Source organism: Choristoneura fumiferana, chromosome 20 (genome assembly GCF_025370935.1).
Source record: "Choristoneura fumiferana chromosome 20, NRCan_CFum_1, whole genome shotgun sequence".
In the NCBI taxonomy this organism is placed as follows: Eukaryota; Metazoa; Arthropoda; class Insecta; order Lepidoptera; family Tortricidae; genus Choristoneura; species Choristoneura fumiferana.
The window spans coordinates 7,378,820-7,437,637 of NC_133491.1; the positions used below are offsets into that span (position 1 = coordinate 7,378,820).

The window sequence follows — 58,818 nt, forward strand, 5'->3', positions numbered from 1 at the left end:
ACATACATGACAGACAACAAAACATGACAATAATAACCTACTTATCTATACTACCTTTGCCTACTATACAGATTATACTTTTTTATTTTATACAGATTACTATACAGATATACCTATTGGCGAAACCAATTAAAGAATTTTATCACCAGGTAACTACAAACCTACGAAACTATTACTAGGCAGGGACTTAGGAAATAAGAGAATTAAAGAGAACGACCTTTCAATATCTTTCGGAATGTTGAAAAATGATAATTCCAATTCTTATCTTCTTTTTATTTAAACATCCTTAATTATACAACAATATAACTTATACGAATTATATCGTTTCGAAGTCATTGTTGCAAAATAAAATAAGGTACCTACAGAAATCACGCGCGACGCGTCCTTTGCGAGCCGAGCGGCAACCCACTGCCGTGCGCCTAATGATTAGGCGTCGGTCGAACTTACCTAAACTGGGGAGTGTCCAACCCCTGATTAGGCGAAAAAAAATATAAACATTAACTTTTTTTAAGTCTTTCTATATTCCGAATTTGGATATTATAACTTAAAAAACCCGAAGAAAAAATAATAATACGGTGATCAAAGTTAAACCGAAAATAATTCACAATTCACGATGACGCGTGCCGTGGTTCTTAATACAATGTCATTAATGTCTAATTTTGACAAAAAATCACGCGTCTTCGTGGATGGCACTAGGTATAGTTACATTTTCACATTTGATGTGTGCCTTTGCTAATCACACTATTAATTCACTGCGTCAGAGTAAATGATGTTGAGTTAATGATACCCCACAGTACAGGAGAAAAAAAAATCACCCCTCTAAATGGAAGGTCCCTAAAAAATGTTTTCTTCCTAATTTTATTTTACCACTTTGTTGGTATAATTGCGCCATATATCTGCAAAATTACAGCTTTCTGGCTTGGCTTTAATAAAATACATGGAACATCCGAAAAAAAAATAAAACTTGGTAACACTAATCTTGACAATTCCCACACCATTGCCCACCACCTGAAAATCTTACCGTACCGGCAAGGAAGGATGACTTCTCCATCAAATAATAGGTATTAAGATGCTTTCTTTCGTTTCGTTATACTACAATACAATACAATGACTCTTTATTGTACACCAGAAATAGTACTTAAGCGATACAGAAAACAGGTACACGGACAGAAAATTACAAGGTAAGCAATAGGCGGCCTACTTGCAAATAAGTAACTTTTTTTCCACTAGATGCCATCCTGGACGAGTAAAGTTTGATGGCCGAACCGGCGAGTGAGACCATCAATGATATGAGGCCAGGATGGCGATTACTGGTCGAAGCTTGTATACGGCTTTTCTCAAAAATGATTATGATGGTGATGATAATGATAATAAATAACGGTGATTGTAATGTGATGATGATGGTGATGATGATGTTGATGGTTGATGATGATGGTGAATCACCATGATGATTGTTAGTTATGGTGATGATGATGGTCGTTATTGGTGATGATGATGATGGTTGGTAATGATGATTTTGATAATGATGGTGATGATGATTATTACTGATGGTGTTGATGATGGTCGTTGATGGTGATGATGATGATGATGGTTTATGATAATGGTGATGGTGATGATAATAATGACATGGACCCATTTCAAAATACTAGTTAACTAAGTAGGTACACCCAACTCTGCCGCTCGGCCCCAGCGCTGTTTGTGACGGGTTCCAAATTTTTAAAGGAACCCGTTTTTCATACTTACTTACTGGACAGTACGAGGTTACTTCCAGTACCACTACCATGAGTTTACAGTGACCGTACTCGATAGCGACGGCGTAAATTATTTGTAGAGGCGCTGTACAATTCTTCATACAAATAATTTACGCCATCGCTATCGAGTAGGTACGGTCACTGTAAACTCATGGTAGTGGTACTGGACATTAGCAGCCCAGTCTCCAGGATGCGTTACTTTCTACGACATTTTTGATGATGTACCTAATGGAAAGATTTCATACCATTTTTGAGAAAACAATTATGTACGAGTATGTATGTACCTGACTCCTACCTGTCAATAACTGCGTCAAAAAGAAGCGCGGGAAATAAACAACGGTAATTAATAACAGGTGTCGTAAAGAAATTATGTATGAAGATTTATTTTATGATTATTCTAAGTATTCATTAGAGTTTATTATCGGGCAATAGTCATGTTGTAAAGCAGTTGGTGCCAGGACGAGCGGGCTTGTTGCGAAGCCTCCTTCCAATTCAGAAAGCGGCCGGATCTGGCGTTCGCCAGCCATAAAGGTGAATCGCGAGTAGCTGCAAGGGCAGTGGCTTCTTCCAGACGGTTGTGGACCTTTCGAGCTTCTTCCAGTGCCTGTTACATTTATTATCATTTGTAATGTTATTGGTTTGTTGAAACTTGTTATAGGGTGGAAGGCGCAACACGATGGAACACTGTGCCAGTGGTGGACACAAAAGTACCTAAGAAACATTTTAAGATATTTTTTTATATGTATAATCATGTGGCTATAAATTTTTTCACTACATCTTATAACGTTGTTGTATTAATACATCAGCGCGAAATTTCATGTATCCAGCAGACGATTTTTTGACTTCGTCCCGATCCCGTGGGAATATCGGGATAAAAGTAGCCTATGTTATTCCAGATGTCCAGCTAGGTATCAAATTTCATCCAAATCAGTCCAGTCGATTTAGTGCGAAGGAGTAACAAACTTACACACGCACACGCACATACCTCACGAACTGTCTGATTGATAATATAGAGGTATAGAAGTAATTATAGGATGAGCAAACACCTACAAAAACCGGGCAAGAGCGTGTCGGACCGGACACGCCGGAAATAGGGTTCCGTAGCCATTACGAAAAAATTAAGTAATATTTTTGTAAGGGTTTCGTATTTTGTACGGAATATTCCAAGTTTAGGTATAATTTATACCTTAGGCTGCTATTTACTCTTAAACTACTAATAATTCTTATGAAAACTTAACCGTTATAGTTTTCCTTGTAAGTTTGATATACTGCCATCCTAATTTTCTTAAAATTTTTCCACCCACTGGTTTTGATTTTAGGGGGGGGGGGACGCTCGATTTTAATGAAAATTTGCACTTTAAAGTTGAATATTTTGCAAACAAATCACTGAATCGAAAAATAGTGGTTTTAAAAGACCTATCCAACGATACCCCCACACTCTAAGGTTGGAATCACCCCCACTTTACGTCTATGGGAGGTACTCTAAAAAAAATTGTTTTTGAATTTTTTATTATACCATTTTTTCGGCATTGTTTACATATATATTCGTGCAAAATTACAGCTTTCTAGCATTGATAGTCCCTGAGCAAAGCGGCGGACGGACAGACCAGACAGACATGGCGAAACTATAAGGGTTCCGTTTTTCCATTTCGTCAAAGTGTCACTCGCGTCATCAAGGCGAATCTAATGACGTATCATTTATCAAAATCGGTTCAGCAGTTGAGTAGTTACGAGAGGACATAGGAATAGACATACATACATACATACGGGTCAAACACATAACCCTCCTTCTTCGCAGTCGGGTAAAAAGATACGTACTTGATTAAGAACAGTAGTAGCTAAGGCTTGGCGACCTGACAAATAGAGCGTATTTGCCTTCAGTATGATCCACCTAGGGTACATAGCACGACAATTTTTCGCATCATTCTCCAAACGAATTAGTTCACGATCGGCTAGTGAGCGCAGTTCCATGAGGTCTACCACCTAAAATAAAAATGACTATCGTTAAATCATGTATTTTAATTTTTGTGGTACCAATCGAAGCGGTACTAAAAATTAGTTTACCTACCTTGCGTAAATCATTCACTTTCCTAGCTAGGCTTTCTAACATCCCTTCCGCTAGCCGCATTGCGCTTATGAGATGAGTTAATGATCCATCTGGGTCCTCATGCCCCATCCATCCCAGAGCTTCAGCTTCGAACCGTTTCGCTTTCCTCTCCTGGTTAACTCGCAACCAGTAAGTCCAAAGGCCCACGACGAGGCGCCTTCGCGATGCATCTGATATGTTTGTGTATAACGCATGCTCCGCGTAGCGACTTATTTCATTTGGTGGCTCCAGTTGAAATCCAGCGTCTAATACCATGTCCAAACACATGGCATAATACCAAGATTCACAATCTATTGATCTCTGGTTGTGTCCTAGATTAATCGTTTCTTTTACCACATCTACGGCTTCTTCTATTCGACGGCGAGAAAGTAAAATGTAAAACAGCTCGGGGATAATGTCTATAGAAACATTATCAGCGTGTAAAAAGCGACTAACTGTTAACGCTCGGAAGCCCGAATGGATGGAAACGGCTAGTTGACCTCGAGCTACTCGAGCACGGAATGTTGCCATGAAGAGTTTACCGAGTGCGTACAAGTCTTCGGCCCTGATAGGCCTTCGCAAGCGCTGTAGTGTATAAATCGCCAAACGCTCTGTGTCTGCCGTATTGTCTACAAACCCTTGCAAGAGATCGACCTGTAAAGCATTGCTGAACACATCACAAAGATCTTTAACGTTACAGTCGACTTTTCTCACTAATTTGAGGGCGCGGTATGCGCACGTTCTGGCCACAGTTCCATCTCCTAAAGCGGAAAATAGTAGAGTCGCGACATTCAAACAAAATATAGAATCCGCCAACATCAATGCTTCGTGTTTGCGATATTTTTTCCGTTTTATTCTTAATGAATTTATGACTTGGCTCATTTTAAAGAATTCTGATACTTTGTCGACATTTAAACGGTAGATACGCGTTGCCCGCCCGATAGCCAGTTTGGCGGCTGTTAGATTTCCAATCATTAGATTGGCAGCAGTTTTCAAGGAATATATTTTACCTAGAAATCTTTTAATATCGCAAGGCTCTATAACTCCTTGAATTATCGGCATATTACAGTAGGTTTCAGCATCATCCAACTTTAAGAACGCACCATCTGTATTATTTGCAATTAAGAATAAATAACTTAATTTGATCAAGTATTCGATCTCAATTAATTTCATATCGGCTCTATTGGCGTGTCGGATCAATTGCTCGTAAATCGTTATTTTCAGTTCTGCACAGCTGCATTTACTAAAATTGGTCTGAGATACGCCTTTTTCGATTTTAATAGAGAAAAACTTTTTGTTTGTATTTTGTTGTGAAGCTATTCCTTCATCATCGCTATCGACAACTCCTAAATTGTTCCAATCGCTTATGTTTTCTGCTTCCGCTACTTCTCTCAACATATCAAAGACTTTTATTGTACCAAAATCTGCACTGGGATTTCTATAAACGATGGTAGCGACGGTTACTCTTTTTGTAGATCGGCGACGTGGTGCAGCGATATCTTCACTATTTTTGATTTTCAATATCGGATTAAATTGAACACTATTACCTGAAATAGCACTTTGCATAGAGTTGTGTCCAGACATTGCGTTGGCCTCGCTGCTCGATCTGACAGGTTCATATATAGTTTTAATGTTATTTACAGATTCCGACCGCGATGTTCTTAGTTCATTATCGAATTCCTGTTGATTTTCCTCCAAAGAATTTCGAACCTCTTCTTCTTGATCACTATTTTCCTCATCAATGTTCTCAATATTGTCAACAGTGTCCCGTTCAACATCAAAGCTCATCGTTGACTGTACGATCATTACTGTTCCGCCACAGTCCGTACATTTTTGATCATTATTCTGTAAATTAGCAACGATACGCGCATGAAATTCTTTTTTTTGATTCAAAGGTAGTAATTCATAAAAAGCTTGTCTTGACTTTTTATTCTTGAATTTCATTACTTTACAAAACGCATACTTTGGTAAGTCATAGCTGTTTTCGGGGTCATAATCAAAAATGCATTCACATGATAGTACATGATGTTTTTCATATGTGTTAGAAGCGCCGCTGGGTACTTTAGATGTAGGCGGAGTTTTACGATGCCATCTACTTTTGGTATTCGCGCACCCTAGAATGTGCATAGAAAACAGCCTTTTTACTGCTTTTGCTGTTGTAAGAGGATTGTTTTCATACATAATACTTTCCAAAAGATCTCGTGACAGGACGTCTCCAATCACAGAGGCGATTTTCAGTAATAGTTGCTGATATGGAGTAAGTGAATCGATTTGAATCATTATCAATGCATCTAAGTTTTGCACATTGATATCTGTTTTTAATTCCTCCTTTTGAGTGACAATACAAATACTGATTTCTTCTGTTTTATCGTCTTCTATAAGTTTATTTAAGGTTACTTGATCTGTTGCTTTTAAAGCTTGAGGATGTAATAGATCAGGATCAGGGAATTGTAGTTCTTCATCTTTCCAATCTTCTAGTTCGTCATGTCTCATTTTCTTGATTTCAAGAGCACCACTTGAGAAAAGATGGACGATGAACAGCTCCACAAGTCCAGGCAATCCTTTACATTTTTCTCTAAGAGCTTCACATAAATCATTGGGGACGGCTTTTACGTCTAATATTTGACAAGCAAGTGGAGGAATCCATCGGGGGGCCAGTGAGCCCAATACAATTTTTCTTATATTGCTGTTAATGAATACACTGTACAGCCAACTATGCACAGAGCTAAACTTCCCTCGGCGGACTGTCATCACTGTAAATATCTTATTTGAATTCATCATAATTGCAATGTATGGCCATGACACTGGATCGAGATTGTGTAGGTCGTCTAAAAATACAGTAAAGATACCAGGTATTGCTTGTATTAATCTAGAAAATATCTCTTTAGCTTTATCTGCACGTTTATTGACATCTTGGGTATATACTCCTTCATGAAACGCGAAACGTACTTTTAGTACATCGTTTAGGTAACAAAGGTCTTCATCATACACATGTAGTAATTGGACGATCATTTCCTCCTTTTCAAAACCCACGATTGGTTCTTTAAGCCCAAAAATTTTATCGATAATTTGAGTAAGTGCTAAGTAAGGGGTTGCTGAATGTATGGAGGTTAAGCTGACGTGGCACGTATTGAAGCCGCAGTTACTCGCGTGGCGTGACATCCATTCCAAAAGTTTAGATTTCCCCAGACGAGATTCTCCCACCAGCAAAAGCGCATCGAAATCTCTATAAGAATTATGAGCGTCATTTAACCAATTTTCAAAATATTCCATTTCATCACTTCGATCAAGAAGTGGTGGTATCATTGGGATGTCGTATAGTTCTTTTACTCTTATTTCTTCAGTGTACTCGTAGATTTTACCCGGGTTCATTATACCTTTGAGTTCGGCTTTCGGCTGGAGAGTGAAGCCGTTTGTAGACATTTTACTTTTAACGAAGGTAGATTCGTCGCATGTTATTTTATTACGGAAATAGCACATCAGCCTTGCTGCTTTATTAACGATGGCTCCGATAACGGTAAATTCTCTTCGTAAGGGGTGCCCTACGACCCCACAATATACTTGTCCAGTCGTTACGCCGATAGAGACTTGACAGACACCGTCCAATGCCGAAACCGATTTCTTTATGCTGTATGCACATTTTAATGCTGCTTGAGCTTCACATTCATGTTTGAAGCCCCGCAAGCCGAAAATGACTAGCATCATGACATCTTTATCGAATAATATGATTTTGTTTACACAACCCATTGATTTGTATACGATTTCGCATATGATTTGGTAGGCATTGTTGACTATTGTGATTAGTTGTAGATATGGACATTTCCTTGGTTTGAGAGTTACAAATAAAACTGATACTTGCCTCATTTCTGTGAGGTACTCTAGTGGCTGTTGCGCGTCTATTTGAGTGAGTACAGGCCGAACCATAAACTTACGAATCTCAACACCAATATTTTTGTCTTCAGCTACTAAAATAGCTTTTCGGAAGCTTAATGCCTCATGTTTCTGTATAACTTCAGTTGTACTGATACTGTTACTGGAACACCATATGGTGTCAGGAAGGTTCTCAAGAGCACAAAAGGGTTTTTTAATTTTTATCATTGTTCCAAATCCTCCGAACGGCTTAGAGACATCTTTCTCGCGAGGATCGTACAAGATAGATCTTATTGTAACGTGTCCATCTTCATGAATGACATGGTCATAGTTTCTAGAATAACAATGACCCCAAGCATTAGGTGTCAATTTGACTTCACCGGAAACGCAAACACTTTCAGCTAGTTTGGCTTCGATTACAGGCAGACCAAATATGACGTAGTTCATTGGTAATTTATTACCGATTGTAGCAAAAATTATATTTCCAGCCGAAATAGCTAATTTCACTCTAAGATTTACTTTAACATCAGTTTCGTAGGAGGAAAAGGAATGTTGTATTAACAGAGCGCACGCTATTGCCGTATGAATAGTGTGACATAGAAATGTTCGTTTGTCAGTCTTCCAAAGCGCTAAAAAAGCATCGCCGGCGAACTTGATGATGTCTCCCCCGTGGTTGTAAATCATTTCTATAAGGGAGCCGAGGTAAGTGTTGAGTGTGACGGTGAGGCGGTAAGTGCCACCTTTCCCGGTGTTGTTGTAGCGTTCAGACAACGCTGTGTAGCCAGATACGTCGGCCATCAACAACACTCCAACAAAACGCTTTGGCTCGGCCGAGTCGAATCTGAAAATAAGTTCGTTTCTAATTATTTCGAAAAAAGTTTCAGTTTAAGCGTGTTACAGGGGATTAGAAAAGGAAACAAACTTTTCCATAAGTAAGATTTCATCAGGGACCAAGGTAGACAACAACAATGTTTGTTTCTTAGTGAGCTGCACTTCAACATCTTGATCAGAGATACACTCGCTGAGTTTCTTGCGTCTGAAAAACTCTTGTTCCCAGTTCATTTCTGTCGATTTGTCGTCATCGCTTTCTTCTTCCACATACTCTGTTTTACGCGACATTTTTCTTCCAAAGTTTTTCCATTTCTCTGTGTCAATCATAATGTTTACAGAATTCCTACGGGACCGAGCCCGGGTCTTTCGGAAATTCATTTTAGTGCTTTTAAAGTGTAATTACAGGAATTTTGAATTTGATCTAACCGTCCATGTAAAATGTAATTAGCCACTTATTCCTTATCTACTCTATTGGGATATAATTATCGAGTCGGTCACGATACGATCAGTGAGATTTTCAACAGTCTTACGTGTAACCTAACTATAAATGAACTTGTGTCAATTATGACGTTAAACCACGTAAACATAACATGATAGGAACCTTAGATAGGAACTAAACTTGAACTAAACTCTTGACCTTGACAGTCCCCGTCAAAGTAGTATTTTTGAGCAGACTCTTTTTATCCACGACGGAACGGAGAAGGTCTTGAGAAGGTACATTATAATATAATGCGTTTATTGCGGGAGGTTGCTTATTCTTATTTGTAAAACGACTGTTCCTGTTTATTTTGACTCTCTACTCGGCATCGATACGGAATTTGTTTGTCTTCATCATCATCATTGAAGAATCAACCAATTTAACTAGAAGGCCTTACGTGCTGGTATCTCCATTTTCATAGTCCATTTTTAGGGTTCTGTAGCCAAAATGGCGAAAACGGAGTTTAGTTTAGTTATAGTTTCGCCATGTCTGTCTGTCCGTCCGCGGCTTTGCTCAGGGACTATCAATGCTAGAAAGCTGCATTTTGCACGAATATATATGTAAACTATGTCGACAAAATAGTACAATAAAAAAATTAATTTTTTTTTTAGAGTAACCTCCCATAGACGTAAAGTGGGGGTGATTCCAACCTTGTAGAGTGGGGTATCGTTGGATAGGTCTTTTAAAACCACTAGGGGGTTACTAAAACGATTTTTCGATTCAGTGATTTGTTTGCAATATATTCAACTTTAAAGTGCAAATTTTCATTAAAATCGAGCGTCCCCGCTCCACCCCTCTAAAATCTAAACGGGTGGGTGGAAAAATTTGAAAAAATTCAGGATGGTAACATGGAAAAGAAAACTATAACGGTTAAGATTTCTTGAGAATGATTAGTAGTTTAATAGTAAATAGCAGCCTAAGGTATAAAATATACCAAAACTTGGAATATTCCGTACAAAATACGAAATCCTTAGAAAAATATTACTTACACAATTTTTTCGTAATGACTACGGAAACGGAACCCTATTTCGGGCGTGTCCGACACACTCTTGGCCGGTTTTTATAGTCCAGGAAATATGAATTGACCGTATGTAAGCTACACTAAGTACATAACAAGTTACCATTTAATATATTTTTAACTATATGCGTTTATGTAACTGAGTATTATAATTATAAATCAGGAGCTTTACTTATCATTTAATTTTTCACTATCAAGCTCTACGAACAATAAAATACCATTACTCATAACGTAATCATATATAAAAGATCGGTTCAAGGAAATTTATGAAGTTCATCTGTATTAATTACTTATACATACCAACCAACATGTAAATTATAGCGTAGGTACTGAAGTTAATTAGGATAACTCATTAAAAGATTTTATTATCATAATAGATAAGCGCGCTGTAAATATAATAATGATAATACTATTTACCTATCCGCAAAAAAAAACTTTAGCTAATAGAATAGCGTAGGTAGTGGTTTGATCTCTATCTCTATTTGATGAGGATCATGGATTCGAATCCGGACTCGCTCCTCTGTTTTTCGAAATTTGTTTTTAACTAGCTGTTGCCCGCGGCTACGCCCCTTTCCAATTTAAAAAAAAAATTGTTTAGCACATAACCTTGTTCTGGCAGTACCTAAGGAATACAACAAAAAAAGAATAGGGATGTTGACGCCATTAAAAAATAATTCGAAGGCACGACTCCATTAAAATAACGCTTTATTTTATCCCTGAAAACCAGATTAATTTTCGATGTTTGTTGCTTTAAAACAAATAAATAGTTAGTTGATTGAGTTGGCGAACAAATAGCGACTTATGATGTCATAAGTCGCTATTGCCATTGAAACTCTATGGGAGACTTATGAGAGGAATTGGTCATGCTTCATTTTTTTTGGATGGTTATATATAATGTATTTGATAATATAGACTATTTTAAGAAACTAATTTTCGGTATTTTTTTTTTAATTTAATCTATCTACTATAAAAATATATATCAATTTATTGCTGGCGTGACGTCATCAATCCTCAATGGATAGTGTAGTCTTTGACTGCACAAAAAAAACAGTTTCGTCAACGTCAAGGTATTAACGTCACCGCGGACTGCTAACCTCAAAAACTTGAAATCGCATACGGAATTGTTTAAAATGGAAGGCTACAAGTGTTTCGTCCCTTTATGTCCGAATAACAGCGGGATAACCCGGATTTGTTATTCGTACCAATCCAGAACGACTGCAAGAGGAATGGTGTCGTAAAGTGGACAAAAATACATCAAAAACTATTTTGCAGTTTTGTTGTGAAGATCATTTATACGTATGTACTTATTTAAAACAAACACATTACTTTTACACAATTGTTTGTATATAATATAGTCGCTTATATATAATAATAAAGTCTTGACCATTGAGTACTCGTATAAATTAGATCGTATTTATTAATTATTATAATATTGTTTTATTTTGCAGCGAGAAGATATCCAAAATTATTACAAATGTAGCTGATGAATGAGCAACCAGTAATGGCACGAAATGCTCAGCTTCGACGCGTTCCATTAACTGTGGGTCAGAAGCGATCTGTTTTGTGTGATTTACTACGATGCGAGACACACAAGAAACACCAAAGAAACAAAAGTTAAACCAAAATATAATACCTAGTACTTCAGGATCAACATTACCAATCAAAGTGAATGCTGCAGTGCAGTGTGAAAAGATTGTGTGTTTTGATAAGGGAACAAATACACACTTTAAGAAGAAGATATTATGCCAAAGTCCAAGAAGCAGTACCTCACTGTGGGAGGAAGAAGTTGTCAATGTACAAGAGGCATCTAGTCCTTCAATAAATAACTTTCCTTCAGAAACAGAAAGTGAAGAGATTGTTTCAACTAAAATCTAATTTGAAAAATCTATTTTTAGCACTAATCTATAAAAACCAAAAACTTATTTAGGTTTTCCTCAAAATATGTTTGGTTAATAAACACTATAGTAGAAAAAAGTGCAATAAAAACAAGTATTATGTCTTTGATAATTACATTATTCAAAATCAAACAGAATGACACATTGGATAGAATGTGTGATGTATTTGAAATAACTCGACCGAAGATGACAAATCTTTCCAACAAGGTGTAGAAGTGTTGGCAAATTATTTCCAAAACTTTATATTCTTGCCATCAGCCTTACAAATAAAAAAATTTACCTCTGGTTTTCAAAATTGACTATTCCAATGTGCAAATGATAATAGACTGCTTTGAAATTCAGATAGAAAAACCCACAAATCCTTTGAGGCAATCTCAAACCTGGTCTCAGTATAAAAAGCTGTAATACTTTAAAATATTTAATTGGTTGTACTCCAAGTGGCTTTATCAGTTTTATATCCAAAGGTTATGGTGGGCGGATTTCTGATAAAGCCCTTGTGGAAAAGAGTTGCTTGATCGAATGTCTTCCTGTTAACGCAGTGATATTAGCCGATAGAGGCTTCAAAGAAATTGAGTCTGCATTAGTAAATAAGAATATAAAACTATTGCGTCCACCAAGCGTTACGCAAATCAGAAACCTTCCAGAGAAGAAGTCCTTAAGAGCAAAACGATTGCAAGTTTGCGAATCCATGTTGAGCGTGTCATCAGGCGAATTAGAGAATTTAAAATCTTAAAGCCCACTCTGTTGTCAATCACAAACATGTAGGCTTCTTGGATCAATCATAATGATTGCTTGTGGGCTTATAAATTTGCAGGGTGATTTAATAAAAATAAACTGAATTTGTAAAGACATGAATTGTTTTATTTTAATAATAATAAAATATGTTTCTGTGATACAAAAAGTAGGACAAAAATTAAAAACATATTTAGTTTAAAACATTCTTCAGTTGTTAACATTTTGTGTAGTACTGCCAAGACATAAATATACCATTTAAAACTGCACAAAATTAGAATCATCCTAATACTCATTATACATACACATTGAAGAACTCATAAGTATGTATACTACACATACACTAATTTGTATACATCAACTGTTACATTAACATGTATATGATATTAAGCTAAAAAATAAATATTCACATATATGTAACTATTGTAGCTGCCAACCCTAACGCTCCGCGCAGTCATAGGTATAAATATAAATTTCAAGAATACGGCTAAGTTACTTGTATTGTGATGTTAGTTACATTTGGCACTTAACATTATTTGGATATATAAAAGTTTTCCAAAAAGTTGTCGGACTAATGTGCCATCAGTCTTGCAGTGAGCAGCTTCATACAATTTTGAAGCAGTGAGCCGTCCCTGCCGAATATAATGCCATATTTACTATTTACCTGATTTGCTGTTTCTTGGTTTATTTTTCTATATCATCTTTACCTATTTGGTGATCTAATGTGTCTTTAAAATATTCAAAATCATGATTACTTTCCTTTTCAAAAAATCTACCGACATGTCAGAGATTAAAAGTTTTTTTTTTTAATTGTTGTTGTAAATTACATATTAGTGAACCTTTTGCATCTCTTTGCACACATTGTTCATAAAAAGTTGTAAAATTGTAGGATCTCTTGGAGCATCTTAATTTTTTAACATTTTTGTATACATCTTCTGCCAAAACATGTTTAGTTCGTTCAGATCCCAAAGTAGGCTTAATCCAGAAGCATTGTGTAGATGTGCAGGAAGGCTCACAACTCTGCTTTTCAAGCCAAATATAAAGCAGTAAAGAATGCTTGCAGCCACCTTAAAAAGAAGAGGTTGGTATAAATAACTGATTGATTTGAGGTTAAATTGGTAACATCCTGCCTATTTTTATATTTGTAAGTAATAAAAAATATTATAAAAAAACTATAGTTACAAAAAGACTTTTTTTTAAATCAATCAAAGTTACGCAAGGAAAGATTTAATAGATCTTACCTGCAGAAGCTGCACAATCAGAACAGTTTGACTAAGATTTCGGCATCAGTTTCCCTTATTTTGGCCATTACAGTATATGACTTTTGTGTTCTATGCTCTGGTACAATTCTGGCTTTGACAATACAGATTCCCAAGGTTCTCTGCACTTCCACATATCCCACAGCTGAGGACAAGTAACTATCCCGGGATGACCTAAAAGGGGAGAAAATAAATTCAACTGTAGTACTATTTAATTTGGTATCAAAATAATAAAGTTGTTATTTTTAAGCCAGAAATTTACTTACATAAGAGCTTTAGCTCCTCTTATTTCAGCGATGTTGTGGTTGCTAGAATTCGTCATGAACTCCAGTATCATAACATTGTCCACTAGTGGCAAATTCCGGTAATCGGCTTTTTCGAAATTAGCCGTCCTTTTGGCCATTTCTGTTCCGTTAGAGGATAATATGCTGGTTTTATTTACTCTTTGTGTTTAAATAACAAACAAACTACAATTACTACAAAACGAAACGATACGTCAACGTCACGATTGTGTTTGACTTAGACTAGACAGACGTCGGTGTTTTTTTTTGAATAAGGCATAGGAATCATTATCCATTGTTCATTTGATGACGTAGAGAAAGGTCATTTGAAGATCAAAACATTTCAACGAATATCTTAATAATGTATGTTTTTTTTTTAAATCTGATACATAGAAACTGTACCGAAAGCTTGTTTCTCGAAATGGTTTTGAGATTTCCATACATATTAAAAAAGTTAGCATGGCTAATTGTGTTTAGACAGCTCATAAAAAGTACGTCAGTTGATTGGTGGTGTCAATATCTCTATTATTCAATGTCGGAATGACTATTGATGATAGAACAAAAGAAAAATACAAACTGAAACATAGATGCACAGAAAAATCAGAAAAAGAGACCAGCGCTGGGAATCGAACCCAGGTCCTCAGCATTCCGTGCTGCGTGCTATACCACTACACCACCACTGGACAGGAGTACAGACACAAATTTCTCTTATATGCACCACATATCTCCTTGTTTGTTTCTTATTTAGTCACTTAAGCAGCGACACTAGCGAAATATATGCTTTTAGCCCTCATTGAGAAACTTTCAGCACTCCATTGGAACTAACCGCTCACCCGGACAAGAGATGTCGCTATTAAGCAATCAAATTAAGATTGGATTTTGATTATTTTTTTAAATACAAAAAGACTCCAAAAACCATTATTAAAAAAAATCTACATTATTATAGAATATATCAATATCTACAAAAAACTTCGCGATATCATATGTCCAACTATTGTAGTTATGTCACTACAGCTACTTTTTTACATTTTAAAGGTTGACTGAAATGCCGAATAAAATCAGACCATGTTATGCGTGTTGTTTGGCAGGCTCCCACCAGGTGGACTGACGACATCGTGAGAGTGGACCGGTGATGCAATGCAAGTTGTCGTTCATTGTCGTTCTAAAGGGGAGGCCTTTGTCCAGCAGTGGACGTCTTCGGGCTGATGATGATGATGATGATGATGTTATGCATACCTTTATTTTAATCCTTATCGAAGGAAATAAATAATTTCATATCCAGGACGGTTTCAATACATGTAAAAATCTTTTTGAATTATTCAAATCGGACGTTACATTCAAAAGATATTACAAATTTAAAAATATCAATTTAACCAAAAAATGCATAATTGGGCCATTCTCTTAAAAGTTGTACCCAAACTTTTTTTTCTGGGATTTTGATTTTTTTATGTTATGTATGCCTACTCGGAATTGTCAGTTAGGACACCTATTCGAGTTCAATATGTTTGATCGCGCGCACATGCGTTCTATTAGGATGATGCCTAAGGGGGCTCCCGTACAGCAAACGTGTTATTTTTGTCGATTTTTGCTAATGTGGTATAGGTAGGTACGGAACCCTTCCTGCGGGAGTCCGACTCGCACTTGGCCATTTTTTTCCCGTGCGAAGCCGGGCGGGGGTCGCTAGTTTATATACTTATATAGAGAATATTGATATAGATTTATTAATTGACTAGTGGTTGCCCGTGACTTCGTCTGCGAAGAATTTCACTATCGCGTGCCCGCGGGAACTATAAAATCTCCGGGGTAAAACCAATGTACAGTCACCAGCATTAATATCGGCCACAGCGGCGCATGCAAAAATATCTGACACGTCCTTCCGGCCCTAGAAATAGAGTCGTTTTAGATATTTATGCACGCTTGTTGTGTTAGATATTGGTGCTGGTGACTGTAACTCAGTCCTTCTCGTGGCCTCTAAAATGTCTCTAACCAAATTTCATCACCATCGTTTGATTACTTTAGGCGTAAAAGAGTAAACAAACAACAAGCACTACTACTGAGTAGTAAAGTCATTTCTGTGGTATTCATCCGTCGGCACTATACTATACTACTAACTACTACTATATACAGAAAAGATAATAGTACAAGTAGTAGGCCAAGTTTCTTAAAAAATCCTATTGCGTAAGTACGTTGAAAAAAATCCTAGTAAAAAACAAGTCTAGCTAGGTGCTTATCTATGAATGACTAGTCCATTGAAATGTTTAACAGTTGGGTTCCCTTACTAAGAAGTACCTAGGCGACCGAGCTTTGCTCGGAGTTCTTTTTTGTTAAATCCTGTTTTTTTTGGAGAAAGCAAAACGCTAACAAATTTATGTAACATAAATATAACGAATAATATTTTTTATGTCACTCATAGCTTGCCGGGCCACATGGGTAAGTACAGCTACATTAGAACCAGATTTTTATCACTATAGGAAAATAACCGTTAGCGAAAATATTCCACTTTATTTATCAGCAGAGATACGTACTTAATATTTGATGAAATTATTTATGTACCTACTCACAATGGGTTATTAACTCTAGGTACGTTGTTTACGAAGGTTTATGGCCATTATCGTGTGGCCCTTCTTAATGTGTTTGCTATCAGTTCATTATTACTTACAATCGACTTCTGAGGCAAGGTTTCATTGTTATATTATAATAGTTGTTACCTTCGACTTCGTCTGCGAAGAATGTAGGTACATTTATCGCTATCCAGTAGGAACGTTCCATTTTTCCAGGACAAAAACTAATCTTTTGTTTTTCAGGTTCAGATGTTATTGCATGATTGTGATTGACTAACAGATATCTTCAAAAACTTTCTCGTCATTATCCTGACTAATATCACAGAATAAATAAAAGTAGTTTGTTCATATACAAGGTGTCGCTTAAATTATATTTTAATGCAGACTGTGTTCTTTTTTCTGGAGCCCTTTTTTTACTGTGCCCAGTCTAAAAGTTACGAATGCAGCATACGCGAATTAAATGGTGCGAGGTTGTATTACTATGTATTTAGATAATTTAATACTGGCCGTTTTTGTGGCAGTTTCATTTTCTTCTAAAAACGGAAAAGCGCTCTCTATTGACAAGTGCAAATTACGAATGTAGAGTTAGATAGAAATCAAGCAGAATTACTGACAGGAAAATAATCTTTTTTTTTTAAATAATTAGTGTATTTGAAAATAAACGCAATAAGTAAAAAAAAGGTGTCTGAGGTATTCAGTTACTTTATTAACACTTGTTTAATATTAGACTGTCTGATCTGGACAGAGATGAAGGGTCTCTATATCGACTGGTCGAAAATTGTTTGTCATAATGTAATAATTTATTGACAAAACTCTATTTTTCTATGAAACCGTTTATTTTTCAGATTTATTATAATACGAACCTTTTTTTTTTGCGATGTTAAAATGCTTTATGCATACTTCCGTGGAAAGTTATGTGGGACTCTCTGAACTTAGCATACCCACTAAAAACACATCGGCGTTTCTCCACTCTGCCGTTATGGGAGCGCCATGGGATCGCGGACATTCAACCATGACGCTCACCTAACCTAACCTAAAGAGAGTTCTACAAGATGATTTCAACGGGAAAAAATGACTAACAACGATTATGACAAAACATTACATTATGACTTATAAAATTATGGCAGTCAAAAGGATCCCTAAGATGAATATGATACCAAGCCTCATACCAAACGCCACAGTATCAACGGAGAAATGACTGATTTACGATTTAATACTTCGGAACAGCCTGTATGTAGACGTCGTAGTATTTTTTTTATATTCATCTAATCAAATAATATATAATAGTACATTCCTGAGAAGGAACCCTACTCGGGGTTTCGGTCACCGTCCAAAGAGTAGAGACACGTTGTATTGTATACCTATAATCATTAGGGGGGCTACTACGAAATTCGAAAATCGAAGTTCGTATCGTACCATCCCTCTCACTCGTATTAAATAATATAGCGTCAGCGCAGGACGGCAACATACGAAGTTCGAATATTGCACTTGGTTGTGTAGGGCCAGTGACACGAGCGAATACGCGCCTCGGTTAAAGGCTAGTGGTATGTAGTAAATACTACAATATATTATACATACAGAGGAACTGCAATTAATATGTCTGTAGTAGAAGCCCGTCACAGTCTCGCCCGATCCATTGCCTCGGCAACATCTGTTCATTCACGTACCTAACTCATTGTCAGTGATTAGATTTCAGAAGTAGGCATCTGTTTGCTTGGGAAGATAATAATATGAATGTCAACGGTCATTCATTCCTTGGTAAAGTGTACAATATTGTCAAAGAAGAATCATGTGGAGATACCCCTCTTATAAGATTTGAGCATCCGAAAGATTTGGAGGTAAGTATTGAAATACTTACTTCATTATTATTTAAAACAAAATTTATTACATTATCACATAAATACGAAGCACAAAAAAAAACACTAAATTAACATGATAAATAAAAACGATAGTGAAACAAATTATTAGATAATAAGTTCTGGTAAAAAATATTTTTTAATAAATACTTACAAGTTTTTTTTGCAGACCATACTTTTTGTTGACTGTATTAACATATACCAAATTTTAAGTAAATCAGACCACTGGAATGGGTTAAAATTAACTTGCGAAATTTGAAGCAAACAAACAAAATGTAGTTACGAGTATGTAGGTAAAGGTTCGTTAAAATAATATATAGCGTTCTTAACGTGTATTGTGACCCTCTATATATAATACATGTAGTGATTATTGTTTTTCTTCCAACTATGATTTAATTTCATCATAACCGCACTAAATACCGAGCACAAAGCGGGACTTTTCTGCTCTAGAGCAGAAAAAATGTATGAAAATCCTTTATTGCATGCAATAATAAATAACTTTCTGCTTGGTGCAACAATCTACTATTACTATCGTATTTTAACACAAAAGTTCGTAGTATCTTGCTTTCTCAACTAGCTTAGGTACTGAAGTTTACTGAAGCTAATGGAGAAAGCAATATGATAAATACGAACTTAACCGACAAAATGCGAAAAATTATTCACTAGGTACGTACCTACTCATGCACTGCATCAGTTAAGTAAACAGAACCGAACCCGCTCTTTGAGCTCAAGTTTCTATCACAACAGAAAGTTATTTCACACCGACGTGTTATAATGAGAAAACTAAAAGTCTATTGAATAAGGCGTTACTTTGCTGCGGAGGTCCATATAAATTACCTAAAACAATTACTTTGCTCAACCACGAGCTTACGATAGCTACGTTTATGCAAGAAATGTGTGTTCATGCAGTTCCTCACTTACAAACTGTAAGAACACACACAAATCACGCAAACCCATCTACCACCACACTATAACTGACGCGTTTGGAACTCGACCACCCCTATAGTGTAAGTTTTTGGTTACAAAATACGTCTCGATCGCGTTCGCGTTAAAATCTCAATTTGTAGGGAAATACGAACATCGCAAACGTTCCGCTAGAGGCGCTGTTCGTGCTTCCATACAAATTGAGATTTTAACGAGGACGCGATCGAGACGTATTTTGTAACCGAAAACTTACACTAAGGGCACAGAGCTCATCCTTCAGAGCAACACAACAGTTCACCATTTTAGTAGATGTTACCCTCATACCAGATGCTACCAGTACCACTACCATGAGTTTACAGTGACCGTACTCGATACGCCGTCGCTATCGAGTACGGTCACTGTAAACTCATGGTAGTGGTTCAGATGTTAGTCTTACATCTGGTTGCATGGTGAACGGTTATTTGCCCCGAAGATGAGCTCTGGCTGAGTTTGAGTCCAGCTACCTTTACTTAAGTATACCAAATTTCATCCTAATCCGTCTAGCCGTTTTAGCGTGAAGGAGGAACAAATACACAACACACACCCATACACACACGTATAAACTTTCGCATAGTAGCATTAGTTGGATTTCATTACCCGACTACCCGAAAGAGGGTTATTTTATTCCAGCTAATCGTTCAGACATTGCAGCATGCGTATATCAGATGTTTTGTGAGTGCTGTGTCCCATCCATAATATTATTACGGTGACTGTACGTCATCCTATAACAAACGATAGGTACAATTTTTAACGCGTTGTTTATAATTGTAGCATCATTAATTAGTCATTTCCTGGCTGAAGTGCAAATTCGACCTTGGTATCTTGCCGTCCCGTTGACACTAATTATAATACGGGAGAGGACGGTTAGATACAAAACTTCGATTTTCTAATTTCTTTTACACGCTATATCATAAAACCAAAATATCACGTAATGGTGTTGTAATCACTGTTACATAAACTTGATCTCGACTGTTATAGGTACGATTATACGTTAACACTTTTGGTCGTAGCACAAACGTCGCCGACATGTTTTTGCTAGTCGGGGGGGTTAAGCCTACCTCACCTATTTCAAATTTAAATTTCAAATTTCAAATGATTTATTCAGTAAATAGGCCGCAATGGGCACTTTTACACGTCATTTTTTTAAACTACCAGCGCTTTCGGAAAGACCATCATTGCCAAGAAGAAGAAAGAATGCCTAATCTACCATGAGTGTAAAAATTACTGTCTTTTAAAATATTAGTTCTTTTTATCTTTGCACTGTAGTGTTTCTGATGTCCTATCAGTTCAAAGGTTAACTGGATGAGATCCCGTTGAGGGTCAAGTTCGCCTTTGTAGGTACATCTCTTAAGAAAAACACAACTGTTCATTTAATGTACAATAAAGACAGACAATACAATACTTACTACGCTAATTTCCAGAAAATCCTGGATATCGATATATCTGAGGCAACAGACGAGAGGAATTTAGAAAGATGCGTGCGCCAAGTACTCCAATACAGTGTGAAGACCAACAAGCCTACGTTCCGGAACCAGCTGTTCGGAGCCATGGACCCTTACGGGCTTTCTGCAGCCTGGATCCTGGAGGCATTCAATACTAGCCAGTGAGTTAAAAGTCATAGTGCTTAGGATAACAAGGACAAAGCTAACATGTAAAGTAAATTAAGAGAGGGAGATAAAGGATATCCTTGTAATGTTTTTGAAAGACGTATCTAACGATACCCCACACTATGGGTTTGGAAAAAAAAACAGCCCCACTTAACGTGTAGGGGAGGGCATACCCAAAAAAAAAAAAAAAAATATTTTACCACTGTCGGCGTGGTTGCATTATATGTATACTCATGACAGTTAGTTTTCTAGTACTAACAATTATCTTAGCTAAGTCGCGGACGGACGAACGGACATGGCGAAACTATAAGGGTTCCTTGAAGGACTACGAAACCCTAAAAATAAGTTGTTTACTTAACGCAGTCCCTAATCTATTAAGCGATTTGTGGTCGAATTTTTTAGATTCAGATCAAGTATAGGTAGTTATGTACATGTATCATATGAGTTGTTTACCTTCCATTAAGTCTACGAAAACTTGTTTACCTTAAATTATTTTCCAGTATTTCCATCTAAGAACGACTTTGTGCCTACTGGTGATAGGAACTACATAATTATATTGCGATGTCCTGTATTACACATACACCTACTATGCCATTCATAAATATACCTCTACTTCTACTAGTTAACAAGGATCAAGACACATTGGAGACATCCAAGAGACGACCTATTTTTTAAAGAATATCTGCCGTTCCAGCATAGAGTAATATATATATAAGTATAAGAGACACATAGGTGCTCAAAAATATTTCAACGGCCATATTGTCACGTATAAGTGCGTGCTCAGATATTTTTGACCTGTTAGAAAACTTCAGTGTTTATGATGGCGACTCTACCTTAGGGTTGCCATACGTCCCGGTACGCCGTGACTTGTACCGGTTTGAAGCATGGCGTCCCGGCGTCCCGGTCGATAAGCAAATTGTCCCGGTTTAAAAATCATAGTTATTTAGTAGGGGGCTGGGCTTGGTAAATAATAATATACCTGCAATAAACACGACTAACTAGCTAAGCTGTAACTGTAACATAGCCGATAACGTGCATTTTCCGCTTTGTAGCTAAAAGCGCCTACGAACGAGAACTCGACGGCGGGTTGCTCGCATTGAATGAAGTTGTTTTGAGTTTAGGCAAGGACTAAACCTTTAAAATTACCTATTGCTGTAATAAAAGTGCCTTTTTTCTACCTTTATTACTTTTTAGGGTTACGTACCTCAAAAGGAAAAAACGGAACCCTTATAGTATAGGATCACTTTGTTGTTCGTCTGTCTCCCTGTCAAGACCCTTTTTCTCAGGAATGCGTGGAGGTATCAAGCTGAAATTCATATCAAATACTCAAGTCTATACTGTCCCTTGGAGCTGTGAAAAAATCAAACTTCTAAGCCAACGCAATCAAAAGATTCACCCGTTTATGCTGCAAATTTTCGACACTCGCAAGGGAATGAAAACCCACAGGGTACTTCCCGTGAAAGCAGGATCTTGAAATTTGGTACGAAGCAACGTCTTATAGCAGAGATAAAGGAAAATTGCGAAAAGCATAGATTTTTATTTTTAGTTACATCATTATAATAAAAATATTTGTACGGAACCCTCGGTATGCGGGTCCGACTCGCACTTGGCCGGTTTTTCTTTAAATGTCCCGGTCTGAGTCCCCACATTTATGGCAACCCTACTCTACCTGTACATAAATAAGCAATAAATATACCTACCAATAACAGTTTTTAATGATTCATGGTTAATTATACTTGTTAAGTTTGGGATCGGAAGACGAAGCGTTGGCCTCCCACTAGGTGGGCTGACGACATCGTGAGAGTTGCGGGCAACGTGGATGCAAGTGGCAATGGCAAGTTGTCGTTCATTGTGGCGTTCTAAGGGGGAGGCCTTTGTTGAGCAGTGGACGTCTTCCGACTAATGACGATGATGGTGAGGTTTGTCACCGGATGTAGACCGTGATTAAATACTTTGATAAGCTTCCGATATTTCGATCAGTTGCGTGCATCGCCCGCTGCATCTATATCGTCACTACTTTAAAAAAAACTCGTATCTCAAAATGGATAACTTTTCTGAGTGCACTTTATGACGATTTTGTCAAGGTTCAATTTTGTTGACGTATTAATTTAGATACAGAGTATTTTTCAAAGCAGTGACGATATTTATACCCGTGATCGTGATGCATGTGACTATATCGATATATCGGGAGCTCATTAGACTGGCCAGCGAAAGCTGTCACCGCATTTTTTACGAAACTTTAATACATGTAATGCAATACAATTATTTGATACGAGAGAGAAGCGTTCTGTGACAGCTGTCACGGTCACGTCAACAAGTGCGACATTTTTAACAAAATCAAAGTAGCATCACGTAGCATTGCGTGCTAATTAATTTTATAAGGAAAATAATAAGTTTTTTTTTCTAAAACATAATAAAATGTGATAATTAGGGCCTTCACTAACTACCCTTAAAGTTTGAGGTAGTATCAAAAATACACGCTGTATAATTTTATTTTAAATAATATCTAAGTATCAACATCGCTTAATCAGTGTACAGCAAGTGTTGTCAGCCTCATTTTTTTTTAATTTGTCGCGGTTTGTCTAGGACAGCTTTCGTTGGCCAGAGTCTATCAGTATCATATCCAGTAACAAATATAACGAATAGTTCTCGAATGCAGACCGCGGATCAGCAAGGTAGTCCATCAACGAGATGGACGGATGACCTGATGAGATGGACGCTGGTTCACGGTGGATGCAGGCCGTTTCCAGCCGAAGCAACTGCGTGTCTATGGGGGAGGCCTATGTCCAACAGTGGATGTCCTATGACTGATATGATAAAATATGATTATCATCTAAGATTATAACAATATTTTTAGATACACATACGAAGTGGCACCAGCCTTCACTCTCGTAGAAATGAAAGTTTTAAGCCATGTCCTAAAAGTCTTCGGGATCCCTGATGGCGACGGCATCTTCAGTCCAGGAGGCAGCATGTCCATGTTGTATGCGATAGTCGCTGCTCGGTTTAGAGCTTTCCCTGAAGTCAAGAGCAAAGGCATGAGGGGTCTGCCTGAATTGGTTCTGTTCACTTCGGAAGATGTAAGTATAAACCGCGATTAGTTTGGTGCTGATCACATTCGGTGACTTGATAGAGTTGGCGGAATCCCCTTTTTATCGACTTTAGCAGTCTTTGTTTCTTTATTTACTTCATTCCTGCAAACCAAAGTTGAACTCCTTTAAGTATTTGAAATTGACACTGATTATTATTTAAGTTGTCGCATATTTTGACTTCCAGAGTCACTATTCTATCAAGAAAGCAGCGCATTGGCTCGGTTTTGGCACTGAGAGTGTACGCGTCATCAAAACGAATGCTAAAGGCCAAATGATAGTCGAAGAGCTAGAGTTGGCTGTGCTTAAAGATAAGGAAGCTGGCAAATATCCATTATTGGTGAATGCTACAGCTGGCACTACGGTTCTGGGCGCCATTGATCCACTGCAGAAGACTGCTGATGTCTGTAAAAAATATGGAATTTGGATGCATGTTGATGTAAGTCCATGTTTACTTGGAATTGGATCAATTAATGAACTTCTAACAATAAATTAGGGAGTGTGGGGTTTAGATTAGTTGTGAATTAGTATTTATTACAAGTACTTAAGTAATGTTGAAAAATAAATGATGGATTGCGATTTAAGTTTTTTGTCGAGGTCCGTTGAAAATTAATATATATAACTAATTTTCTGGAATTACCTACTTTCAGGCATGTTGGGGTGGAAGTTTAATATTGTCGCAGAAACATAAGAGCAAACTCAATGGAATTGAAAGGTAAGCTGACTTATATAGTAAATCTTATACGCTTCACAAGTTTCTTACGTTCTCAACAACTTGAAGAGGGTAGATATAGTAGATACATCGCCGATTCTAGCCTGTGATTAGGTATCTAAGGTAAAGAGAGATTTTCTACACCGCTTTCGCGCCTCTCAAAAGGCGGCATCATTATTTTATTTGCGCTGGAAACTGGAAAGTTGCACGTCTTGCTATCTGGTTCCTAGAGCCACCGCATCTCTTGCTCTACCCCAGGGCCGGCGTTAACTTAAACTGGAACTTCTGCCTGGTCTTCATCACTGGCGTAGCGTGCATTACATTGTCGCGTTCAATTGACCACTTCGTACTCGTTCCCTTTACGACCTCGCAATGTCCCTAACACAACTACTATTTTTCTTGCAACTCTAAACAGAGTTTAAGACGGAGTGGCGAGTCTGGATTGTCATTTTTCGATTTGTCTTTTCCATTTTCTCAGCCATAAACCTTGCTAATGTAGAAATAATCTTCGAAATTATCCAGAGCTCACTCCATTTCGTGGAACCCGCACAAGATGGCGGGCGCTCCGCTGCAGTGCTCGGTATTCCTGGTGCGAGAGAAGGGGTTGCTGCACGAAGCGAACTCGGCCGCGGCGCAGTATCTGTTCCAGCAGGACAAGTTCTATGACGTCAGCTATGACACTGGGGATAAGAGTATCCAGTGCGGGAGGAAGGTAAATCAAGTGCATCTGACACCATTCCAAATTCGAAAAAAATCTACCACGTCTCTGTCGCACTCGCGTACCGAAGGTTCCTATTTGAGGATTTCTACAAACATGTGTCAAAGCATATAATAAATAATAAATAAGCATGAGCTATAAACAGCCGTATCTTAGTAGAACCCTTTTTCTAAGCAAAGGTACAGTCACCTGCATTAATACATATCTGACACGTCTTACCGGCCGACGGCGGCCGGTGGTACGGTGACTGTAGGGTGTAGGTACTCAGTGGGGGTTTTTTATATTGGTGAAATTGGCCCTCTTTAATTTTTAATGTAATTTTTAGGATTTCGTACCTCAAAAGGAAAAACGGAACCCTTACAGGATCACTCGCGTGTCTGTCTGCCTGTCCGTCTGTCAAAGCCAGTTTTCTTTCTCTGAAACAACTGAATCGATTTAAATTGGAATTTGGTACACTTTTGTAAGCCCAAAAACGACCGCGACTGGGGAAAGCAATTAGAAAAAATAAATAAAAAATTCAAACTGTACTTACGTTCATTTTTAAATCATTGCAATATTATCATATTTCATAATTAAAAGCTATTTTGCCCTGCTTAGTCAATAATTGAGCCCATTTTTTGCATGTAAATACCTCACTAATGAGCGATGTAGGCACTCTCGAAGCAGTAACCTTCTTGTTATTGTTACTAATAGCTCTTGATATAGGTAATTTAAAATAGCAATTTCACAGATCGACGCCTTCAAGCTATGGATGATGTGGAAGGCTCGCGGGGACGCCGGTCTCAACCAGCTCGCCGACCACACAATGGAACTTGCTCAATTCTGTCTAAATACTGTGGCTAAACGACCTGGGTTCAGGCTTGTTTGTGATGACTTGCAGTGCCCTAATGTCTGCTTTTGGTACATACCGACGCGTTTTAGGGGGGAACGGGAGGACGGGGAATGGTGGGACCGGATGCACAGGGTGAGTTCGAGTATCGCTATATTTTTAATATAGAAACCTTACAGTTTTTAATTAACTATAGACAATTATTGTGCTCACCCGCGGCCTTACGATAGCTAGGTCTACTTATACAACAAATTTGTGTTCATATATCTCCTCCACCTCCACACTACACTGATGCGTTTCGAATTCGACCAGAGTTCATCCTCAGAGAAACAGCTATTTAAAACCAACAAACCGAAACAAACATTTAAATTTGTCATTTTATATAGTACCTATAGTAGGTACAGCGGCGGAACGAAAAGGTTGATCATTTTTGAAATAAATTAGTTTTCACTTTCTTCATACACAAAATGTTACTTTAGTCGCTGCATATGGACTCATTAATCTCTAGGTATTCAAGTATTTTTTTTATTTTCCGTTAGAAACCCCTAAACAGCCAATCACGGAGATTGTGAAAAGAGGATTTTTAGGGCGTGGAAATAGCCTCAAAATGATAACTGTGCAAAAATATTAAAAAACACGATTTAATTTCGTGAAAACCAATTAATGATTACGAATATGAACCTATTAAATTATATTAAGGATTAATTCATTTTATTATGCTTAATCCAATCTGTTTTAAAATAGTTTTCAATTTTGAAATTGTTGGATAAACATATGCAATCATTTAAAGCGCCACTTCAAAAACAATAAAAGAAAAGAAAAACCGCGTAACATTTTTTTTTGCTACTTATTTGAATTTTGAACAGACGTCCTAGTTAAGCGTACGTTTTTAAAAAGTAATATTGTAATTTTGAACAGAACGTTTTTTTTCCTCGCATTCAAAGTGAAAAGTAGAATTCTTAACGCGAGACTAAACAACCATAATGAATGACACTCGAACTATAGCCACCCTCGCTCTGCTCGGGTGTCGGGCTAAACATCTCGTGTCATTATGGCTTGTTTTAGTCCCTTGTTGAACAATCTACTATAACACGTTGCAAGCACATATTGTTACCTTTTTCAATGACATTATGACGGAATATGTCATACTCAGTCGATAAAGCAGATACTGATAACTTCAAGCAAGCCAAAAACAGACCTCAAGGTGATCAACCTTTTCATTCCGCCCTTCCATTTCGTACCTACCCAATGTATTTTTCTCAAAGAAATTACCCACAAAAATTTTACAAATGTTAACCGTCACTTTGTTGTATTCGCAAAAATTACTTTTACCTAGTAGCTACGTTAGACAAAACTTCAGCACGTCATTGATATGTATACTTAGTGACTAAAATGACTGTTTTCTGTATATTGAGTCATGTGCAATGCTTGCTCAATACTAAACCTATTACCTTTCCAGATAACCTGCCTGATTAAAGAATGCCTCACCAAAAAGTCCCTCCTGATGGTGGCTTACTCCCCGCTGCGAGGACACAAGAACTTCTTCCGCCTGGCGCTCACTTTCCACCCGGTGATGCAGGAAACCCACATCTTGGAAATGCTGGCTAGCATTGAAGAGTGTGGAGAGAAAGTCTCTGTTGGCTCTATTTAGATATGTTCACAGACCAACAGTAGGGCAGAAGTACCTTTTGTGGCCACTGTACCGTTTATGGTCATTTATTGTTTAAATATACGTTTGAAATAAATTTATAGTAATAAAACATTACAAACTTTATTCGTTTCAGTCACATAAATTTTTGAAAACTCACTAAACTAGTTTAATACTATAACTTTTTATATATTACTTCAAATGTCAACTGGCCAAAAACGGTACTCTACCCTACCTACCCTTAATCGTAGAAGCTTAAGTTTCATCGTAAGCTTGTTTGTATTAAAAATATGTAATTAATTTTAATGTAGCAAATTATAAGTGGCATTTATCCTAATAAGTGACATTAGATCTGATGTACTTACATCAATAAAGTATTTAAATTTTTATATAAAAAAGTCGACCAATTACGAGCCGGACTCCGTATAAAGTATGTAGGTATTTATGAATATCCAGAGTTGTATATCAAAATGTACGCAGTGTGGGTCATTTTAGATTGTTTTGGTAACCGACATAGACATAAATAATAGTATTAAAGGCTACTCACATCAAATTTCAGGCTCTAGGTCAATTGGAAGTATCCTATACTCATTAAATCAATTCAGCTAAGGCTACAGAATACCTACTAATTTAATTAGCAATGCGCACTGGTGGAAATTAACGGTCATTCTAAGTTGGGTTACCTCTCACAATCTTAAGAGCTTAGAGTATACTAAGGGTTCGAAACAGGAAAAAATCAGAATGCCGCGTTTTTATTAGTGTTTTATTTTTGACGTATCTATTTATGACTGTGTGAACATGGCAACAATTTCGTATGAAAAAAAAAGTTTATTTGCATTAGTCATCTATTGTTTTATGACGTAACTGGTCATCACTTACCTCTATGTAGAGGTACATTAGGTACTTTTTAAAACAAATAATTAAAATGGAATGAATGAAGTAAGAACGCCTCCACTCACACCAGCAGGCTACTACGAAATTCGAAAATCGAAGTTCGTATCGTACCGTCCCGCCTAAGCTTATATTAAACTTTCTTTCATTCCATTCATGTTAGCTTAAAAAGCGTCAAAGGCGTGACTACATTTTGAATGAAAAATTTCGATAAATGAAAAATTGTTACAGGGTGTCCAGTCCCTTTGTACCCTTAGTCAGATCTTTACTAATCCATCTATTTGCCGAAATATTCCGGATATTTAAAACACCTCGTATAAGATCTTATTATGTCCCTAGTGGAAAAGCAGCAGGGCATATTATGAGCCTTTCGCAGTTTTTTTTTTGCCAATGATTCACTAAATTGTTTCATATGGACGAACGTTTTTTTTCTGAAACTGAAAATAATTCAAGATAATAATATATTTCAGGACTATCCTTTAGTACCCTACACATTAAGATAGGTTTCTTTTATCACAATCCTTAAATACTAATAGCGACAAAAATAAACTCGTCACTACTTTAAGAAAATCTCGTGCCTCGAAATAGATAATTTTCTGAGTGAACTTTATGAACATTACGTCAAGGTTCAATTTTGTTGACAAATTGATTTTAGATACCAGATTTTTCAAAGTAGTGACGAATTGTTTGTCTATATGAAACAGTTGGGAAATGAATAATTTGCGAAACATATTCTCGTCGGAAAATTAGAGAACTCATATGAATTAGAATTGCGCGTTGTCAACGATCCAGCGCAGGTATTTGTCAACGCGCGCGTAGAGCCCGGGGTGCGCCGGCTCCCCGCATCGGACGCCCCAGGAGACCACGCCGACCACGGCCCAGCGCCCGCTCGGCAGCTGGTACATCAGCGGGCCGCCGCTGTCGCCCTAAAACATTCGTATTTATAATAATCTAATTTAAACTATCTAATTTTAACAAACAAACAACCGTCGCGTCAAAGAACTTCCTTGGTGGTATTTCCCTAAAAATCGGTCAAGAGCGTGTCGGACACGCCCAAAATAGGGTTCCGTAGCCATTACGAAAAAAATAAGTAATATTTTTCTAAGGATTTCGTATTTTATACGGAATCTTCCAAGTTTAGGTATATTTTATATCTTAGGCTGCTATTTACTCTTAAACTACTAATAATTCTCAAGCAAACTTAGCCGTTATAGTTTTCCTTGAAAGTTTGATACCATTCTGAGTTTTCTCAAATTTTTCCACCCACCGGTTTAGATTTTAGAGGGGGGGGGGGCACGCTCGATTTTAATGAAAATTTGCACTTTAAAGTTGAATATTTTACAAACAAATCACTGAATCGAACAACCCCCTAATGATTTTAAAAGACCTATCCATCAATACCCCACACTACAAGGTTGGATGAGAAAAAAAAATCACCCCCACTTTACGTCTATGGGAGGTACAGTAAGTATTTTTTTTTGAAATTTTTATTGTACCATTTTGTCGGCATAGTTTACATACATATTCGTGCAAAATTACAGCTTTCTAGCATTGATAGTCCCTGAGCAAAGCCGCGGACGGACAGACAGACAGACAGACATGGCGAAACTATAAGGGTTCCGTTTTTGCCATTTTTGCTCCGGAACCCTAAAAATGGGACTCAATACTGAAGTATACCCCCCAAAAAAATAAGAAGGCAGAGTTCCGAGATAACAAAGAAAAATATTTCCGAAGTAAACTGTCTCCTTTTTTTAAGTCGGTTAAAAGCATAGACGATCTGAATGCTGATAGACGTTGAATTCGTTTCTACATTACATATTCAAGCTCATTATTCAAGGCGTTTGTCGGCAACTGTAACTACTGTCTAATTCTTTTTGTTTATTTTTAAGCTAGGTGAGTAGGTAGGTAAATACCTGACAAGCATCTCGGCCACCTTCGTATCCGCCCGCACAGATATTCTCTTCAAACACAGAATCCGAGAAGGATTCAACGCAACGTGCGTGCTCCCAGATCGGTACAGCCACCTCCATTAGCACATTGCTGTGCGGACCGCCGTACGACTGTGTTCCCCAGCCTGAACATAAAGTTACAGCGATAAGTTGGCAGATACTCCGGTGAAAAAAATTTGCATTGGTGCAGTTTGTTTCAATATCTTTTTCCTTCTTATTCGCTACACTCTTGACGGAGTGATCGTGTCATCGGTTGAGCAGAACCTTCACGACACTTTTTACTAACTGCTAAGTAATCTTGATCGATATCAACTGTTATAGTTATTCTGAGTTTTACTTTAAGTTTCACTTTCGAGGCTTACAGTCAAATTTACGGTATTATAAATCCATCTTTTGTAGTAAGTTGCAACTTGCTACTTCCGGACACTTGATAGGCAACAATACCACAATATATTTAACCTTTATGCTTCGCTACCACTCGCCTCCCGTTTAGCGTTTTTGGTAGTGGAGTAGTAAGGAAAATGGATACTTAGTTCACCAGAATCATTTAGTAAGGCGATGTTCGCACTACGCAGTTTTAGCGCGCCGTCCCTCTTCAAAGTATCACTCGAGAAAAAGACTGCACGCTAAAACCATGAGGTTAACCGCATAGAGAGTAGCCTCATATCCGCTTCTTACGTCGGGGTTTTGGTAAACCACCCTGCTTACTGTACACTTGTACTTGTATATTTAACGTTTTGTACGATTGACGATTGAGCATTTTGCTTTTATCACATTTTGCATTGAACAATTCGCGAAATGTGTATTTTTCTTTTTACACATCTTGCGTTATGTGCTTTCAGCGTAAGTACATTTTGCGTAATGTACATTTCGTGTACTGTACGTTTGTCATGATGTATATTTTGCGCGTATGTACATTTTAACTCTTTGCACATTATGCGTGTAGTGTACATTTTGCGTATTGTATCAGCCGAAGGCCCTATAAGATATCTAGACTGTCTTACCAATAACAACAGCTGTCTGGTTAACCGCTGACAATCCCATCGGCGGTAAGCAAATCGGCCATACATAGGTATTGAATGTAGCCGGACGGTGCAGCTTCAGGATAGCTATGTCATGGTGGTAGTTGGAGTGGTCGAAGTCTACGTGCTGGCGTATTTCGACCACACGGAAGTTGTATGAACGCGAGTCGTTGTTGCGGTTGAAATCGTACTCTCCGAGACGGACGAACAACTCCTTGGCTGTCCATCTGTGAAGATATATGTGATGGGGTAATTAAATATATTTTTGCTACAGGTTATAGATATATTTACCTTAATGAACTATGAGCATTGGCTTACCCAGGGTAACTTTATAGGGGGCCTCTGAGATAATAAATATAATAATAAAAACTTAATAAATATCGTGGGGCACTTGACACCAATTGACCTATATAGTCGCAAACTAAGCAAAGCTTACTATGTACTAGGAAACATACCCAACATATTATATATAAATATAAATTTTACTTATATACATATTTAAATATACATAAACATACAGGACCCGAAAACAGGTATTATCACATAAGTGCGACCCTGAGAATATCGAACCCGGGACCTCAAGCTTCGTAGACAGGTTCTCTAACCACTTGGCCATCCGGCCGTCATGCGACAAAGCAGAGTCGACACTCAAGTCCTGAGGTGGGAATGGGTTTTTACGGCGTTCTTGTAAAAGAAAATAGTTTGTGTGTAGCTCTAGATCTAGAGCTCTAGCGGTTTTATGCGGGCAACCTAAATGTACCGATAAGAGTACGCGACGACGCGACGTCCTTTTACAGTGCAGTGATGGTCCGAGCATCATGACATGACTCACAGTTTGGAAACTCCTACCCATTCATCATTATACACGTATGACGTAAGAGATACGTCCATCTGAACGACGAAAACCAAAGTTTTTTAGCCTTACTGTGGCCTTGTTGCTCCAGCTACTACTGCCGTGGGCTGGCGCACTGCTGCAGGTGCAGATTAGCAGCTGCCTACCTTGGAATTGACACGCCAAACGCCAATGCCTCGTTCATACCTTCTAGTGCAGTGCGCCGCGGTGAGGACGTGTCTGTCAGTGATGAGCACTCCGCCGCAATATTGCTCGAAGCCTTCGGGGGTGATGGAAGCCATCCAGGGCCACTCACGAGGGTTCGCTGGCCGCGCACCCACCATACGCCCACTCGACCGGGTGCTGAGCCCGCATCCTACAATCAAAGACAAAATTTGTAACAATTTTCTAGAACCCAGAATGTAGACTCTCATCATCGTCAATATTTTCGAATGAGACCCTTCTCAGTGCAGTTTCCTCGTGCCCTGGTCTTTCATCACTTGATATGGCATGAATGAGATACCTACTACGTTGTAAAGTTTGTACGACAGAAATTGTTTACTTACTTTATAATGTTTAATGGGTGAAATGATGTGACAAATGAAGCTTTTAAATCAGTATAATTATTTTCATTAATTGATAAATTTAATTGTTAACTTATTTTCTTTAGGTACTTGAGATTCCATCTCCTCATACCACCTGGTATAAGGAACCTGGTAGCATACCTATGTTAGGTGTCAGCTACACAATTTCTGCACACATACGCACTCGTATAAACCAGAGAAATCTTTGAATTCAACTGTATTACGATTCTGAGTAGCTTGAGGCTCTAATTTTTGCAGAACAAATAAAACATCGAACAATTTTTCAACAATTTATTACGATCACATCGGGACTAGTGGACTAAGCGTCAAAACGGAAGGTTCACAATGCCTACGGACCTCTGTTCTCAGCCTTTGTGATCTTGAGTATAGCTTCGTTGGGTTCCTCGATGGGAGCTGATGCGGGAAGGTCACCAGCCAAGCCTTCCACCTGGTCCTGGTTCAAAGTATCTGGGCAGCAGACACCGATAGACCTGCACATAAAATCAAATTGTAGCCTTCCTTTGCTGATGAATTAGACTTCGACTTTGTCGAAATCCAAAACAAAAAAGTAGAACTACTTAATTGTGAAATTTTGATGCTCTACAAGTAATTTATCGTATGAGAATTATATATTACCCAGCATTAACTAAGCACGAAACACTAATTTTGTATTACGTCTTATATAACACCCTGTATTATTACTTAAGTCAAAAAACATAATTGAAATTAAATTGTGTGATACAGACTCGTATAAAAGGTATCATTGGAAAAAAAATGTGGCGAAAATTCAGGACTTCCTTTAACCAGCTTTAATTTGATGCTGACTTGACACGACATAGATCATTTTGATAATGCTCTTCAAACATCCTTGCGGCACAGTTTCACATCACATCATCACCTATGAGACCGGAAAAGGGCAATACACTCGCCCTCGTCTTTAGCTCATTGAGGTCAAATATCTATTAGCACGCAGGGGTTCTAACAAAAGGTGCCAGTTAAGACGTTAACCACGATTGTTTTGACTTTGATTTACGTGTAGCCGTTACTGAGCTCTGACCTAAATGTAATTTCTACTTTAAATGACTTGTATGCACGTAAAGTTAGGCAAAAATATTTTTCTTCAAGCTTACTGTTTAATGTATTAACATGCCGTAACCAGCGTTCGGTGGCTTTTGCGAATACGTCAAGGATACATACATCAAAGCTCACTACAGTAGGGTACCTGCTCCTGACGTGATTATGTTATGCACATTGCTTTTCCGTTGGACTTCTGCAAACTACCTAACGCCGGAATCATCGACTACCTTGTCAAATTCGTATAGTATCGAAACTTCTCGTTTGTTCCCAACGAGTCACACCCTTATACCCTTAACTGTCACACTGTGACTCGTTGGGAATATTTTTTCTAATAAAAATCCCAACCAGTCACACTAAAAAAAATACCTAACATCGAAGGCTAAGGCGGGAGCTACGCTTTAGGTAAAATATTCCCAACGAGTCACAGTGTGACAGTTAAGCGTGTGACTCGGCGGGAACAAACCAAACTTCTAGCATCGGTGGATAATGATGAAGAACACAAAGAAAAAGGATACTATACTGGGTGAATCGTTTACAATCACATTTAAGTCCCCACACCTTTAATAGCACAGTGAACATGCACTTAGTATTTTTTTTGTTTTCAATATAAAAAACCTATTAATCTCACTAATACTAGTAGCCACTAGTAGCACTAACTGAATCCGTTATTCGAGAAGAAGTTAGAAGAATCCGAGTTGGTCCTGCTCGAATGACTTTGTACTTACGTGCGTTTAATAATGCAGAGATAATCCATGAATTTTGTGAAGTCCCGTTTGAATTCTTCCATCACACAGTGGTGCAAGTGACGGCAATGACCGCCCTTGCCTCCGGGCAGCGTGCAGGCTTGGTACGGGATATTAGGCTGAGACCAGAAATTATCGCATTAGCATTTATTACCGATGTGAAGTATCTATCCTTTGCACACGCATATTTAGTTAGAACGAGAGAGCTTGATGGAATTGGAAAGCAAGTTGGTAAGACCCGTGGATATTTCTTTGATGGTTTAATAGCTTAGGTTTCCGTCTTGGGTTTATGAGTATCAACGTTTTATAAACAGGTTGACGTGATGACAGGACGACAGGTAATGCTTCTACTAGCGTTAAATTCAAGGACAGTTGTCATACGTAAAATGTGATACTTTTGTATCACACATCACGCCTAAGCGACGAAGTCCGTCCATACTTAGGTTAGGCGATATAGGTACTAAGTAGAGACGATAGGTACGTCTGATGTCGATACGCTGAAATAATATAAAAAGGTGGACCCACCCTTAAAGTGTTAAAGGAATTTGTGGTCGAATATAAATACTTGAATGACTTGACTGCGGTCACTTTTTCAGTTTTACGCGTGTTACCATATTACGAAATAAGTATAGGAAATCAATATAGCTTCAACTACAAAGGGAAACATTAGCACCTGTTTCTCATTGAGCTCGACGAATCGCTTGTGCCTGCCGCTGCCGATGTGCAGTCCACCCGCGGTGAACACATCCTCCCACGCCTCGCCGACAAACGAAGCTGCGGAAATAACTAGCTTAGCCAAATAGGAATATATAGGTAGAGTCATTTACGATGACGCGTGCCGTGGTTCTTATTACAATGTCATTAATGTCTAATTTTGACAAAATCACGCGTCTTCGTGGATGGCACTAGGTATAGCACGCGTGGCGCCGTAACAACTCGATTCCCACTGTATTGCTCAAATTTTTATGAGACGTCAGTGATGACAAGCTTGGTCGATGTCTCGCGGATAGGTAGTGCAAAAATCTGCGAAACTAGCATCATCATCATCATCATCAGCCGGAAGACGTCCACTGCTGGACAAAGGTCTCCCCCTTAGAACGCCACAATGAACGACAACTCGCCACTTGCATCCACCGGTTTCCCGCTAGTCTCACGATGTCGTCAGTCCACCTGGTGGGAGGCCTGCCAACGCTTCGTGTAGATACGCAGTATTCACGTAGATAAGCGAATTTGCACAATTCCAAAGGCAAAGGTTGTGTCCACAAATTGCTAGGTGTTTCGTTCGAAGACATCTAATTATTTCACGCTTCTCTCACTCTCTGGATTGTCTAACGAAAATATTCACTCCACGCTACTAAAAGATACTCGATCTTACCAATCATTTCGACTGAGATCAGTTCAGGAATCGTTTGTCAAATATTCAAAGTCCAAATGAAAGTAAGAATATTTTTATTTAATATGGGCTACAACAATAAGCACTTACGAATGTCAATTCAAAATCTACCACCGATTAGGAAAAAATCTCTGTTGAGAAGAATCCGGCAAGATACTTAACGAGATATAGGTAGGTATATATATTTTAAACATACAATGTTTATTAAATGACTACTACATCCCAAGTATTTAACACAACTATATTTTAACAGAGTAGAGTCGCTATTTGAAGTAATTATATTAACCTCCTAACTAAAGTGCTAATTTTCCGTAAAAGTCATGTCCGTGCTGAATCGCTAAGTAAGCATGTGAGAAAATAGCATTATACATAACTATTTGACAGCTTTGTACTCAGCGCAAGCTTTTTGAAAGTAAATGCGTAATTTAATATTAGCCACAATATATTGTATTGTATAGAATATAGATAGAGCAACTAAGGAACCACACCGCGCGGCGCTTGACCCGAACTTGGCTAGTTTTTAGCCCCCGACCCAAATAGGGGGTGTTCTATGTTTGACGCCAATGTCTGTCTATCTGTATGTTTGTGGCATCGGTAGCTCTCAAATGGTTGGACCGATTTCAACGCAAAATTTTTTTCGTGAAAGAGAATTTCCTTGTGGTGCTTTGTTTCATTAAATTTTTTGAGATATTATTAACTCTTCAACTTTTTTTTAAGTTGGTTATATTTTTTGTCTAAAAGCTCAATTTCCTGATAGTGTTATTGGTTAGTTCAAAAAAACCCACACATCTGGTAATTTTTTGTGATGAGATCAGTAGAACAACACATGCTTCTTAATTATTTTAATTATGTAAATTTAGCTACATTAAATAAGTTTAACATGTATTTAAAATGCACAAGTAGGTAAAGTACTTATCAAATATTTACATACGTTATTCAAATGTGACTTTATGCTAAATTTAGAACAATATTTAGAAGCTTTACGTATAGTAATTCTTAGTTTAACAATTACTAACACGTGGCGAACGTGACTTGAATGCACATTATGACTTCCTACGTTCAGATTGATCACTATTGTTTTTGGGTCTTGAACACTGTTACCGGAATAACAACGAGCTAACGTTTTTTAAAGTTAAGAAAAATTAAACCCAAATGCCAAATACTTTTCTTTACGTCAACAAACAGTTGTGGCATTCGTGTTATTACTTACAAGGATTGTTTGCTTGTTTGCATCAACCACATCTACATAAATTAACGTTTTTATTTACTGGTCCAGCGAAAGTCTTGTCTTAACTAAGTTGTAACAAACACGTAGATATTGTTTTAGGTATATTTTACTCTACTATAGGTACTTTGGTGCACTAATTGCCTATAGAAAGAAAGACCACTTGTCAAACAAATATTTAATATTGGTTTGCAAGTTATCTTTTTATTATTATGGAACTTTGATCAATGATTAAACATGCCATTTTCAACAGGCTTTTACTATATAACCTAACAAACAAAAAGTTGGAAAACCCCCGACATTGTCACTTCAAAGTTCAATCTCATAAACGGCTAAACCGATTTGATAAAACATATCTAAGAACCATTGCTAAAAACCCTGATTTAAAATAAAAAAAACCGCATTCAAATAGGTTCACCCGTTTAAAAGCTACGGTGCCACAGGCAGACACACACATAGCGGTCAAACTTATAACACCCCTCTTTTTGCGTCGGTGGTTAAAAACAACGCGATGTTAATGAGCAAAAACTCGACCCTCGCAACATGCCCTCCAAAATACCTTCAAACCATGCTATCGGAATCCTTGCCACTGACAGCCACATGGAGGACTAAGGGTAAATTCAAATAAAGTCGTACTTACACTTAAGATCTGTTCCCTGGACACTCAGCACGGTCAAAATAAGCAAGAGGAAAAACATGATGCAAACTCTCCCACTGCAGTGGGAGCACTAAATGTTTTTTCAGACATTTAGGACACAGCGGATGTTGGTCTGATACACAGTAATCCGGAGGATGTGGCTGTGATAAGAGAGGACAAAATCGGGTCACATTATATTTAACGGCGAAGGTCAAATCAAATTTGCTTGGAGACTGTATTTAACAATTTAGGGGCTGTTTCACCATCCATTGATTAGTGTTAACTGACGGTTAAATGTGATGCCGTCTCTATTTGTTTTGTTCGAATAGACGGAGACGTCATCACATTTAACCGTCAGTTAACACTAATCAATGGATGGTGAAACAGCCCCTTAATCTACCAGGGTAAAGCTCAGAGGCGTCTGAACCTACTGTATCTCTCTCGAAAAACTACGAATATCTTCATTAGGGTCTCTACCCACTACACCGTATCATGCCATGACCGTAATAGGAACGAAATGTTAAGGGCATCCATGACACGCGACGGCGACGGTTGGTTAGGAAACGTGCTAGTGGGCATCATAGTCTCATACTCTTCAATACAAAGAATACATTTTTGCCGGGAACGTTGTTAATTCGGTCATGATATGATACGGTGTAATGGGTAGAGACTAGGTTTATCATCAATTAACTAAATCCAACTAAGTAGCATCACATGTGGCGTGGTGTATGTGCTAGCAGGCGATTACCCTGGGGTAGCGCAAGAAGAGCGCTCGCTCTAGCATAGTAAAAGAGAACAAGTTGGTCCACTCCGACCCTTTAGGAGACTTAACTGCCTACTCCGGCGCGGACGCTTAGGGTTGTCGACGTCTATTTCAGATAATTACCTACCGGCAAATAATTTTAGTAAGAAAGTTAGCTTCAAATTGTGTAATGTCTGTGTCTTGAGAAACCAGACAGATTCTATTCCCTTATATTATTATTATACTAAATTTAAAAATAATATTTTAAATTCGCCGGAACGGTGATGGCGACTGTATACATACTACTCATGTTTACCTACACATAATACTATAACTATATTGTTTATAGGTAGGTAGGTATCTATTATTTTTTATGTGTCCTTGCACGAAACTATTATATATATATACCACTAATTTACAACAACTTATAACTAATACAAAAAATACGTAAGTACGAGTACGCGAACGTAAAAGGTGATCATCTCGCGAAACGAGCGCAAGACGAGCTAGCTAAAATCAAAACGTACGGCGCCGACGGAGTGCAGCCTTGACTAAAGAAAACTTAATCCTCCTTAAATCAACAGTGTGTGCGTGCGGCGGGTGCGTGCGTACCAGCGCCAACCGGCGCGCACACATTTAAGCCGCGCGATGTACTTTTATTCGTAGTGAGCCTACTTGTTCTCTTTTACTACGGCTCTAGGCTGCTCTAGGCGCCGGATGGGAAGGGGCACCATTTTCAAGCTTTTAAAAGCCACATACAGTACCCGGCGATGAAGATTGCACATCGGTCTTTGGAAAGAGACTGGCCTAATTTCGGCTTCGTAGAGCGTTGTCGCACACTACTTATGTGACGTTTGTCAGTCGTTGTACAGATGCAATAGAGTACTGACGCATTTAGATGAAAATATATAATATAGAGTTGTTGAAACCACCCAACTTTAAATTTGTACTATGGCATCTTTAGGAAAAAAGGGAATTATCCTCTTTCTAGTAGTTGCAACAGCTCTCTATAGATATCCGAAGTTTACGTGTCATTAATTTGACGTAAACTAATTAAGTTCATTAAGGTCATTTGGGTCATATTTATTTGAAATAAAACGTCCTTAATAAATACGATAATTGATGGGCGGCTGCCAGTGTTCGGAAATCGTCGTAAGCAGCCAATTGTCTCTTTTCAAAGATCGATGTGCAATCTTTATCGCTGGGTACTGTAAGGGGTGTAGACCATCTCGCTCTACGTTGATCAGATCGCTCTATCTTGACTAGAGCCGGCCCTAAGTAGCCATAATATTTAAATTCAAATTATTTATTCAGTAAATATCAGTAAATAGGCCGCAATGGGCACTTTTACACGTTATTTTTATTAAACTAACAGCGCATTCGGAAAGAACATTATTGCCAAAAAGAATGCGCCGCAAGAAACTTGGCAGAAAGTAATTTTCTTCAAAATAAAATAATTACAAATAAAATACTTAAAAACTACAACACAAAACTCAAGAAAAAAATAAAAATAATACAGGGATGTATGGGGTCCCCTAGTTACAGAACTAAACATGTAACTATATCTACGTTCAGTGGAAAACTTTGACAGATAAATAAAAAAAAGTTGAAAAACCCCCGACGTTGCCATTGCAATACGTCAAAAATGGCTGAACCGATTTTAATGAAACATGCCAAGAACAACTGCAAGAAAGCTCGCTTTCACGTAAAAAAAAAAATCGCATCGAAATCGGTCTATGACAGACATAGCGTTATACTTATAGCATCACACTTTCTTCGCCAGGAGTTTAAAAAAATGTTATCGCCAATCGTTAAAGCTTAAAAAAATCATTCTAGTTTAGTTCTAATAAATAATATTTTACAAGTAGGTACCGCCATGTCGACAGCGCATGCTTAAACTAATTTAGCGACCATTAGAATTTATACCCGTGCAATATATTTAACCAAGTAATTTTGTCATACAGGATAAAACTGGTAATTAAATTGAGATTTATGTCGGAAAAGATTTCGCGATTATGCTCGAGGTAATATACGGGCATAGCCACAGGAGAAACGTGTAAAATTATGGTGATTTCTTGTCGTAGGCGATCGTTGTGATCGCTGGCAGTTGCAAAAGTTAAGAAGCGGCCTTGCCTTGTGTTGTAAATTGTAAATGAGCTGCGGGGCAGTGTTGCCATTGCCGAGTGTACGAATAAAATGGCTGTTGGCGACAAACCACCTTTATAGTCGACTTCCCGGCGAAGGGTTATTTATTATAGCTTTTATGATTTTTTTATTGTCTATTTTTTAAAGTTTTATACCCTGTTCATTTTTCATACTGTGTATTTTTTTTTTATTCAACTGGATGGCAAACGAGCAAGTGGGTCTCCTGATGGTAAGAGATCACCACCGCCCATAAACATCTGCAACAACAGGGGTATTGCAGACACGTTGCCAACCTAGAGGCATTAGATGGGATTCCTCACGTGCCAGTAATTTCACCGGCTGTCTTACTCTCCACGCCAAAACACAACAGTGCAATCACTGCTGCTTCACGGCAGGATTAGCGAACAAGATGGTGGTAGCAATCCGGGCGGACCTTGCACAAGGTCCTACCACCTGCAAAAAGTATCTAGGTATTCTATATACTTTTTGTATGCTGGAGTACGAGTACACACTTCATTCACGGGCACTACTTACCTATGAACAATAAACTCCGTTTTTACATCTGCAACTCCAGTTTCAAGTTTCTGTTTTCAAATTCTTCATGTATGTGATTATGATCATGCACACCCACCCTCTCCACTTCTATATAAATCGATACATTGTCACACAGACTCAACAAAGGCAAGTTAATTTTTACTTTTGAATCATCAAGACCAGTGCAAAGGACAATAGCTATACCTATACCTGAGACAAAACTCTAAAATAGTCGATCGAGACTAGGGACGTCTTGTAGGCTTTTTAAATCTCGATTTAAGGCTTAAACTGACAGTTCTTGTATGGATCTAACAGGACTTAAGACCACTTAAACCTTAGATTAAATAGTCTGCAAGTGGACGTAGAAGAGGTACATTGAATTGAAGAAATTCGCTTAAATACTGACAAGAAATTTGGCTATACCCAAGAACGATCCTGCGAGTCGCTAAATAAATCCACAAAATGGCCAGATCTTGCCAAACAATGGCTTACTTGGCAACACTTCACTAAGGCCCATACTCATACCTACATACCAAGGATTGTTTAGGCTACCGCATGCTAATGCTCAATGATTCGTTCGACGCCGGTAATTCATGATAATTATATTACCAGCCACCCAAATTGAATTAACGCGATTTACATACGTCGAAACGATAGGGTTCCGTTAAAACAAAACTAAGACGATTTCTATTAACTGTTTAGCAAAAAGTAATAAATAGTTTTTACTTTAATTGTACCTTCAGAATAATTTGATTATTTAAATTAATTTGTATAAGTTAAAAAAGTACCTATGTAATAGGTTTTTGGAGTCTTTTTGTATTTTTCATTTCAACTTCATATTTGTTACTTTTAAGACTCCTAAAACTCGTAGCCACAAACCAATCTTAATTTTATTGCTTAATAGCGACATCTCTTGTCCGGGTGAGCGGTTAGTTCCGAAGGAGTATTGATGTTTCTCGATGAGAGTTAAAAAAAAAATAGATGTCGCTAGGGTCACTGCTTAAGTGGTTAAAAAAAGAAAAAGCAGACTGAAATGTGTGGCGCATGGAAGAAATATGTGTCTAGTCTAGACGCCTGTTCCCTCTCACTCTCGTATTAAATAGTATAAGCGTCAGAAGGACGGAACGAGACGATAGAACTTCGATTTTCGAATTTCGTAGTAGCCCTGCAGTATGCAAATAGCGGGGCGGGCATGCCACTGTCCTATAGCCGATATCATTCAAATTCGTATCATTGATATAAAGCTATGTGAAGGCATACTGCATTACAAAAAAATATATAATTAGGGAAGAGGGCGTACTTGTGTTAGATGAGTTCATTCGTAGCCAAAAAATGCTGGTTTGACAAATCTGTGAACCGATGACCTAAGGACAGCTAAAAAAATTTTGATAAAACATTATCGCCTCGCAACGCAGTTCTTATACGAGTACCTACTGCAAAAAAGTTATGAGATACAATGTTAAAGCAAGTCGGTTATTTTAATAATTTTAATAAGGATGTCAAATTTCCGCCGATTTGCTTATTTTAAAACCGCAGAGAAACATATTTTACAGATCTCAAATAAAGAGTCAGCCAAATTATTTAGTACCTAAGTTGATGGAACTGAATTTTTCCTAAGTTAAGTAAATTGGATTTGGCTCTCAAAAGGCTTTTCCTATTGTAAACGTAACTGTCATCTTCTCCTATGCATTTACTAATAACAGTAGGTAAGTACTTAGAGATTTACAAAGTATTATGCATTCATTGATTGGCTACCAATGCCAGACGTATCGCCAACGATCGTATTTTAACTATTAATTCAATGGTTATAAACGACATGATATTGGGTCGGTCGCAATTAAAATACTCAATACATTACGTCGACAAGTCGCGGCGCCGGCGCAGGCGGGACGGCACTCGCCTATTTAGTTGAGTTTTATTCAGGCCAAGCACTACCAATAACGAGAACTTTGATGTAGTTGAATAGATATTTTACGAGTATATGCTATTATGTTCGTCTCGGACCAACTGGATAGACTTATCCAAGACAACGCCAAATGGTCCAGTCCACTAAAACGGATCTAAAAATTTAAAAAAGTTAATTTCAAATATGTGACTACTGTGCAGTGGCGAGTGTTGTAATGACAAGAGATCGATTCCCACCGAATTGCCTGAATTTTATACCTGACATCAAGTAACGCAAACGTATGTACCTACACACCAGCGACGTGTTGTATCTGAAGACATGATATCTAGCCCGCGCTTCTCTATCAGGGTTGCCTAAAATTGTGCTTGAATTGAACCATAGATAATTTTGGACAGTGTTTTGCGGAACAACAATTAGTTTACATAAACGACATTAAAAAGCGGTAGTTAAATAGCAACTATTCATAACATAAGTTGCATCAGTATTTACTTGTTTATTAATAGTTGTTTGTCCTTCAGTTCAGCGGCAGGTAATTCGATAAAACGGCGAGTGAAGGGAGCGTAGGCAGTGGTTTCCATAACGTACTGGCCGGGTGACTGATGGGCTGAAGATCGGAGTAGGAGGACCATTCAGCGGCTGGACAATATTTGGCACCAGTTGAAAGCTTTGATTTATTACAGCGATGCAGGTAGTGCGATACCTGATTTGATTTAATTGCGAGTTTTGTCTGTGCGATAATAGCTGATTTATGGTGTAGGTTCGCTAACGTGGCGTGAATTCATAACAACTCGATTCCAATCGGGTTGCCTTTACTTTTTGACCGACTGTCCGTAGAAGGGCTATGTTTTTCGAGCATACGTACGTATGTATGTATATAGGTATATGAACAGAAGAAGACCATCCTCCAAGTTAAAATAAAATAAGTCCCAATACTTAGTTAATTTGTTTAATAGCACCCTATAAATTAATCGCCCAGCATTCACGCGTTTACGCGCTCTCCCTTATTATGCAAAACGTACCTAATACTTTATGCATTGTTTTCTTAGACTTACCGCTAATGCAAAGACGGGGAATAGGTAGTTTAAAGGCGCCGGGACATGAATTAATAGTAGATTACTGGCGCCATACAGCCGATGATATCTCCTGGTAATTAAAGGTATACATGATAGTTTAAAATTATTGCCCACGTCATGTAAGTATTAGCACTTCGTGACGTAACTGGCTTAGCAATTCTTGATTCAATTTATTTATTTGTTAATTAAAACTATCAAGTAAAAAAATATAACTTTATTACAAGTAAAAAATTTGACCCAACACGCTGCCGGTGGGTTGCGTACCCAGAAGGCTGGCAGCATTGCCGCGGTGTATGGCAATGCTGATCCGCTGTGCCAGATGTGTTCCAGCCTGCTGGTCACGCGTGAGCTCCACGAGTCTTTTACAGCACTCTTTATAAACTCTGTGAGTGCTCTCCCCCCAGGGTCCAAGAGTCTCTACCTCAAACGGTGCAAACACGTACCCACTACTTATTTGTGCGTATTTGCGCCGCTTGAGGAGTCGGCCGAACTGGCAGCAGAGCCAGCCTTTGCTGCAGTGCCACGAAGGCTGGACGGCGCCAGAGTATCTGAGCACGTCGCGTCCCAAACCAACGGCCGTCCCATCTTCCATGGCACCCAGCGTCATGCCGTCAGGTCTCTTGCCATCATCAAGGCCGGTCGGTTCTAGAATAGCCAGCGCCCTGCACTGGTTAGAGCCCGACGGATCACGTCGGGGGGTACGCCCTGCACTTCGTGATTTGTGTCTTCTTGTCACATTTACCTTCGCAGATTTCGTAATAATATAGTGACAATATATAATTCATATTATTTAATATAAATTTCATAAAAGTAGTATGTTATCCTTTTTTTTAGTTATCCTTTGTCCTAACAACTATCCTAAAAGGGAAATGTGAAAGTGAGTATATTTGTTTGTTTGTTACGCTTGCACTAAGTCGATCGTTGTGAAATTTAGTACAGAGGTAGCTTGAGACCTTGAGAAGGGCATAGGATAATTGTTATCCCGGAAAATTGTATACTGCCCGCGGGGCATGTGTGGGCTGTATGGGGGGGAATGTTCGTTGTTGAAATCGCGAGGCGAGCAACATCTAGCAAGCAACATTCAGTTCAAAAAGGTGCTGGTTTAAATAGGTAACTACCTGGGCAAAGTTAGGAATAAATTACACGCTTGACATTAACCTTGGGTCAAATTAAATCATGCATAATTCTGAGATAGCTTTAATGACATGACTACTAAAAACTGAGAGCTTTACAATCACCTCTGTTTCTTTAAAATGTACCTAAGGGTCGTTAATCAGTGCTATTATATTCTACGGGAGCAGCGTGTTAAATCCAATGCGTCCATCATAAATAAGACAGTCAAACGAAGTTGTTTATTCTGATATGACGAAACTACATACACTTAAAGCATTATATATAATGTAAACTATAAGCGGTGTAATCGGGCTGTTTAACAGATTTAATAAAAAAGTTATACCCTCTGTCGATTTTAAATCTTTAACACTGCTTTCTAGCACTTGCTCTAAGCTCAGCTGCGGACGGACATGGTGAAACATAAGGGTTCTGTAGGACAACGGAACTCTAAAAAGACTGTCAAATTAAGAAATTTAGGTGGAAATTAACATAAAAACTAAAAACGCTGCTGAGAGCTTTACAATCTCTACCTATGCTGATTTCCCGTAAGTTAAAATAAAGTATCCTAAGCGGTCGGGTTAAGGTTAACAGTGCTATTAAATATTAACTTAGCGGGACGCTTAGCGATACTTTATACTAAATCCAATTTTGCGTCCATATCATAAATAAACGACAGATGAATCGCGGCAACAGCATACACTAATTGAGCAAAGCATTATAAATTTATAATCTTTGATATATATCTACTAAATCCTTTGCTCATAAGCGTGATCAAAGGAATTTTATTGCTATTATTAAAGAATATTATATCAGCTCTCTGTTCGATTATTAGAATCAATTTGATAACGAATCCAAACACGACAATTATTTTTATAGACATCAGCTGTTTTGCTAGCACTGATGCTCTAAGAGCTACTAGTGTTCTGGCTGGCTGCAGCATCATGCTGAGAATACCATGCATAGTAGCAACATGGGTGTTTCAAATTTTATATAGAAAGTAAAGTTATGCGTCTAAGTACCGCAGCGACAGATCTGATGGAAACTGAACCTAAATCATGTCTAAGATCCATCGCTCAAAAATTCAAATCGGTCCACCCGAAGAGCTACGGTTAGGTAGCGGTCAAACTATAACATAAAAATGCCCGTAGGTGACTTTTTAATGTCAGTGTGATATTTATTAGAACGCTTTCCGATCAACTAATCCAACTATATTCTGCCTGTCCTCGTGGAGACATTTCTAATTACTAGACTAAATGTTTACGACATGGTCGATATCCTATTAGTAAAAAGGTGGACTAACTTGTAAATCCGTGGTATAAATCCCGTAACGAATGACTAAGCAATCCGATTAATGATTGTCTATTACCTAGTACCGCTCTAGAGCTATCTAGGGGTTTTTACATATCTACTTTCAAACGATACACATGCATATCAATTCAAACTGTTCTTAACCTTTCTGCCTGCAGGAATAGACGCAGAAGACACAGCTTACATAACAGATTCAGCACTTCGATTTGATAGCTGCTAAGTATATTCACCTACCAGCCGTATCTCTTTATTTCCCGTACCAACTTACATAATCAGCACTGGCAGGGTCTAAATTATAATACTTATCCTAAATTAATGTCTTGTCGTTTCGGCGGCCACTGCCGCGGAGGCTCGATCGCTCGGCTCGAGCGAGCGCACTCCTCGCTTCGTTCGTCGTCAGACCTTATTTCCCGTAACCTAAATTGACAGTAAAAGTAACCAATTACATTACCGAAATCTATTCACTTCACCAGAGTCAAGACTTGAGTACTTTACCCGCAACTTGTTATGTCCCTTATCAAAGTTATCAATAGCTCGTTAGCCCCCTTAGCCCCTCTGTAATTAGGTATCCACTTATCAATTTCCACGTATTTCTAATTAAAAACCTTAAGCATTAAGTACTTACGCGTCTTTCTTCAAAGCCTATCTAAAACAAAGGGAACAAACAAAAACAAATATCAGACGAATTTTCGACATTAGTCATCATACCTACTGCTTTCTCCTCAAAGAGGGAAAATACACAGTTATTATTTTTAACAGGTTTTTCGCACGCATACATTCTCCACATCCATGACAATTAAGTCGACACTTCGAAAGTCTTTAGTTTTGACAGACAGATTGAAAAAAGATAAAGCGTATCAAACTTATGTAACGTGTTTAATTTTTGTTCAACTTTCATCGCGTGTTACTCGACCATCACTCGGTAACGCATTAGTGCTATAAGTAATAACTCGTTGTTTTGTATATGGCGATTGGTGTGTGTTCTAACACATTACCGTGCGTGTCACGTCCTCTCCAATCGTAAAACAGTCTTATTCGACATGCCTAGGTAAGTGATATAACAGCCGCGCTTAAGTCTAGTTTTGTGCTTTACTCATTTTATTTCGGTGTTCGTGTAATTAATAGTCGTTTACTGGTTGCCAGGATTACGATTTGTAAAATTAATGAAAAAGAAAAGTACTCTTGTACCTGTCGTATTTTTGGACGATCCAATGTCTGCTGATTTCGATTCGATAATTCTCGGGCGGGCAACTTTTAACTGCAGGGTACTAGTAATTTTATGTACTTGAGAATTTCATACTGCACTGATTGTGCATACCTAGTTCCTAATCCATCCATACTAATATTATAAATGCGAAAGTGTGTTTGTGTGTTTGTCCGTCTTTCACGCCGTAACGGAGCGACAGATCGACGTGATTTTGGCATAGAGATAGTTTATGGGCCCGAGAATGACATAGGCTACTTTTTATCCCGGAAAAATGCACAGTTCCCGAGGGAACAGCGCGCGATAACCGAATACCATGCGGGCGAGCCGCGGGCAAAAGCTATTAACATATTACATAATATATAACATAAATTTATATTTTTTTTCTAACTTATAACTTGAAGCAAATCAAGGGCCCCATGATAAAATTTGCTACAGGCCCCGCGCTGACATAATCCGGCTCTGGCAATATTTCGTCTGTCAAGAAATCCTTATTGGGCTACCGGGAGTGGTTGAAAAGACGAACCTTGATATATACATACAAATAAATAGCTATCGTGAGTAGAGTGTAAAAGTTCTCGCTTGTGCGTTGTCGAATAGTGCTTCGGGCCTGTACTACGAAGTGCAAAATTCGAACTTCGTATCTCGCCGTCCCGCTGACGCTTATATTATTTAATACGAGAGTGAGAGGGACGGTACGATACGAACTTCGATTTTCGAATTTCGTAGTAGCCCCCGTGTTTCGTAATCACAGCAGCCAGACAATGTATAAATTTAGTTCTGCGATGCGAATTATCTTGAGTCCAAAATTATTTACACGCTGTATAAACTACTAGTTTAGAGACGTAGATTTTTCCCATAGCAAATTGCTTCCTCTTAATTTTTTATAACTTGATAGGAAATCGATTAGCGACATGTCACTATCGTGAAAGCTATCACTATCAAGTCATTACGGTTTGTTAGGCACGTCATTTCGGGCAAACCAGACGACAATGACAACCTATCGACAAGTGAACTTACCAGCATATCTCACTATATGTTTTAGGGTTCCATAGTAGAAATGGCTATAGTAGGGGAGCCCAAGAGGGGATTTTGCGTTTTACTCAAGCGCGTCAGAAAACTATTATAGGGAGAATCCTTGCACTCTGAATGTAGCCCATATATATGACCGTTAACATAGTAGTGCCGTTGAGGGTAGCCGATCAGATTAGTTAAAAAAAACAACCCTTCTGACTCAAGCAAACTCGATAGCGCCGTATCAGATTTAAGATTAAGGTACGTTAATTATATAGAGAAAAGTGTACATTTCAATAATCTGACGATTTGAGTGTGACAAAAAAATGGGAGTCACAAAGTTGTAGAAAAAGTCTCCTCGAAATATTCAAGATTCATTAAACGTTTTTTAAGAAAATCCTTAAAAAATATAATCTGACGATTTTATCAAGGCAAAGTAGCTAAAACCATCAATAAAGACTGGAGCGTACAAGGCCCTATTTCACCAACGTGTCAATTGTCAGTGACATAATATACTTATGTCAGTGATTTGTATCTAAATTTAATGTCAATTATGTTGTGAAACATAAATTATTTTTCCTAGTCGACATTTATTTGTAAATTTGTCGGTAAATCGGTTACGTCCAAATCGTCAGTCATTTGAATAGGATTTTTTTTTGGGTTCACTTAACATTTCCTCTGAATATCTGACATGCTCGTATAACTTTTTTTTCTACCCCTCTTTACGGCAATCCCCACCAACCAACCCGTCATATAATAGGTACCTCTCGGTTATCAGATGGACGTAGGGCCCTACGTAGGGTATGGACTCTATGAACGTCTGATGCGCTCGAGTATTTCCATGTGACTGTTTCTTTTTAAATTTGTAAAACATGCTCTCCCCCAACTAAAAGGGCATACGTAACATAAACTTTTTTTCGTTTTTGTACCTAATCTTCACAATCTAATAAGTAGGTCCTTATGACGGTTTAGTAACGATTTAGCATACAAGCCTCCCCTACTACTATAAAGGCACCCTCATAGTTTTGCTATTGCTATTATTTTATATACTGAGAGACGGAACGACACGAACTTCGATTTTCGAATTTCGTAGTAGCCCCGCTGGAGCCTTGCATGGGCGCGAGCGTAACTAGCCTAGACAGATTCGTCGGCGAAATAATAAGTGTGTATTTTAATTAATGTGTAGAGTAGAGATAGAGTCAAACTGCCGCTCCTCCCTCTCCTTCTTTGGACATTCGCTAAATTTCACCCCAGTCGTATATAAGTAATTTAAAAAGAAGAGTATCACAGCCCCGTAAAGTTAAATTTAAGATGGAATATTTGCCGCATATAAGTGCGTTATCCTACTCCGCACATCCGACACACACTTGGCGTTTTCTTTCTCTATAATGTATCGCTTCCTGCGCACTTCCGCGGCCGCATGAGTCGCCGAACAATCCGTCGCTAGGCAGCAATTAGTGGGCTTTTTGCCGAGCAGGTTTACTGTTAGTGCGTCCAGGGCGCTTGCCTTACAAGGAGACTCGTCCCGGTCTACAAGAATGCGTCAATATTGTGCCGCGTTCCGCATGATGCTCGGTCAACCTAGCGGCTACTTTCTAGTTCTAGTTAGTCCATTGATGGTCCGACTTGTTTTATTAGGCAAATTCTATATTTAATTCAAAGCCAGTTTGCTTTGTAATCACCGCTCTTTTAAACGGCATCCGCCTTTGACAAACATGTACTAAGATTATGTTATGTTGACGATTTAGTTTATTTGGCCAACTGACACGCCTTGTTAACAAGCACTTAAGTGTAGGAGCCGCGCCTAAAAGATTTTAGCTGTTGTGAGCATGTGAAGAGTACCGTTAAATGATCCAGTTGAGGTTATCAATAAGCTAATAAATTATTATGTACTAGAAACTAGAACCAACTAAATCGTGATCCGTTGTTGGGACCTTTACACAGAAAAAGTCATGGTGATTTTGCATTGTTTGATTAGGAAATTCGCTATGAAACTTGGTGTGAACGTTCTAATGGTTCATGATTCAAATGGTTCGCGTAAGGAAAGGCGCTTAAAGAACAGTTTGCGTGCACTGATTTGATTTGTATCGTGAAGTAGATCATATTCAGCTCATAGTCATCGCCCAAACACAATCGTACTTTTTCTCGTCATACTCTAAGACTCGAATATTTTTCTGCCTTTGACTTCGGTACTAGGCAATCATAACATCATCATCTACATTTTAAATGTTTTTTTAGTGGGTCTCACGGAATGGAAATCGATTCGAATCGAAAGACGTCCACTGTTCAACAAAAGGCTCCTCTTTAGAACGCTACAATGAACGACAACTCGCTACTTGCATTCACCGGTTGCCTGCAACTCTGACGATGTGGTCAGTCCGGTAACTAAATTGGTGGACTAGGTAGTTCACGTCAACGCGTCGTCTTCGGGTTCGTGGTCGCCTACTTTGTATCTCTCAACAGATATTCCCACGGGATCAGGCAGGATGATATCTCGAAATTTCAACCGCTCTGGGTTCAGAGTTTGGAAATTTGGAACAGTTTAATTTTAAACGCCAATGAATAGCACGACTCATCATCCTCATCAGCCAGAAGACGTCCACTGATGAACTAAGGACTCCCCCTTAGAACGCTACAATGAACGACAACTCGCCAGTTATATCCACCGGTCACCCGTAATTCTCACGATGTCGTCTCGTCAGCCCTAGTGGAGGCCTGCCAACGCTTCGTCTTCAGTTCGCGGTCGCTAGTCGCGATATTTTTTCCCCCAACGGTAATCTGTTACCTCGACTACTACGTTGTAATTTTCGCAAATTTCCATGGAAATTTAGTGGAATCCCGCAATTTCAATTCAACTGCTGGATTGCGAAACCACAGGTAAAGTCTGCTCTTACTAGTATTATTTATAATGCTGGCAGACTACAGGATAAACACCCTGTGAATTTCTGTGGTGCCCATTGGTCGTTTAACGATGTGACGCCGCGCACGTCGTCACGTATGAGCGATGGGTGCGCGTGCGCGGCCTGTCGCCGGACGCAGACCATTAGGGCGGCGCGGGGTGGTTCTACTAATAGGGTACGAACTAACTAATTCATGTACAGTCAAGTGCAAAGATATCGACACGGCCAAAGTTACAAAAATATGAATACACGACCTAATGTTAAGTGCACAAAGTGTAGGTATAAATATGCACTTGACTGTACAGTCACCAGCACCAATATCTGACACAACTATGCGTGCATAATATCTGATATGATCTTATTACTAGGGCCGGTAGAACGTGTCAGATCACGCTCACGCTCAGGCACGCTCCACTGCGGCAGATTAATGCAGGTGAGTGTACCAGGGAGCCTTTCACTATGATTTCCTTGACAAAAGTATGGATGTCAATATGATATTAGTAGTTAGCAAAAAGATTCCACCCATCATTCAGTTTGTTCGACTGTAGACCATCCATCAACTGACGTAATTTTATGAGCCGTGTATGACTATGAACTGTGGACGAATTTTGTCAATACATAGATATTTTTTTGTAATATCAATCGACTAAGTAACTGTATATTAGTTTCAAAGCAACAAATAATTTCATTTTGCAGTTAATTGGATGTCGTCTCGTGATCATGGCGCATGCTACTGTGCCGAAATATCGAGCTGCTCTAAATCCAGGTACGCAGAACAAAACCCGAATATAATTCATAAAATTGGAAATTAATCTGGTTTTCTGAAATAACATGTTTTTGTATCAAAGTCACTTTTAATTCGAAGAACTAGCTTATCGCGTACCTGCAGTGGAGAAAAACTATCCTATATGTCCTTTACAGGTCTCAAATCTCCATCCTTCTCAAATGATCTATCTGAAATCTGTAGAACTACCAGAAGCGGCGAAATGAGCTTCTTGTCCTTATACGAGACGCCGCAGGCGCGGGCGCAACTTGGTAAACGTATACTGTAGATCGCCTAGGATTCCGCTTTTTATGCGTCCTGACGCCAGCGTGATTGGACTGAACTAGAAATAATGATTTATTCTGCTCGAGTCAGTTCAAAGAATTCGAAAAAGAAGCTTTAATATGAAAATGAAACATGTTGATAATTTGTTCTATGTTAGAGAAGTAATTGCAAAAAATATGTCTAGTTGTCTAGTCATTGATTATTATAGTAGCGGGCGAGGTGCCTTAGTGTATAAACAAAACAAGACTCAGTTGTTAAAAACAATCTAGGTATATTTTTGAGCACGTCGCTCGGCGAGGCTTATGAAAAATCTCAATGAAGACGCCAAACGTGCCAACAAGCAAGATTCTCTTATTAAATACAATAAGTATCTACTTATACTTTTAAGAGCGTTGCAGATGCCGTGCCTATGAAAAATCTCAAGCAACACACAATTCTACTTTTAATCCTGCAACTAAAACTCATATCATTCGACTATTGCATTACACCTAGTTCGTGGAAAGTACCTACCAAGTAGCGCTGTGCGTCAATTAACTAGGCAAACTGCAGTTGATATGCGAAATGAGAGTAATTCGAGCTGTATGTGAAATTAAACTGCCCGTTGCAGTTCCTGCCTGGTCAGTGACCTACGTCTCGATAAAACGAAAAACACCTAGATTTACCGTGGTTTGTAAAGCAAGTAGGTAAGTAAATATATCCTAGTGTTAGTAAACTTGCGAGAAAGGTGCCCAAAACTCGTTATCCACTCCACTTTAATTCATTTCGCGGTTTCAACCTTAACTGTTGAAATAAGCTACGCTGGCGAAGATGTCTCAATGCACCTTTTAAGGCAAATCATATTATGTTTATTAATAGTATCGAAGATTTACAACTTTCTTTTTAAAGATTCATCTTAATCCGTTCATTAATCACCATAAATAAAATATGTAAAAAAAGGTTATTTATGGTTCCGACTATCTATTTGGCGACCGTAAATCAACTGCGGCGCCTGCTAGTCGAGTTTTTAGAAGGTAAATAGTGAACTATAAATGTCCACACCTACTTAATGCATTAATTTGCTTTATTATTTCAGTCGGATTGTTGCATTATAAATGAGCATTTCGCATGATTGGGAACAATTTTTGGCTAACGGCCATGAATCGTCGGATAAGCTTACGTCCTCCCACGATTTAGAAAGTAATAAGTATAATTAAGATTAGATAGGCATCTCCTCGTAATTGTCTACCCAAGTAGCCATAACTGGATTTTATTAGACACTGAGCTTGAATCTGTGCAATTTTTATCGCAGAAATCCATTATAAAATATTTAGCTGCAAGCAAAAATCACAAAACATTCATACTAAGGCACCCATGTTTTAGCTTGTTCGGACCTCATTATCTAAATATTTAAGAACTGGAATAGGTACCTACTTTATTTGACCGCCAACCGGATACAAATCATACAAAACCTTTGCCACGGCCAAAGGCATTTACCGCACTTCTCTCGCTTCCAGTGTCCGATAAATACAAAATGGCAGCGTAAAATGCATAAAGTTACTGCGTATTGTCTCAATTACCTATCGATTATCAAGCGGATGCAATATTACGGTACGTTTGCTCTGTTCTGTACCTATACGGAAACAATTTATAGTAGAATGTATACGGCCAAAGTAAGCACGGCGTCAAATGGTGATATTATTTTAAAGATTAACGGAGGACGGATGCAAATGTACCATCCTTTTGTATAAAATGCGTATAGTATCGTAATGTACTTATCGTTGGAATAATTATACACAGTGATAATATGTAACTAATATTTTTTTAGTAGGTACCTTTAATGTTTGCGTGTTTTGTTGCCTGGGGATTCCCTGTAGGCTGTAGCAAATTCCCAGAAAGTCATGGTACAGTAATAATGTTAATTAGTTAAAAACTATTAAAACAGTTTTTATCGCGTGAATTGTAACTAAATTAAATGTTATTTTACATTAAATTCTTAATGACCATGGGTTCTGATATGAGTTAGGTTTAACATATTACTAAAACATAATGGTTTTGATTCTTGTTTTCTGCTGGCCTGATTGCTGAGCTGACCTTATGAGCCCCACTGCTGCTGGCCTGCCTTACTCATGTCCAAGAGGAGTTTAGGAAACCCTATCTCACATTTGTACCGTACCTTCTGTTTTGCAACTCAACGATGAGAGGATGGATGAGGAATAGCCGGGAGGTATTTCCCGGGAGCACCCCCTAATGAGGATCGAGCTGTGTCCCAGTTTGGAAGACGCCCAGTAGGATGGCCTAGATACCAAGGTCGAGAAAGATATTAGAGAGAAGTTATTGGAAGTGGCGAGACGTGGCCCAGTGCAGAGTGGCGTTCTTTAGAGTCGAAGACCAAGGTCCAACCGTTGAGCCATAGTAGTAAGTTTTCTGCATCTGAGCCAGCTATTCTTTTCAGAGTGTCAGAGGGTCACCTAGTCTTATTTCATCATGTTTAACTGCGCTCGGTCTTTCCCCGTTGTCATGAAGCTGTCCAGACCAATGCAACAAAGAGCGGCTCCAATTTTTAACAGCGTTTATTAAATTCTTGCATTGTGTGCAGCGTACCGCTTTCAAATCGATTCAAATCTTGCAAGTTTCATCGAAAGTTGGTACGGATAGGATACAGGAAACAAGGCTAGTGTAATCAACAAAAAGCTTATATTAAAGGAAATTTGAATAAAAACGTCAGCGAAGCTCCTCTGGTGACGGCGGTATTAAGATGTTCCAAAATATACGAACTTTTTTCGCGAAATGTCATAGACATTTTTTTACTGTAAAGAGAAAATTGTGAACGTAATGTAAGACTTTTGTGTCCGAGTGCACTGATTTGTGTCAGAGTCGTGCGCTCGTGCGTGCATTTCTCAAATTGACCAATTCTCGCGATCGTTCCTTCTGTTATTGTGCTGTCGTTATCGACTGTTATTGTTATTTCTTATTGCCACAATAATGCCACACAATTTAAAAATTTAATGATCCAGTGGCAATTTGTATACTCTTTTGTTATGCCAAGTAGATTGGTTTGATTGCGCAACGCTATCTATTGTGATCTCGAGAAAGTTGACGGACGATTTGCGACTGTAAGGAGTAATTATCAATCAAAATAGATATTTAAGATATCAGAGAGCAATCAATTACTGATGTTTAGATGTATTTATATCAATGTTACTCACAAAAAAACTGAGCTAGAGGCGATTTCAAAATCGGTTCCATTATGTAACTAAAGTTAGTTTTATTTTAAATAGATAATGTCTCGAAAATACCTACTGGTAAAGTCAAAGTCAAAATATCTCTATTCAATTTAGGCTATACCAAGCATTTATGTCTTATGTCAAAAAATCTACCACCGACTCGGAAAAACTCTGTTGAGAAGAACACGCCAAGAAAAGCAACGAGGATTTTTTTAAAATACAGATCACAATGTTATTTAACAACTTACGTCAGAAGTATTTGACACAACTACATTTTTAATACAATAAATCCGCTATTTTGAAATAAGGGATCGTCAATCGTCGGATCGGATTTAGTAAAGTACCAATGCTCTCTTATTATCTTTTTTGTAGAGAAGACAGTTTTTAATTAGTATTTCGTTATACGCCAATCACATCTCGCATAATACGTCAATAAATACGTTAGCACTCGTTCAAATTACAAAGGCAGCGAATGTTAATCGTCAAAAACACCTACGTGCAATAAAGTTCGTGCCTCAGGCAAACAGAAGCGAGGTGAAACTGCGGCAACCAGCGTAACTTGACCCATCATAGGCGCGCTACCTGTTCAACCCGACGTTGCTTTTTATTTAGCCTTTTGTGGTTCCTATAGTCTCCGTGGTTGAAGTTAAACTGGTGGTAGTGATAGAAAGTGGCGACATCGCCATATCAAGCGAGCGGTCCCCGGTGCAGCTCCATATTAAATATGATATTTAATAATCGTTTCACGGGATAACTCAAACTATAAACTCAGTTATAGCTTGTTAAATTGGTGAATTAATAACAAAAGCCCTGTGCGGTAAATTGAATTTAATCACGCAGTGCGATTATTCGTTTCTTGATTCGTTTCTTTCGTTCAGTGAGATTCTTTGGTGACGACGGCGCGACTTCATAATTGAAATGAAAGTATGCTGCACGAGTCGTAAATTTTGAATTAATTTATACCCCTGAGAACATGGGAAATGGGTTTCAATATTAATGTGTGAGTTTGTATTGTAATAGTTAAATACATAATTTCCGGGGACAGGATTGTAACACAGCAAACAAACTGATCAAAGCCTACAACTCAAAATAAAATAGAGTCCACTTAAGTTTCATCGGTAAATCAAAATACTACAGATCCCGATCAAACGTAGAATTTTGTTCAAATAGGCGAGTAATTTTTATTTAAATTTTACCTACGAAAACTTATGCAAACTATAGGTAGAGTCATTCACGATGACGCGTGCCGTGGTTTTTATTACAATGTCATTATAATGTCTAATTTTGTCAAAATCACTCGTCGTCGTAGATGGCACTAGGTATAAACTCCTTTTTTATGAAATTTCACAAACTTGCTGTCGCACCATATGTCTCTAACAAAGGAAAATCTTCAAGTAACGAATGTGAAGTTGTCATTAGGTACAACAAGCGTTTATAAATGCTTAAAGGGTATGCTTATAAACATTGAAATATCTTAAACATGCAAGACCATTTTCTTACTAATACGAGTACATACCTATATAACCTACTATATGCTTTTCTAGACCAGTCATCCCTTTATTGTTCCCTGGTATTACAGTTTCTATAGAAAAACAAATGAAAGTTCACACGGTAGCGTTGCGTAAGAAACGGAATGGACCGTAATTCGTAATTTAATTGCAAATAGCTTAAAAATTTCTTCGAACGCCAACGGAAGATATGTTTGATGATAATGATGATACAGAATCATTCCACTGATGACGGCAAAAGTTTATTCAAAAATGTAAAGTAAATTGCCGCCGTAATTGTATTGTTACTTCACAACTTTGTTTCCAGTACTGTTAGGGCGGTCCATTCTAGTTTCGACTAATAAATACCAATTTTATTGCGAATGGTAATAGGTTACTAGATTTGTAATTTATTTAGTCTTAAATAATGAATATGACAGTTACTTGTGGTTTTCTTAATAGAGTTTATCATCATATTTACAGGTCAAATCTGGTTGGACGAGAAGTATTTGGGCCTACTTAATTCCCTACTTAGCTAAGGAAGGATGTTTCTTACAAATTCATTAATGTAGCGCCGGGCACCTGATCAAGGTCCTCTTTTTCT

The 58,818-nt window shown here is 38.2% G+C and overlaps 3 protein-coding genes across 3 annotated transcripts; 1 reads left to right on the forward strand and 2 right to left on the reverse strand.

Annotated features, from left to right (window-relative positions):
• Positions 1-1,982: 1,982 nt before the first annotated feature.
• Positions 1,983-9,051, reverse strand: LOC141439233 (adenylate cyclase type 10-like). Its single transcript, XM_074103440.1, has 4 exons — positions 8,630-9,051; positions 3,820-8,548; positions 3,570-3,734; positions 1,983-2,355 (listed from the first exon to the last, which is right to left on the reverse strand). The coding sequence occupies exons 1-4, from the start codon at positions 8,914-8,916 to the stop codon at positions 2,170-2,172; spliced, it is 5,367 nt and encodes a 1,788-aa protein (XP_073959541.1). The 5' UTR covers positions 8,917-9,051; the 3' UTR covers positions 1,983-2,169.
• A 9,303-nt stretch (positions 9,052-18,354) lies between these two features.
• On the forward strand, positions 18,355-28,937 carry LOC141439450 (cysteine sulfinic acid decarboxylase-like). Its single transcript, XM_074103736.1, has 8 exons — positions 18,355-18,600; positions 21,003-21,184; positions 24,046-24,268; positions 24,465-24,716; positions 24,928-24,992; positions 25,512-25,701; positions 26,438-26,671; positions 27,996-28,937. Exons 1-8 carry the CDS (start codon positions 18,493-18,495, stop codon positions 28,185-28,187), a joined length of 1,446 nt encoding a protein of 481 aa, XP_073959837.1. The 5' UTR covers positions 18,355-18,492; the 3' UTR covers positions 28,188-28,937.
• On the reverse strand, positions 28,292-38,647 carry LOC141439451 (venom protease-like). Its single transcript, XM_074103737.1, has 8 exons — positions 38,541-38,647; positions 35,956-36,056; positions 35,265-35,401; positions 33,820-33,953; positions 33,086-33,254; positions 32,029-32,273; positions 30,989-31,149; positions 28,292-30,001 (listed from the first exon to the last, which is right to left on the reverse strand). The coding sequence occupies exons 1-8, from the start codon at positions 38,596-38,598 to the stop codon at positions 29,840-29,842; spliced, it is 1,167 nt and encodes a 388-aa protein (XP_073959838.1). The 5' UTR covers positions 38,599-38,647; the 3' UTR covers positions 28,292-29,839.
• Between the last annotated feature and the right edge of the window lie 20,171 nt (positions 38,648-58,818).

Excerpts from the sequence above, each read along its gene's own strand:
- LOC141439233 (XM_074103440.1), bottom strand. The coding sequence starts at position 8,916 with ATGAATTTCCGAAAGACCCGGGCTCGGTCCCGTAGGAATTCTGTAAAC. Across the intron at positions 3,735-3,819 it reads AAGTGAATGATTTACGCAAG|GTGGTAGACCTCATGGAACT; the intron begins GTAGGTAAACTA and ends TTTTTATTTTAG. Across the intron at positions 2,356-3,569 it reads CTACTACTGTTCTTAATCAA|GCACTGGAAGAAGCTCGAAA; the intron begins GTACGTATCTTT and ends TAAATGTAACAG.
- LOC141439450 (XM_074103736.1), top strand. The coding sequence starts at position 18,493 with ATGAATGTCAACGGTCATTCATTCCTTGGTAAAGTGTACAATATTGTC. Across the intron at positions 24,717-24,927 it reads GAATTTGGATGCATGTTGAT|GCATGTTGGGGTGGAAGTTT; the intron begins GTAAGTCCATGT and ends ACCTACTTTCAG. Across the intron at positions 26,672-27,995 it reads GGTGGGACCGGATGCACAGG|ATAACCTGCCTGATTAAAGA; the intron begins GTGAGTTCGAGT and ends TTACCTTTCCAG.
- LOC141439451 (XM_074103737.1), bottom strand. The coding sequence starts at position 38,598 with ATGTTTTTCCTCTTGCTTATTTTGACCGTGCTGAGTGTCCAGGGAACA. Across the intron at positions 36,057-38,540 it reads CCAGGGAACAGATCTTAAGT|CTTCGTTTGTCGGCGAGGCG; the intron begins GTAAGTACGACT and ends TTATTTCCGCAG. Across the intron at positions 32,274-33,085 it reads GCGGCGCACTGCACTAGAAG|ATGGACAGCCAAGGAGTTGT; the intron begins GTATGAACGAGG and ends ATATCTTCACAG.